The sequence below is a fragment of the Garra rufa genome, chromosome 16, assembly GCF_049309525.1.
Source record: "Garra rufa chromosome 16, GarRuf1.0, whole genome shotgun sequence".
Classification (NCBI taxonomy): Eukaryota; Metazoa; Chordata; class Actinopteri; order Cypriniformes; family Cyprinidae; genus Garra; species Garra rufa.
In genome coordinates, this window is record NC_133376.1 from 2,859,656 (window position 1) to 2,931,744 (window position 72,089).

At 36.6% G+C, this 72,089-nt stretch overlaps 4 protein-coding genes across 6 annotated transcripts in view; all 4 read left to right on the forward strand.

The window, feature by feature from the left end:
* Positions 1 to 16,428: 16,428 nt before the first annotated feature.
* On the forward strand, positions 16,429 to 22,882 carry prps1b (phosphoribosyl pyrophosphate synthetase 1B). The gene is made up of 7 exons (XM_073820438.1): positions 16,429 to 16,732; positions 17,217 to 17,400; positions 18,280 to 18,378; positions 18,589 to 18,713; positions 18,793 to 18,966; positions 19,049 to 19,208; positions 22,256 to 22,882. The coding sequence occupies exons 1-7, from the start codon at positions 16,611 to 16,613 to the stop codon at positions 22,346 to 22,348; spliced, it is 957 nt and encodes a 318-aa protein (XP_073676539.1). The 5' UTR covers positions 16,429 to 16,610; the 3' UTR covers positions 22,349 to 22,882.
* A 369-nt stretch (positions 22,883 to 23,251) lies between these two features.
* Positions 23,252 to 36,109, forward strand: LOC141287851 (solute carrier family 25 member 53-like). Its single transcript, XM_073819942.1, has 3 exons — positions 23,252 to 23,399; positions 23,524 to 23,551; positions 35,069 to 36,109. The coding sequence occupies exon 3, from the start codon at positions 35,077 to 35,079 to the stop codon at positions 35,950 to 35,952; it is 876 nt and encodes a 291-aa protein (XP_073676043.1). The 5' UTR covers positions 23,252 to 23,399; positions 23,524 to 23,551; positions 35,069 to 35,076; the 3' UTR covers positions 35,953 to 36,109.
* A 4,713-nt stretch (positions 36,110 to 40,822) lies between these two features.
* tmsb1 (thymosin beta 1) lies at positions 40,823 to 47,106 on the forward strand. Its single transcript, XM_073821036.1, has 3 exons — positions 40,823 to 40,976; positions 42,383 to 42,492; positions 46,766 to 47,106. The coding sequence occupies exons 2-3, from the start codon at positions 42,393 to 42,395 to the stop codon at positions 46,804 to 46,806; spliced, it is 141 nt and encodes a 46-aa protein (XP_073677137.1). The 5' UTR covers positions 40,823 to 40,976; positions 42,383 to 42,392; the 3' UTR covers positions 46,807 to 47,106.
* A 21,359-nt stretch (positions 47,107 to 68,465) lies between these two features.
* The window catches only part of LOC141288606 (SLAIN motif-containing protein-like), a 40,361-nt gene continuing 36,737 nt past the window's right edge, over positions 68,466 to 72,089 (forward strand). For all 3 annotated transcript variants that reach the window (XM_073820768.1, XM_073820769.1, XM_073820767.1), the window contains exons 1-2: positions 68,466 to 68,610; positions 69,604 to 70,152. In XM_073820768.1, coding sequence (XP_073676869.1) covers positions 69,608 to 70,152 — 545 coding nt within the window. In that variant the 5' untranslated portion in view covers positions 68,466 to 68,610; positions 69,604 to 69,607. The remainder of the gene's footprint in view (positions 68,611 to 69,603; positions 70,153 to 72,089) is intronic.

Genomic DNA, 72,089 nt, shown 5'->3' on the forward strand with positions numbered 1-72,089 from the left:
ATATTTGTAACAATAGCCAAAACACATTGCATGGGTCAAAATTATTGCTTTTTCTTTTATGCCCAAAATCATCAGGATATTAAGTGCAGATCATGTTCCGTTGAGTTTTTGATTAGTAATATGCATAGCTAAGAACTTCATTTGGACAACTTTAAAGGCGATTTTCTCAGTATTTTGATTTCTTTATTTATTTATTTTTTGCACCCTCAGATTGCAGATTTTCAAATAGTTGTATCTTGACCAAATATTGTCCTATCCTTACAAACCATACATCAAAGCTTATTTATTCAGTTTTCAGATGATATAACTCTTTTTATATCAACTTTTGTGGCCCAGGGTCACATATATTAGATGAAGACATGGCTGTGATTTGACTTTATACTACTGTTTTTGTTACATTCTACTTTTTATTTCTTTTTTGAACACTTGAGCTTTACTGAGGCTTGAGTCTGATTCACGGTGGATTCAGGGATGTTTTTAGAAGCCGTTGTGTCAATCTGGATTTACTGAGATAAAATAATAAATACAAAATCAACATTAGATTGTTCTCACAAATAAACTTGTTCTTGTTTTTTACTATGAGGTGTTGAGGACAAGTGCATTTTGATCCAGCATTCAAATCTAAATTAGTACTGTAAGACTTTTACTCAAGTTGTATTGAGATAAGTGACTTGTAACTGTTAACTGGAGTCATTTTCACAGAGAGTTTTCACTTTAAAGTCTGGGTACATTACAAAGTCAATGCAAAGACTTTACTCTGTTCAATTTAGACACTGAAAATAGGATGGACCTATTGATTTTGCGCCAGATTGATGCACTGAACTGTAAGATTTTCTCTCCTAGTGAGTCCAGTGTCTACAATGAGGCAATAATGAGGCAAACACTGATGTGCAAACATCTGCTCCACTTGGACACCAGTCAATGGAATGTGAACATAAATATAACATCCATTAACAGTGCTTCATAATCCACCATCAACACATCTCAATATTTCAGAGTGACTCTTGGAACAAACACAGACATATGAATTAATCTTTGGCAACTTATACTTCTAATACTACTAAATTAATCATAACATTTAAATCACTAATGGAAAACAACATGTGTATACTTCAGAGAAAAGAAGCATATCTTAATAAATTCAAGTATTTTATCTAATAGCCTAACGCAATGTTTTCTTCTGAAAATATGAACCCAAGGCTCACAGCTAATGTTTTTACACTGATCACCCAACTCAAAGTGGACAGCTTCATTTGGTTCTTGGTATTTGTGTGTGTGTTAGATGTATTTAACATATTGCAAGCATACAATCAAACTGATATAGATGTAGCTTTGCTTCTCCATGCAGAAGTGAGATTCTCAGGCTCTAATTCATTGCAGTCTAGTTCAGTGTCAGCATTTTCCATTCTTTGCTCAACCTCTATACTGCAGGGTTCTTGGTAAAAGCCATTGAAGCTTGAATCTAACCTTGAAAGGACTCTTTTGTTCCACTGAATGAAAGCAAGTTACAAGGGCATTTGTGAATTATTTTCTATTTTATCTGAAATGCTGATTTGACATTGCACTCATTGGCTACACCATGTGAGACAAACGCTATAAGTCAAAAGTTTTTGAACAGTAAGATTTTTAATGTTTTTAAAGAAGTCTCTTCTGCTCACCAAGCCTGCATTTATTTGATCCAAAGCACAGCAAAAACAGTACAATTTTTAAATGTATTTACTATTTAAAATAATTGTTTTCTATTTTAAAATATGATTTATTTCTGTGATTTCAAAGCTGAATTTTCAGCATCATTACTCCAGTCTTCAGTGTCACATTATCTTTCAGAAATCATTCTAATATACTGATTTGCTGCTTAACAAATATTATTATTAGTAGGAGTTTGAGCACGTAGTGCTAAAACCCTATTGAAACTGTTAAGTTTTTTTTGTATTATTATTCTTCTGCCGTAAAACTGATCGTCTTTGAACCATTGCTGTCAATCAAATCGTTCATTAATTATTCACAAATATGTTAAAAACCTACTTTTGCAAACTAGTGCTAGGTTTTTTGCTCAATCTCGATCAAACCACTGCAGTGCAATTCTCTAGACTCTTTCTTAATTTTTAGCAAAACAAAAATGTTGAATTTGGTCTTTTGGTTGGCTATAACTGGGTCATTTAGAAAAGGGGCGTGGCCACGTATACCCAAAAGCCTATAAAACCTAAACGAAAACTTAAAACTTTTTGAAAACATGTGGCAACTGACTCTTAACAAGCATGCAAAGTTTCATAGAGATCGGACCATAGGTGGCGCTATAACAGTTAAAAAGGCTACAAAAACACACAATTTCTAGGTAAATTGGCCCAAATTGCTAAATAAAATTATCATATATTCACACAAACACTAGATCTTCATATCATATGCTAGATCTTCTCATTCTGAACACTAATGTCAATCCAACGTTTCTTTATATATTTGATATTATTTAAAAAATAACTTTTGTGACCTAGCCCTTTTAACTCAAAATCAATAAACTGCAGTACAATTCTCTGGAGTCTCTATATCAACTATTATATATATAAAAAGTTGAACATTTGCATTTGGAGAGTTATAACATGGTCATTTAATAATATGGTCATGATCTAGTGCACCCAAAACCACCCTATATGATGTTATTTAGCATGGATGCTTTGAATAATTAAAAATAATGATAAAAACATTTAGAATGTTACAAAAGATTTCTATTTCAGATAAATGCAGTTCTTCTAAACTTTCAATTCATCAAAGAAACCTGGAAAAAATCTATTCAGCAAATCAGAATTTTAGAACGATTCCTGAAGAATAATGTGATTGCAGTAATGAAGCTAAAAATTCAGCTTTGAAATCACAGAAATAAATTAAATTTTAAAATATTTTTAAATTAAAACAGTTATTTTAAATAGTAAAAATGTTTCAAAAACGTTTTTGCTGTACTTTGGATTAAATAAAAGCAGACTTGGTGAGCAGAAGAGACTTTTGACTGTTAGTGCAGATGTTAGAATAATTCACATATTTCATAAGTACATTAATACACTGTTACTGAGACACTACTAGTAGAATCACATACAGTTGACAGGGGAACTTAATAAAATCCAAGTCTGTTTTGACAGAAGTCTGTTTTCCCACAAACTCCTTCAACCAAGAGAGAGGCATTACCGGTCAGAATGTAATAGTTCCGTGAACAATGCATTGAAATAATTTTGCTCAAATACTAGGTAACGCAATTAATGATAATGTAATAATAACATTTATGAAGGATATCTGTGCAGATAACCTGATAATCTGGGTTGTGTAGCGGTCAACAACACCCAGGTCATGACCGAAAGACTTGATGAATGAAACTCTGGCACCTAATGCCATGTTGCTCCAGGGACTGAACCTATAATAGGCTCATGGTGCTGTAATATGGTCACATCACATGAGCAGTGTGGAAATAAATGGCATGAGTCCTGCTCAAGTGACCAGAAAATTCAGTTATGGCAGTTATCTGTCGTTGTAAGACTGTTTGAAATGGGTGGATGGAAATGACAAAGCAGAATGGCAACAAGGACATTAGGACTGTGTTCAGTGGATATTCAGGTTCAATCAGGGGTGAAGAGACTTGATAACAGAGTAGAGGTGAACCTGATGGTCACTTTAGAGATCATGTGTGGAAATATGAGACAGCCATAACACTCCACACATCTGGGCTTTATGTCAAAGCTTTATTTGCACACGTTTCAAAGCTAAAAAAAATGCCTATTTTGTAAAAGACAATCTTTCTGAAGAAAAAAAGCACATACTTATGTAGTGTAAAGTCTGATATTTTGGAAAATATAGAGGGTCACTAACTTTGTCAGTTCTTTCACATTTTTTACATTTTTACTGAACGGTACCATAAACTTGTGAGTGTGACATAACAAAAATTAAGAAAAAATAATAATATATAAATAGCATGAGAGAGATTTATCTTCATTGTTAGACACTGATTTTAATATAGTGTTATTTATTTAATATGAAATTATAATTAACATAATTTTCTCCATTACTTATTAAACAATTTCATAACAAACTTTGACAACAAGACAAACTTTCCTGTTATCCGTTTCAAAATGACTGCTGAAAATTATACCATTTTAAGATGAGAGATATTTATATCTCCCCTTTTGCAATACTGTTTTTTAAGATATTTTGAGATAAAAACAAATCTGTGGTTCTTTTATGTGTCACACCATAGGACATTACGTCACTCCATTGGACATTTCGTCACTCAACTGGACATTACACCACTGCATTGGACATTACGTCACTCCATAGGCGATTACGTCACTCCACTGGACATTACGTCACTCCATAGGCGATTACGTCACTCCACCGGACATTACGCCACTGCATTGGACATCACGTCACTCCACTGGACATTACGCCACTGCATTGGACATTACGTCACTCCATAGGACATTACGTCACTGCATTGGACATTACGTCACTCCATAGGACATTACGTCACTCCACTGGACATTATGTCACTGCATTGGACATTACGTCACTCCATAGGACATTACGTCACTGCATTGGACATTACGTCACTCCATAGGAGATTATGTCACTCCATAGGACATTACGTCACTGCATTGGACATTACGTCACTCCATAGGACATTACGTCACTCCACTGGACATTACGCCACTGCATTGGACATTATGTCACTCCATAGGACATTACGTCACTCCACTGGACATTACATCACTCCACTGGACATTACGTCACTCCACTGGACATTACGTCACTCCATAGGACATTACATCACTGCATTGGACATTACGTCACTCCATAGGAGATTACGTCACACCACTGGACATTACGCCACTGCATTGGACATTACGGCACTTCATAGGACATTACGGCACACCATTGGACATTACGTCACTCCATAGGAGATAATGTCACTCCATGTGACATTGCTTCACTCCACAGGACATTGCATCACTCCACTGGACATTACGTCACTCCATAGGACATTATGTCACTGCATTGGACATTACGTCACTTCATAGGACATTACGTCACTCCATAGGACATTACGTCACTGCATTGGACATTACATCACTCCACTGGACATTACGTCACTCCATAGGCGATTACATCACTCCACTGGACATTACGTCACTCCACCGGACATTATGTAACTCCATAGGCGATTATGTCACTCCACTGGACATTATGCCACTGCATTTGACATTACGTCACTCCACTGGACATTACGTCGCTCCATAGGCGATTACGTCATTCCACTGGACATTATGCCACTGCATTAGACATTACGTCACTCCACTGGACATTACGTCACTCCATAGGCGATTACATCACTCCACTGGACATTACGCCACTGCATTGGACATTATGTCACTCTATAGGACATTACGTCACTCCACTGGACATTACGCCACTGCATTGGACATTACGTCACTCCATAGGCGATTACATCACTCCACTGGACATTATGCCACTGCATTGGACATTACGTCACTCCACTGGACATTACGCCACTGCATTGGACATTACGTCACTCTATAGGACATTACGACACTCCACCGGACATTACGCCACTGCATTGGACATTACGTCACTCTCTAGGACATTACGTCACTCCATAGGACATTACGTCACTGCATTGGACATTACGTCACTCTATAGGACATTACGTCACTCCACTGGACATTACGTCACTCCATAGGCGATTACGTCACTCCTCTGGACATTACGCCACTGCATTGGACATTACGTCACTCTATAGGACATTACGACACTCCACTGGACATTACGCCACTGCATTGGACATTACGTCACTCTCTAGGACATTACGTCACTCCATAGGACATTGCGTCACTCCACTGGACATTGTGTCACTCCACTGGACATTGTGTCACTCCATAGGACATTGTGTCACTCCATAGGACATTGTGTCACTCCACTGGACATTGTGTCACTCCATAGGACATTATGTCACTCCATAGGACATTGCATCACTCCACTGGACATTGTGTCACTCCATAGGACATTACGTCACTCCATAGGACATTGCATCACTCCATAGGACATTATGTCACTCCATAAGACATTACGTCATTCCACTGGACATTGTGTCACACTATAGAATAGAAATGTAGTTATTAAAGTATTTCTATTTAATTCTGAACATGTCAAAGGAGAAATAAAGTTTATTTTTAATACAATCAATATCATCATGTTTTTAAAACAAAACAAAATAATGTTCATCAATAAAATTCAGTCTCTTAGTCAATCAGTATGTTACTGAAACTTTTCTAGCTCTGCTGAATGTGTGGCACAGCTAAATATGATTGATATTGAAACGGTATTTATTAAAACTATATTACTACTCTTTTTAAGGCATAATTTTGATTCTATTTACTTTCTGGATTGTTCTCTTAGGATCTTCTCCCTTCTGGTGAATCCCTGTTCATGTTCTGTCTATATTTCCATATTATCTCTCTTCCACTAATTTCTCTCACTCAATTCTTTCTGTTTCAAAAACAAAGTATCACATTTCATACTTATTTTCATTCAATTTTATAACAGTACAAGTTTTCTGCATCATACCGATGGACACTATCACACCAAAGGACGTTTCAACTTTTTGTGTCAATTAATGACCTTGCTATTCCAAGCTAACCTGTCATTAGCAGTTAGCAAGAAACATTTGCATAACTTTCCATGATTATGTATTTTAACATACAGTTTTTAATTTAAAAATATAATTTAGTGGTGTCACACCAAAGGACAACAAAACGTAACACTTTTGTAGTGGTTCCAAAAAAGTTAAATAATTGAACAATTTTGAGACAAAGCACTACCAAGTGCACATGTCATGGGCTTCACAGGGGTCTTCAGTAACACGACAATGAATGTGGTCCTTCAACTAATTGAAGTTTTCTCTGGAACTGTCCGATTTAAAATCAGGATATGGAGTCACACCAGAGGACATGGTTTTTAGACACAAAATGTATCAAGTTCCTATGCTTTCAGAAATATATGGATGAAAAAATTATTGCCATTTACTAAAACAGAGACTTGTATAATTATCCCAGAGGTATTTATTAACATTTTTATGCTTTTCTTTTTAATTTATAAAAGTTGTAATTTACTGAACCATACTTGAGACAGTCACACCATAGGACAATTTTGAGATTTGGCTCAAAGAAAAAAATAAAAAATAAATAAAAAAATAACACTGCAGCTTTTATTCCAACAGGTCCATGTAGGACAAAGAAATCTTTAACCATTGACTGCTTTTCAAATACATTGATTTAATCATATTCAGATCATGTGACATTAAAAACCTTGAAACATAGACACTCTCTTATCTCTTACTCACAATAATAACAAATATCCCTTGAAACCAGAGAAACAAGAAGATTAAACTCCAATAATTTTGAGCTGCTACCAGAGAACTACCATAGGAATTACTGTTATTCTATAGAGAAGGAAGCAGATGTCAGTGAAATATGAGGCAGAAAGATGAGAAGATAAGAGAAAATGTTGGTTCACCTGTTCTGAGTGATAAGGAAAGAATAGCTGACTTGTTTTTGAATGTTATAGCCTACATGCAGGTAGACTTTCTCCTTTATAAAAACATGAGATATCATCCCTGTCTTCAGGCCAAATTTAAAATCTTGAAGTTTTAATCAATCAGCATTGGGGAAAGTTACTTTTCAAACTTTTCAAAGTAATGCATTAGAATATTGAGTTACTCCCTAATTACAGTGCCTTGCGAAATTATTCATACCCCTTCATTTTTTTCACATTTTGTTATGTTGCTGCCTTATGTTAAACGACTTTAAATTACTTTTTTCCCCACATCAATCTACACTCCCTACTCCATAATGGCAAAGCAAAAAATAGGTTTTTAACTTTTGTGCAAATTTATTAAAAATAAAAAAAACTGAAAAGATCCCGTTGCATAAGTATTCATACCCTTTTCTGGGACACTCGAAATGTAGCTCAGGAGCATTCATATTGCTTCTAGATGTTACTACACTTGGAGTGGAGTTAAACTGTGGCAAATTCATTTGAATGAGTCTGATTTAGAAAGGCACACACCTCTCAGAAAAGGTTTAACAGCTGAAAATGCATATAAGAGGTCCTGAGGTCAAGATAACTGCCTGTAGAGCTCAGTGACAGACTTGTGTTAAGGCAATGATCTAGGGAAGAGTTCAGAAACAAATCTGCTGCATTGAAGGTTGACAGAAGCATTCTCCATAATGGAAGATGATTGGAACAACTAGGACTCTAGAAAATGTCTGCCAGCCCCCATCCAAGCTGACAGAGATGGAGAGGTGAAAAGGTGAGGCAAAGAATGGCAGATAATTGCCAAATGCAGATGTGCAAAGATGGTCACATCAGACCCAAAAAGACTTGAGGCTGTAAAGGTGCTTCAACTATGTACTGAGTTAAGGGTATGAATACTTATGCAATCTACTTCTTTCAGTGTTTTATTTTGAATAAATTTGTAAAATTAGCAAAAAATGAAGGGGTATGAATACTTTTGCAAGGCACTGTACATTACTTAGTTACTTTTTATGGAAAGTAATGCTTTACTTTTGCATTAATTTTTAAATCTGGGCAAGGCTTGCTTGTCTGTTTTTAATATAAAAAGTTCTATTTTTGGCAAATATAAAAGCCTTTTCACCAGGGGCGCCGCTAAGGGGGGTGTGGGGGGAGAGTTAGGACAATTCTAAGTTCCCACGCCCTTTAGGGGCCCCCAGAGATCTGCTTTGGTGTGGTAGGGGGGGCCCAACCTCATATTTTGTCATAGGGCCCAAAATTGCGAGTGGCGCCCCTGCTTTTCACACCAAAAGCCTCAGGCTTAGAGAAAAGTAAATTGACGTCTGTACAGTAGACCTCAGAAGAAATAAAAAGTCAACTCTTCAGCAATTAAAAAGGAAAACAAATGTTAGATTATCTTGAGTAATTTTTGCTTATTAGTATGCATGAATTGGATCATCGAAGGTCGACAGCAAAGACATCGATTAATAAAATGGGATTAAATACATAAGGATATTTGTATTATTTAACATATTTAATTATTGCAGGTTTGCAATGAATTTCAATGTTTTTGTTAGTTTTGAGGAATACTGTATCTGTTTTTTAGTGAGTGAGATGAATTAATGCATGTTCACATTTATTCTAGAACTAAAATAACATCTTACAATTTCTTTCAAACATGGGGACAGAAGAGCTTTTAATCAATAAATGGGGGGAAACCCTGCTGAAAAAACAGCATATGCTGGTTAGGTATGTTTCGGTGGTCCTTTTCAGAGCAAAGGACCAGCATAAACCAGCAAAGAGCCAGCATAAACCAGCAAAGGGCCAGCATAAACCGGCGAAGGACCAGCATAAACCAGCAAAGGGCCAGTATAAACCAGCTAAAACCAGCAAAGGGCCATCATAAACCAGCAAAGGACCAGCATAAACCAGCAAAGGGCCAGCATAAACCAGCAAAGGGCCAGCATAAACCAGCAAAGGACCAGCATAAACCAGCAAAGGGCCAGCATAAACCAGCAAAGGGCCAGCATAAACCAGCAAAGGGCCAGTGTAAACCAGCTAAAACCAGCACAGGGCCAGCATAAACCAGCAAAGGACCAGCATAAACCAAAAAAGGGCCAGCATAAACCAGCAAAGGACCAGCATAAACCAGCAAAGGACCAGCATAAACCAGCTAAAACCAGCAAAGGACCAGCATAAACCAGCAAAGGACCAGCATAAACCAGCAAAGGGCCAGCATAAACCAAAAAAGGGCCAGCATAAACCAGCAAAGGGCCAGCATAAACCAGCAAAGGGCCAGCATAAACCAGCTAAGGGCAAGCATAAACCAGCTAAAACCAGCAAAGGACCAGCATAAACCAGCAAAGGGCCAGCATAAACCAGCTAAAACCAGCAAAGGACCAGCATAAACTAGCAAAGGACCAGCATAAACCAGCAAAGGGCCAGCATAAACCAGCAAAGGACCAGCATAAACCAGCAAAGGGCCAGCATAAACCAGCAAAGGGCCAGCATAAACCAGCATAAACCAGCAAAGGACCAGCATAAACCAGCAAAGGGCCATCTTAAACCAGCAAAGGGCCAGCATAAACCAGCATAAACCAGCAAAGGACCAGCATAAACCAGCAAAGGGCCAGCTTAAACCAGCAAAGGGCCATCTTAAACCAGCAAAGGGCCAGCATAAACCAGCATAAACTAGCAAAGGACCAGCATAAACCAGCAAAGGGCCAGCATAAACCAGCAAAGGACCAGCATAAACCAGCAAAGGGCCAGCATAAACCAGCAAAGGGCCATCTTAAACCAGCAAAGGGCCAGCATAAACCAGCATAAACCAGCAAAGGGCCATCTTTAACCAGCAAAGGGCCAGCATAAACCAGCAAAGGGCCAGCATAAACCAGCAAAGGACCAGCATAAACCAGCAAAGGACCAGCATAAACCAGCTAAAACCAGCAAAGGACCAGCATAAACCAGCAAAGGACCAGCATAAACCAGCAAAGGACCAGCATAAACCAGCAAAGGGCCAGCATAAACCAGCAAAGGACCAGCATAAACCAGCAAAGGACCAGCATAAACCAGCTAAAACCAGCAAAGGACCAGCATAAACCAGCAAAGGACCAGCATAAACCAGCAAAGGGCCAGCATAAACCAGCAAAGGGCCAGCATAAACCAGCAAAGGGCCAGCATAAACCAGCTAAGGGCAAGCATAAACCAGCTAAAACCAGCAAAGGACCAGCATAAACCAGCAAAGGGCCAGCATAAACCAGCTAAAACCAGCAAAGGACCAGCATAAACTAGCAAAGGACCAGCATAAACCAGCAAAGGGCCAGCATAAACCAGCAAAGGACCAGCATAAACCAGCAAAGGGCCAGCATAAACCAGCAAAGGGCCAGCATAAACCAGCAAAGGACCAGCATAAACCAGCAAAGGGCCATCTTAAACCAGCAAAGGGCCAGCATAAACCAGCATAAACCAGCAAAGGACCAGCATAAACCAGCAAAGGGCCAGCATAAACCAGCAAAGGGCCAGCTTAAACCAGCAAAGGGACATCTTAAACCAGCAAAGGGCCAGCATAAACCAGCATAAACTAGCAAAGGACCAGCATAAACCAGCAAAGGGCCAGCATAAACCAGCAAAGGACCAGCATAAACCAGCAAAGGGCCAGCATAAACCAGCAAAGGGCCATCTTAAACCAGCAAAGGGCCAGCTTAAACCAGCAAAGGGCCATCTTAAACCAGCAAAGGGCCAGCATAAACCAGCATAAACTAGCAAAGGACCAGCATAAACCAGCAAAGGGCCAGCATAAACCAGCAAAGGACCAGCATAAACCAGCAAAGGGCCAGCATAAACCAGCAAAGGGCCATCTTAAACCAGCAAAGGGCCAGCATAAACCAGCATAAACCAGCAAAGGGCCATCTTAAACCAGCAAAGGGCCAGCATAAACCAGCAAAGGGCCAGCATAAACCAGCAAAGGACCAGCATAAACCAGCAAAGGACCAGCATAAACCAGCTAAAACCAGCAAAGGACCAGCATAAACCAGCAAAGGACCAGCATAAACCAGCAAAGGACCAGCATAAACCAGCAAAGGGCCAGCATAAACCAGCAAAGGACCAGCATAAACCAGCTAAAACCAGCAAAGGACCAGCATAAACCAGCAAAGGACCAGCATAAACCAGCAAAGGACCAGCATAAACCAGCTAAAACCAGCAAAGGACCAGCATAAACCAGCAAAGGACCAGCATAAACCAGCAAAGGGCCAGCATAAACCAGCAAAGGGCCAGCATAAACCAGCAAAGGGCCAGCATAAACCAGCTAAGGGCAAGCATAAACCAGCTAAAACCAGCAAAGGACCAGCATAAACCAGCAAAGGGCCAGCATAAACCAGCTAAAACCAGCAAAGGACCAGCATAAACTAGCAAAGGACCAGCATAAACCAGCAAAGGGCCAGCATAAACCAGCAAAGGACCAGCATAAACCAGCAAAGGGCCAGCATAAACCAGCAAAGGGCCAGCATAAACCAGCAAAGGACCAGCATAAACCAGCAAAGGGCCATCTTAAACCAGCAAAGGGCCAGCATAAACCAGCATAAACCAGCAAAGGACCAGCATAAACCAGCAAAGGGCCAGCATAAACCAGCAAAGGGCCAGCTTAAACCAGCAAAGGGACATCTTAAACCAGCAAAGGGCCAGCATAAACCAGCATAAACTAGCAAAGGACCAGCATAAACCAGCAAAGGGCCAGCATAAACCAGCAAAGGACCAGCATAAACCAGCAAAGGGCCAGCATAAACCAGCAAAGGGCCATCTTAAACCAGCAAAGGGCCAGCTTAAACCAGCAAAGGGCCATCTTAAACCAGCAAAGGGCCAGCATAAACCAGCATAAACTAGCAAAGGACCAGCATAAACCAGCAAAGGGCCAGCATAAACCAGCAAAGGACCAGCATAAACCAGCAAAGGGCCAGCATAAACCAGCAAAGGGCCATCTTAAACCAGCAAAGGGCCAGCATAAACCAGCATAAACCAGCAAAGGGCCATCTTAAACCAGCAAAGGGCCAGCATAAACCAGCAAAGGGCCAGCATAAACCAGCAAAGGACCAGCATAAACCAGCAAAGGACCAGCATAAACCAGCTAAAACCAGCAAAGGACCAGCATAAACCAGCAAAGGACCAGCATAAACCAGCAAAGGACCAGCATAAACCAGCAAAGGGCCAGCATAAACCAGCAAAGGACCAGCATAAACCAGCTAAAACCAGCAAAGGACCAGCATAAACCAGCAAAGGACCAGCATAAACCAGCAAAGGGCCAGCATAAACCAGCAAAGGGCCAGCATAAACCAGCAAAGGGCCAGCATAAACCAGCTAAGGGCAAGCATAAACCAGCTAAAACCAGCAAAGGACCAGCATAAACCAGCAAAGGGCCAGCATAAACCAGCTAAAACCAGCAAAGGACCAGCATAAACTAGCAAAGGACCAGCATAAACCAGCAAAGGGCCAGCATAAACCAGCAAAGGACCAGCATAAACCAGCAAAGGGCCAGCATAAACCAGCAAAGGGCCAGCATAAACCAGCATAAACCAGCAAAGGACCAGCATAAACCAGCAAAGGGCCATCTTAAACCAGCAAAGGGCCAGCATAAACCAGCATAAACCAGCAAAGGACCAGCATAAACCAGCAAAGGGCCAGCATAAACCAGCAAAGGGCCAGCTTAAACCAGCAAAGGGCCATCTTAAACCAGCAAAGGGCCAGCATAAACCAGCATAAACTAGCAAAGGACCAGCATAAACCAGCAAAGGGCCAGCATAAACCAGCAAAGGACCAGCATAAACCAGCAAAGGGCCAGCATAAACCAGCAAAGGGCCATCTTAAACCAGCAAAGGGCCAGCATAAACCAGCAAAGGACCAGCATAAACCAGCAAAGGGCCAGCATAAACCAGCAAAGGGCCATCTTAAACCAGCAAAGGGCCAGCATAAACCAGCATAAACCAGCAAAGGACCAGCATAAACCAGCAGAGGGCCAGCATAAACCAGCTAAAACCAGCAAAGGGCTAGCATAAACCAGCAAAGGGCCATCTTAAACCAGCATAAACCAGCAAAGGACCAGCATAAACCAGCAAAGGGCCAGCATAAACCAGCAAAGGGTCAGCATAAACCAGCATAAACCAGCAAATGACCAGCATAAACCAGCAAAGGGCCAGCATAAACCAGCAAAGGACCAGCATAAACCAGCAAAGGGCCAGCATAAACCAGCAAAGGGCCAGCATAAACCAGCAAAGGGCCAGCATAAACCAGCAAAGGGCCAGCATAAACCAGCTAAAACCAGCAAAGGACCACCATAAACCAGCAAAGGGCCAGCATAAACCAGCTAAAACCAGCAAAGGACCAGCATAAACCAGCAAAGGGCCAGCATAAACCAGCAAAGGACCAGCATAAACCAGCAAAGGGCCATCTTAAACCAGCAAAGGGCCAGCATAAACCAGCAAAGGACCAGCATAAACCAGCAAATAGCCAGCATAAACCTGCTAAAACCAGCAAAGGACCAGCATAAACCAGCAAAGGACCAGCATAAACCAGCAAAGGGCCAGCATAAACCAGCAAAGGGCCAGCATAAACCAGCTAAAACCAGCAAAGGACCAGCATAAACCAGCAAAGGGCCAGCATAAACCAGCTAAAACCAGCAAAGGACCAGCATAAACCAGCAAAGGGCCAGCATAAACCAGCTAAAACCAGCAAAGGGCCAGCATAAACCAGCTAAAACCAGCAAAGGGCCAGCATAAACCAGCAAAGGACCAGCATAAACCAGCAAAGGGCCAGCATAAACCAGCAAAGGGCCATCATAAACCAGCTAAAACCAGCAAAGGGCCAGCATAAACCAGCAAAGGGCCATCTTAAACCAGCATAAACCAGCAAAGGGCCAGCATAAACCAGCAACGGACCAGCATAAACCAGCAAAGGGCCAGCATAAACCAGCAAAGGGCCAGCATAAACCAGCAAAGGGCCAGTATAAACCAGCTAAAACCAGCAAAGGACCACCATAAACCAGCAAAGGGCCAGCATAAACCAGCTAAAACCAGCAAAGGACCAGCATAAACCAGCAAAGGGCCAGCATAAACCAGCAAAGGACCATCTTAAACCAGCAAAGGGCCAGCATAAACCAGCAAAGGACCAGCATAAACCAGCAAATAGCCAGCATAAACCTGCTAAAACCAGCAAAGGACCAGCATAAACCAGCAAAGGACCAGCATAAACCAGCAAAGGGCCAGCATAAACCAGCATAAACCAGCAAAGGACCAGCATAAACTAGCAAAGGGCCAGCATAAACCAGCAAAGGACCAGCATAAACCAGCAAAGGACCAGCATAAACCAGCAAAGGGCCATCTTAAACCAGCAAAGGGCCAGCATAAACCAGCATAAACCAGCAAAGGGCCAGCATAAACCAGCTAAAACCAGCAAAGGGCCAGCATAAACCAGCTAAAACCAGCAAAGGGCCAGCATAAACCAGCAAAGGGCCATCTTAAACCAGCATAAACCAGCAAAGGGCCAGCATAAACCAGCAAAGGGCCATCTTAAACCAGCAAAGGGCCAACATAAACCAGCTAAAACCAGCAAAGGGCCATCTTAAACCAGCAAAGGGCCAGCATTAACCAGCTAAAACCAGCAAAGGGCCATCTTAAACCAGCAAAGGACCAGCATAAACCAGCAAAGGGCCATCTTAAACCAGCAAAGGGCCAGCATAAACCAGCATAAACCAGCAAAGGACCAGCATAAACTAGCAAAGGGCCAGCATAAACCAGCAAAGGACCAGCATAAACCAGCAAAGGACCAGCATAAACCAGCAAAGGGCCAGCATAAACCAGCATAAACCAGCAAAGGACCAGCATAAACCAGCAAAGGGCCAGCATAAACCAGCAAAGGGCCAGCATAAACCAGCTAAAACCAGCAAAGGGCCAGCATAAACCAGCAAAGGGCCATCTTAAACCAGCATAAACCAGCAAAGGACCAGCATAAACCAGCAAAGGGCCATCTTAAACCAGCAAAGGGCCATCTTAAACCAGCAAAGGGCCAGCATAAACCAGCTAAAACCAGCAAAGGGCCATCTTAAACCAGCAAAGGGCCAGCATAAACCAGCTAAAACCAGCAAAGGGCCATCTTAAACCAGCAAAGGGCCAGCATAAACCAGCTAAAACCAGCAAAGGGCCAGCATAAACCAGCAAAGGACCAACATAAACCAGCAAAGGGCCAGCATAAACCAGCAAAGGGCCATCTTAAACCAGCAAAGGGCCAGCATAAACCAGCAAAGGACCAGCATAAACCAGCAAAGGGCCATTTTAAACCAGCATAAACCAGCAAAGGGCCATCTTAAACCAGCATAAACCAGCATAAACCAGCATAAACCAGCAAAGGGCCAGCATAAACCAGCAAAGGACCAGCATAAACCAGCAAAGGGCCATCTTAAACCAGCAAAGGACCATCATAAACCAGCTAAAACCAGCATCCCAGTACCAAAACATACCTAACCAGCATATGCTGGGGTTTTTTTCAGCAGGGAAAGTAACAGGTGTTACTTTTTTGAAAAATTAACTCAGATATTTTCTTGTCAATTAAAAAGTAATGCGTTACTTTACTAGTTACTTGTAAAACGTAATATTATTACGTAAATTGCATTACTTTTAATGCCTTACCTCCAATACTAGATAGATAGATAGATAGATAGATAGATAGATAGATAGATAGATAGATAGATAGATAGATAGATAGATGCTTCACACTCCAGTCCAGTCAGTGGCGGTGAAATGCTTGTGTTCATCAACCGCCATTGAACTAGACTAGTAGTAGAAGAAGAGACGTCACCAGTGGAGGCGGGTATGTGACGTCACGCGGGTAACGTCCAGAATCAACTATGGCGGAAAGGTAGTGGCGACTCACACTTTACCGGTAATATCGACATCGGAGAGCAGTTATCTGAACGATTCATCATTCATCGTCTCCGGCTTACGCGTAAACATCCCATTCCCTCGTGCACTCTCTCTGATCTTCGTGGAACCAGCAGAAACATGCCTAACATCAAGATTTTCAGCGGCAGTTCCCACCAGGACCTGTCCCAGAAGATCGCCGACCGTCTCGGACTGGAGTTAGGAAAAGTGGTTACGAAAAAGTTCAGCAACCAAGAAACTTGGTAAGTGATTTCTGGAAATTATCTAATGTTGCTATATGTGTGGAAGTGCTGCTGGGAGTTGTAGTTCAGACTGTGGCTGCCAGCGCTCCACGTGGGTTTGAGAAAACTACAACTCCCAGAAGGCTGGGCATCTGCACGCGAGGCGAGGCAGTGTGTAACGTTATTTGCTTTAGTTTAGACATACATTTTGTGGCTAATGCTGCAGTTTAATGTCATTTAAACACTTACAATGAACATACACAGCTCCACCAGTTACCATTTCGCTGATACTCCCACACGATCGTTTTAATAATAGTCTGGTGGGTCAGTTAAGTGTTAATTTAAGTCACAAGGCCTGTTTTAGTATTTATTCGTTCATTCGATAAAACATTGTTTTTTTGCTTTTTTTTACTCCTGCGGCGTTGTGCTTGAAAAGGTCAATGACCCTGAGACTTTTACTAATGTTAGCTCTTCACCGCCTATCGGTTTCTCATGTGTTCTGCAGTGTGGAGATTGGAGAGAGTGTACGTGGAGAGGATGTGTACATAGTCCAGAGCGGCTGTGGAGAAATTAACGATAATCTTATGGAACTTCTGATTATGATAAACGCCTGCAAAATCGCATCAGCCTCCCGAGTCACAGCGGTCATCCCGTGCTTTCCTTACGCCCGGCAGGATAAGAAAGATAAGGTGAGGCCAAGGGTATCAGCTGTCTCTGAGAAATGTGACCCTGGAACACAAAACCAGTCAGAGTCAATTTTTTTTTATTTTTTCATCAGACAATGTTTGGCCAAGATACAACTGTTCTGGATAAAGTTAAAGGAGGATAATTTTTGTACATTATGTGCTTAAAGGAGTAGTTCACTTTCAGAACTAAAATGTACAGCCACTCACCCCCTTGTCATCCAAGATGTTCATGTCTTTCTTTCTTCAGTCGTAAAGAAATGGTGTGTTTTTTTTTTTTTTTGGAGGAAAACATTTCAGGATTTCTCTCCATATAGTGGACTTCTATGGTGCCCTGAGTTTGATCTTCCAAAATGCAGTTTAAATGCAGCTTCAAAGACCTCTAAACGATCCCAGCCGAGGAAGAAGGGTCTTATCTAGCAAAACGATCAGTTATTTTTGAAACAAATTGACAATTTATATACTTTTTAACCTCAAAGGCTTGTCTTACTGAGCTAGACAAGATGTGCATTTGAGGTTAAAACAAATATAATTTTTTTTTTTTTTTTTTAGAAAATAACCGATAGTTTCACTAGATAAGACCCTTATTTCCTCGGCTGGGATCATTTGGAGCCCTTTGAAGCTGCATTTTGAACTCAAGTTCAAACTCGGGGGCACTATAGAAGTCCATTAAATGGAGACAAATCATGAAATATTTTACTGAAAAAACACAATTTCCTTACGACTGAAGAAAGAAAGACGTGAACATCTTGGATGACAATGGGGTGAGTACATTATCTGTACATTTTAGTTCTGAAAGTGAACTACTCCTTAAAGATGGAGGTTGTGTCTATCATTTTAATGAATCGTTGTTTTAAAAATGTTTGATCTCCTCATTTCCTGCAGAGTCGGGCACCCATTTCTGCCAAACTGGTGGCAAATATGCTTTCAGTTTCAGGTGCTGACCACATCATAACCATGGATCTGCATGCTTCTCAAATACAGGTGGGTTTTAGTGTTTAGTGCTGACATGGCTTGCATAATTTTGGCGCAGAGTGAGAAAAAAAAAAGTGCATGCAGTTTACGTTTCATTCATGCATTTGATTAGTTTCCTGCTTTCCGTGGGAATCAAACCCATGACCTTGGTGTTGCTCGTGCCACAGCTGCAGGAAGGCATTTCTTAGCACATGAGTGATTCTTCTTCTTCCTTTTTAGGGTTTCTTTGACATTCCAGTGGACAATTTATACGCAGAGCCGGCTGTTTTGAAGTGGATTAAGGAGAACATCCCCGAATGGAAGAACTGCACCATCGTGTCTCCAGACGCTGGAGGAGCTAAGAGGTCTGGAGGCGTCTGATTTACTGCCTGTTTGTTTGTGCTGTGTGCTGTCCTGACACGGCTCATGTTTATCCATTGACAGGGTGACCTCCATTGCAGACAGGCTAAATGTTGACTTTGCCCTCATTCACAAAGAGAGGAAGAAGGCCAATGAGGTGGACCGCATGGTTCTGGTGGGAGATGTGACGGACCGGGTGGCCATATTGGTGGATGATATGGCAGACACCTGCGGTACCGTCTGCCACGCTGCTGATAAGTAAGAAACCAATGAAAATAATGAAGTGTTGTACAGCAGATTTGCTGCTTCCCCAGCCGTAACGCTGTGTTTGTGTGCTCAGGTTGATATCAGCAGGTGCGGTTAAAGTGTACGCCATCCTCACCCATGGCATCTTCTCTGGTCCAGCCATTTCACGCATCAACAACGCTTGCTTTGAGGCTGTTGTTGTGACCAATACAATTCCTCAAGAGGAGAAGATGAAGCATTGTCCCAAAATACAGGTTTGTCATGTCACGGTGGGTTTAGTCCGATGGAAACACTGTATTTCTGTGTTTTGATCAAAACAAAGAGAATTTAGGTCAGTAACAGCAAAAGGTTTTTTTTAACAATGATGTTTTACGCATTTTATTTTTCCTTGTGAAAAGAGCTCAGATAACAAGGACAATGTGTTTTTGACTGCTCTGGTAATGAACTTTTTCTGTTTAAAAATCTTCTAAATGTGTTTGGTGGCAAGGAGTAAAAAGCACCCCATATTGATGCAGATACTTAGATAATAGCAGAAGGTTAATACTGTTTGAGACATCACTTTGAAGGAGGCCCTTTCATTTAACATGGCTTTACAGCAGTAGCAAGAAATATAATATCTCAACAGCAGGGGTATATTTAACCCCAAATACGTATATGGGCCATTCTAGAGAATTGCTTCATTGTCAGAGTTGGAAACGTCTTGCAAAAATGTCTTTCTCCACACATTTTGTATGTATGTATGCAAATTGTAAAATATCCAAGGTACATATTTCTACACGGCGAAAAATGCTTTTCTTACTTAGAATTTTTGTCTGGTTTCCAGCCTAAATATCTACAAATTCTTAAATCAAGAAGGATTTTCTAGATGAGTAAAAATTGTCTTGTTTTCAGAAAAAAATACAAGTCAAATTCAAGTGCGTTTTTGCTGGAAACAAGCTAAATAATCTGCCAATGGGGTAAGCTAAGAAAAATTGTATTTCAAACAGAAAACAAGATAATTTTTTTTTTACCCCATTGGCAGATTGTTTCAAGCAAAAACACAATTAATTGTGACTCATCCAAAAATACTTCTTGATTTAAGAATTTTTAGATATTTTGGCTGGAAACAAGACAAAACATTTAAGAAAAGCATTTTTTGCAGTGTAGTAATTGTGCAGTTATTATTGTATTTCAGAAAGTTTTGGAATATTTGTCCTCTCCCCAAATATAATTGAATAAGATGGGTTATATGGACTTTAAGATTTAGCTTACATCTTCCTTGTAAATATATATTTTAAAATGTTAAGTCAATAACAGTTACAATTTTAACAATATTTCAAGTTCAAGATTTATGAGATTTGTTGTATTTTGAATCCAAATTTTTTTTGTAAAAGGCAAAAAGTTGATCATACTGATTTCAAAGTTAAGGATTCGTTAGTTTGAATCTACATTTAACCAAAAATCATCTTAGCTGGTAATTCAGTATACTTTATTTTTGACAAAACATCCCATGTTTCAGTGACTGCAGATTTTCGGTAGTGACCACAACACATTACAGAATTTTAACTGGTATTAAAACACTAGTAAAACATACAAAAATACTGAAAATGTGCATGACTGTACTAAAATTGTTTATTTCCCTCAAATAGAGGATTATGTGTTCCCTTTTGTCTCTACCAAAACGGATTTTTGTACATAAAGTTTTACCATTTATAAAGAAATATAACATTTATTTAGAACTTTAAAAAAAAAAAAAAACAATGGAAAAAAAATGCAAAGATTATTTCAGTATTTTCACAAGTTGAAATTTAGGGGTTAGGGTTCAGGACAGCCACCTCCCAATTGAAAGCACCTAATAAATTATGATTTTTATATATATTAAGCTTACTAATATTTTAAATATCATTGTGGGTTTTAAAAGATAACAGAATGATCTTAGTAAACATCTAAGATTTGAATACATAAATGCTTATTTTTTGGTTGTAAGACTAAGAATTCTGAAGAATGGCCCATAGATTCTTTCATTAATGAAAAAAAACATTGTTTAAATTACCTTGAACAAAACTGAAAATCATTACCAAGTCCCGTGACTCAAAATATAGTTAATAATTTTGTCAATGCTTATCTGCTAAATTAATTGATACCATTTAAAAAAAAAAAACATTAAAGGAACAGTTCACTAAAAATGAAAATTTGCTGTTAATTTACTCACCCGCAGGCCATCCGAGATAAAGGTGACTATTTTCCTTTAAAAGAACAGTGAAGAAGATTTTTAGCTGAAATCATGGTCCAAATATTTAAAATACAACTGCTATCAGGGATGCACCGAAATAAAAAACTATTGGACGAAGCCGAGCAAAATTAAACACTGGACCGAACATGTTTTCTCCTCATGTATTTTGCCAATTTTTTTCACCATTGCATAAATGAAATAGCCAATATTTGCTTTTTACAGTTTTGTCTTGCTTTTTGAAAAAAATCAATTACAAAACTATTTAAAAATATTTACTTCTACATCCTAGTGGACATTATAGCCTACCAACAAAGCACAATTTAACTTAAAATTAATAAGTTAGTAAAATAATATTGTTTGGCCATTTTTAAGAGCCCCTTCTTGAATCAGGCATGTGTTTTTAATGCAGCCTTGCTGAGCAAAGGAGAATGTTAGAATAAATGTATTAATAGAGCTTATATAACGATTGTTAGTATTTTTGTCTTTAATTTACAGAACAACAGTAAAATGACAATACTAACATTTGTTAATGACTTTTATTTAGTGGTAAACCCGCAAGAGACCTCTTACTTTTTGCTGGCAGCAGCAGATTTGTGAATGATTGTCATCTTTGGTCTTTGAACCCTGGCTAAGGAGCTGCTGTCAGAATAAACACAATTGGTGTCTGGTGTATTAGACAACCGAACGATCTGGAGTTGATTGACTGATGCATCATTGTTTGCTATTATTTATTCTGCCCTTTCACTAATTTCAGTTGCCGAACATTCGGTGCATCCCTAATGGCTACCATCACTTTGAGAGTGAAAAAGCACATACAGGAAACACCAAATTATTAGCAGTGGCTCCTGATAATATACGGAGGTCTAATGAAGTAAAGCAATCAGGCTGTGCAAGAAACCGAACGTTGTTTACAATGTTAAATCAGATTGGCACAATGTAAACTTTGCTTTGCTGCCAGCGATCGTGTCAGGAATGTGTCTTTGTTGTAAAACCTGTACTAAAGTGTTTCATATTCCTCAAAATATTTAGATGGTATCATGCAGTTTTTATTTTGTGCTTTCTAAGCATGTCGTTTGCCGATCTCCGCAGGTCATTGACATTTCCATGATCCTCGCCGAGGCCATCCGCAGGACCCACAACGGCGAGTCGGTGTCGTATCTCTTCAGCCACGTTCCTTTGTAACGAACCAAGAGGCGCTCCCTCGTTCATCCGACCCAAAGACTCCTGAGCGAATGTGTTCCTGCGGCGAGACGTCATGAATTCTGTCTGAAAATGTTGAGCTTGTGTTTTCGCAGTCTGTTTTACTGACCAAATCTCTGTTACAATCCGTGACTGAAAGTTAGACGTTAGGTTAACCGGGGCCACAACTTGTCAAACCTCATTTATTTATTTGCATTCCAGTCGTATTCATTTCAGTGCTTTGAGACCAGTAGAAGTCACATGATGAATAATTGGTGGAGAGATCACTTGGACATCCTTTTTGAAGAAAATAAAATAGATCGGTGGACACTTTATTTTGAATTTCAAGATTTAGTTCACTAGATTAAAGCGGTTTTTAGCTTGTGCTCTTTGCAGGCTGCAGCTTACAAGTAGATTCTTAACAAAAATTGGCAGTTTTATTTCACTTTATTCATTGATTTTTTTTTTCCAAGGATGTTTTTAATAACTCTTTATATGAACATTTCTATAAATAAAAATCATTTTGGTTACATCATACCATTCTGATTACCCTCGCTTTTCTCTTCTGTGTATTAATGTCATTGATATCCTTAATCAAATCTTAAGTTTATTTAGGATACTAGGCTAAATCTATTATTAAACTGCTTTGGCATTATTTTGTGTGCACGTTCTTTGGTTGAATTCATTGAGTAATTTGTGAAACTGAAGGTGCACAGATCGCGGGATGTTAAACGATCATGAAAACGAAACCATAAAAAGATAAGTTTCATAGTTTGTAAGAATGGCAAGGTTTACAAGAATATTACATCCCTTCAAACAGCCGGAAGCAAGACAACGGAAACGTCACAGGAGCCGGTCAGGCGTCAAGTGCACTGACACCGAAAACCGGAATGACATCTATAGACATCTATACAGCGACTAGTATCTATTATATTTCATATTTGTTTTTCATTTCATTGAGTGTGTCACGCATGTGTTTTCTTAAAGTAAAAGCGCGTAATTGATTCGCCCATCAGGACCGTTGCTCAGCGCTGAGGAGCTCAGATTGGAGGAGGTGCATTATTTTGAACACATTGTACGCTCACAGCCTCACATTCAATTTTTTTTTTTTTTTGTCTAACCACTTTAATTTCAGCCGATGCATCGCAGTTAATCAGTTTTGTTTTTTCGTCTTACAGGGAAAAAAATACAGAGACATTTCCAAAGGTAAGCCGGTATATGTATAAGAAGGGAAGACGGGCAGGATGTTGTTTACTCCGATCAATATGTGTCAGGGCGGGTGTGTTTACTGTTGTAATTATTTTGTTAAATCAATGTAGTATTAAAATTGAAAATAGTGTATGCAAAAAAAAAAATGCTGTTGAAAATGTTTAAATCATTTCATTATAAAAACGCGTCTACTGATAAATGTGTGTAGAATTAAGCGAGTAAATGAGAACACGCCCTCAGAAGATAGATGTGACCCAGGACCAGTGTCGCCAACTGATTTTCGGGGGAAGTTGCAAAAGGAAGGTCGCTGAAAGTTTGTTTCTAAATGACTTCTATTAATCACTGTGCAAAATTGTGTCGCAAATCTCACCAAAAATGTGTTTAGATTAGTTTGTAAAATAATGTTAATGAATAACACAAAATTAAAATATATATAAAAAAAAAACTCATTTTAAAGGAGTAGTTCACTTTCAGAAGAAAAATGTACAGATAATGTACTCACCCCCTTGTCATCCAAGATGTTCATGTCTTTCTTTCTTCAGTCGTAAGGAAATTATGTTTTTTGAGGCAAACATTTCAGGATTTCTCTCCATATAATGGGCTTCTATGGTGCCCCCGAGTTTGAACTTCCAAAATGTAGTTTAAATGCAGCATAAAAGGGCTCTAAACGATCCCAGCTAAGAAAGAAGGGTCTTATCTAGCAAAACGATCAGTTATTTTCTAAAAAAAATTGTACATTTTATATACTTTTTAATCTCTACACAGAGTACACACAGAGCTAGACAAGATGAGCATTTGAGGTTAAAAAGTATATGAAATTGTATTTTTTTTTTAGAAAGTAACTGATCGTTTTGCTAGATAAGACCCTTTTTTCCTCGGCTGGGATCGTTTAGAGCCCTTTGAAGCTGCATTTTGGAAGTTCAAACTCGGGGGCACCATAGAAGTCCATTATATGGAGAGAAATCCTGAAATGTTTGCCTCAAAAAACATAATTTCCTTACGACTGAAGAAAGAAAGACATGAACATCTTGGATGACAAGGGGGTGAGTACATTATCTGTACATTTTTGTTCTGAAAGTGAACTACTCCTTTAAATACAACACTGAATTATTGAACACATACACAATTTTAAACAATTACAGTTTAAGTTTTTTAACTAGTAAAATTAGCCTACACATTACAATTACAGTTTTAATCACGATTTGGTCAGTTACCCGGATGTGTGTCCATACTGGTGTTCAGGGATTGAAATTAACTTTATCAATCACCAGCCAATTTAGCTACTAAATTTTTAAGTTACTGGCCATTCATATATTCTACTAGCCAAAAAGTCAAATTCTTACATAAAATCTTTGCAGACATTGCATATGAAGTGACATTTAAAAGCATTTACACATGTTAATGCAGCTTAGAGGGACATGTAATGCTTTAACCTCCAGTTACAAATGCATAAATATAAACATAAAATGTTAAATACTAATATTTTAAGTTATTTAAAGGGGTCATCGGATGCAAAACTCACTTTTACATGTGGTTTGAAGATTAATGTGTGTTGGCAGTTTGTGTACATCCGCCCAGTGTTTTTTACAACTCCCCCCCGAGTTTTTTAAAAGAGAGCGCCGATCCCGATCTACATATGCATCTATGTTCTTGTGAATTATTCGTGATGCAGCTTCACTCACAGCAGAAGTGAGTATAAGGGTTTTTTACGGTGGCCGACAGAGGCCAACGCGCTGCAAACTAGAAAACACATGCAAACAGAAAAAACGACAACAAATTAAGAAAACATCTTCATCAGTTTGACAACACAGGCGCTGCAAATCCTCGCAACGCAAACACAAATACGGAAACGCGCTGCAAATTCTCACAACACAACCAAACTCAGAAACGCGCTGCGAACACACGAACGCGCTGCATATAGCACGGTCCACAACGGAAATGTTTCAGGGGGACCTCAAAAAGTGACGAACCCATCTGGGACCTGATTATTTTGTTCAGTGGCTGTTGGTCAGAGCAGAGGTGTTATCGGTGAACTATCGCCTTTTAGTGATAGTATAGTATCACTTAAAGGTGATAGTGATATAAATAATCAGGTAATATAGTGATATAAATAATCAGGTCCCAGATAAGTTCGTCACTTTTTGAGGTCCCCCTGAAACATTTCCGTTGTGGACCGTGCTATATGCAGCGCGTTCGTGTGTTCGCAGCGCGTTTGTTAGTTTGCAGCGCCTTCGTGTGTTCGCAGCGCGTTTCTGAGTTTGGTTGTGTTGTGAGAATTTGCAGCGCGTTTCCGTATTTGTGTTTGCGTTGCGAGGATTTGCAGCGCCTGTGTTGTCAAACTGATGAAGATGTTTTCTTAATTTGCTGTCGTTTTTTTCTGTTTGCATGTGTTTTCTTGTTTGCAGCGCGTTGGCCTCTCTCGGCCACCGTAGTTTTTATACATCTTTGCAAATGGTCTTTCTTAATAATGTGCTAGTTAGCAAGTTTCTCAGCTAAATGCGGCTAAAATAAACATTATGGCTCATCATCCCATGGTGAGAGGGGCGGAGCGAGCAGAGCTCATTAGCATTTAAAGGGACATGCAACAGAATAGCTCGCTCTAAAAAGGGGTGATTTTGACAAGGTAAAAATAGTGTTTTTTACACTACCATTGAGAAATTTTAACCAAAGTATGTTATAGGCCATGTCCACACTAATACGTTTTCGTTTGAAAACGCATCTTTTTCTCTCTGTTTTGGCCTTCCGTCCACACTGAGACGGCGTTTTTGTCAAGGAAAACGGAGCTTTTTGAAAACGCTCTCCAAAGTGGATAAATTTGAAAACGCCGTTTTTCGCGTTGTAGTGTGGACTGTGAAAACGGAGGCTTTTGAAAACGATGACGTATATTTAGTCATGTGACGCATATTGTACCAATAGATCTCTATGTTTACAGCAGTAATTGTGGCTGTGCTATTCACTGTCACACTGTTGCTAAAGAGATTTACCTTGTACACTCTTCAGATTACAGTCCTAAAATGATGGCAGAAAATGTACTCACAATTGCTGTCCTGCAAACATGACGACAACTGCTTTTCAGATAAATTATGATTGAGCGCGACATAGACGCGTCAGTGAATGATGAGATGTTTCCGTAAATGATACCGCCAGAAGAACTGCGTGAAAACTAATTATGTCTGTATAATTTTGGAGGCTTTACGCATGCGCAGTAAGGCGAATTCGACGTTTTCCCACGTTTCAGTGTGGATGAAAAACTTTTGGAAAACGTTTGGAAACGCTAGTGTGGACGGAGAGCGTTTTAAAATGAAAACTCCGTTTTCAAATGTATCCGGATTAATGTAGACGTAGCCATAGACTACTCGTTAAGACCCTAAAGAATCATATCAACTTGCGGAAAATGTGCGTCTGATGACCCCTTTAAAAAAATGAAAAGATACTTTAAATGTGAAATTAAAACACCATTAGGTGGCATCAAGTCACGGTTAAAGGAACACTGCACTTTTTTAGGAAATAGGCTCATTCTCCAACTCCCCCCGAGTTAATAAGTTGAGTTTTAGCGTTTTGAAATTCATTCAGCCGTTCTCCTGTTCTGGCGATATCACTTCTAGCATAGCTTAGCATAGATCATTGAATCCTATTAGACCAGTAGCATCGCGTTCAAAAATGACCAACGAGTTTCCATATTTGTCCTATTTAAAACTTGACTCTTCTGTAGTTATATCGTGTACTAATAACGGCCGATAAAGAACTACACTCCCATTCCGGCGTAATAGTCAAGGAAGTTTGCTGCAACTGTGGTTGTGTTTGGAATGGTTTTTGTTGGCGAAATAGAGCAAAAACAGCCAATATGGTGTCTAAATGTAATAATGTTAACTTCAGGTTTATTGAACTGTTGTATAAAGTTAATATCACATTTTAACCATGCTGATTTTTGAAGACAAAATGACACTCTTCGTGTGATATTGATTAACTATATGAAATACATAAATATATACATTTTCTGCCCCCATTGCATAGTCATGAATGCGTGCACTCTGTAAGTGTGTTTTGTTTGGTTTTTGCAATATCGATAATATCTTAATGTCTCACGAGTTTAGTATAAGTAATATTTTGACAAACTAAAGTTATTAGGTGGTAAAGATGCATACGAGCAGTATTAAGATATTAGCCTAATATTTCACCTACCTGACCGGAAACGATAAGAACAAACATGAATGTTGTCAAGATTCTTGCCCCAGAAATCCTCGTTTAGTTTGGCCACAAACGCCTTTTGTTCCTCAGTTTTTTGCACTTTTCTCTAATTGCACTCCAAATGTTTTTTGTTTTTTTTCCAGTCCGACTGATTAGTACAGCCCAAAACATGACAATAATTGACTATTTTTAGTAGCAATAATCAGGAAAATATGCAAGTTTTGTTGGGTTCAGTGGCATTGTTTCTGCTCAGTGCCACCAATATGGCCGATTAACGATATCATGAATACACTAAATTAGTTTGCTACACTCTAAGAGAAGTCTGTAAAAATAGGGCACAATCTACGTTTGGAATATGAAGGATTTTTCCGTATAGATTTTTCACAGGTTTTATACCTGCAGTTTAAATTATACATTATATTTTGTGTTTCCGGGTTACAGGGTTACGACGGATAATGAATAATGTCCTGGAAAATGACTATACCCTTAAAAATAAAGGTGCTTCACGATGCTATAGTAGAACACTTTTTGTCTAAAAGGATCTATAAAGAGCCTTTAACATCTGAAGAACCTTTCTGTTTCACATGGTGAAAGAAGGTTCTTCCGATTATAAAAAGGTAAGAATGAGATGGTTCTTTAAAGAACCTTTGACTGAATGGTTCTTTGTGGAACCAAAAATGGTTCTTCTGTGGCATTGCTGTGAAGAATTTTTTTAAGCACCTTTATTTTTAAGAGTGTAGCTGACCGGAAATGATAAAAGCAAACATTCTTGCACTCCAAATGTATTTTCCCAGTCCGACTGATTAGTACAGCCCAAAAAATTACGATAATTGACCATTTTTAGCAGCAATAATCAGCAAAATATGCAAGTTTTGTCTGGTTCAGTGGCATTGTTTACATTCAGTGCTACCAATATGGCCGATTAATGATATCATGAATACACTAAATTAGTTTGCTACACTCTAAGAGAATTGATAAAGAGTTGATAAAGGTGCTTCACAATACCATAGAAGAACCTTTTTTTGTCTGAATGGATCTTTAAAGAACCTTTAACATCTGAAGAACCTTTCTGTTTCACAAAAGGTTCTTTGTGGCAAAAGAAGGTTCTTTAATTTATAAAAAGTTAAGACCAGGATGTTCTTTAAAGAACCTTTGACTGATTGTTCTTTGTGGAACCAAAAATGGTTCTTCTGTGGCATCACTTGAGGAACCTTTTAAGGCACCTTTATTTTTAAGAGTGTAGTACCTAGTAATATTTTTCTAGATATTTTTCTGACAGTTTACTAACTGATCAACAATTATAGCAAGCTACTAACAAATTTGTACCATATATAAACAATTACTCAATTATTATTGTGATTATTCAATTGAACAGTTGCCAATAGCAGCTAATTTAATTCACATAATGTGTACACTGATTAGATTTTTTGTCTTGTTTCCAGCCAAAATATCTAAAAATTCTTAAATCAAGAAGGATTTTCTAGACAAGTAAAAATTATTTTCTTGTTTTCAGTAAAAACAAGTCAAAATGAAGTGCGTTTTTGCTTAGAACAAGCTAAATAATCTGCCAATGGGGTAAGAATAATAATCTTGTTTTCTGTTTGCAATAATATTATTTTTCTTAGTAAGTAAGAAAAGCATTTTTTGCAGTGTACTGCTAGGCATCTTTGTTTTTTCTTTTTGTGTAATTTAGATGAAAATGTGTGCGTTTTTATCATTTGAATCACTTATCAAAAGTTGCTAAAAGTTGCCAAATAAATGTAATGCTTGGTGCTTTTGGAAGAAAAAGTTGCTAGGGTAGTCAAAGAAGTTGCAACATTTAGCAAAAAATTTGCCAAGTTGACAACACTGCCCTGTTGAAAATCACATTTAAAGTTGTCCAAATGAAGTTCTCAGCAATGCATATTACTAATCAAAAAATAATTTTAATATGTTTTGAAAAAATGATCATTTTGACCCATACAATGTATTGTTGACTACTTAAGACTGTTTTTGTGGTCCAGGGTCACATATTTCTTAATGATCATTATTACAGTTCATGGGGAGATGACAAAACTAAAAAATGATTAATCATATAATACTCAATAAAAACGCATAAAAAAAAATGATCGGCTCCAAGCACCAACAGCATACAATGGACATGTCTCTTTATTACAATAATGTCTTTTTATACAGTTATTATTCTATGCATTAAGTTAGAAGCTACAGATAATTTTGTCTGGCAAATAGTGTGTTAAACTGGCAACTAACATGTGTTTTCAGTATCATTAAGATTTAGATTTATAAAAAAAGTAATATATCATTTAATGACCTAGGAGCCTTTTGGAGATCAGAGCCTTCTTTGTAAACATTTTTGTACTACTCCTATTAAACCATTTGCTGTGGCTCCCTCTGGTGGACAACAGTAGTGATATGAGCAAATCCATGAAACTAAGCCATGTTTCCTCACAATGACTTTTCTCCATACATACAAAGTTTTGATAAGTTTGGACTTTGTGCACACAATATATAGGCATGTTAGTCATAATGGGTCACACAAAATAGAATAGTAATGTTATCTTATAGATAAACATAAATGCTTAACACTATAGGGTCTAAAGCAAGGTTTCAGAAGAAAGGACATGTTAGAAATCCCACTAAAGAAGATTCATACCAATTTCAAACATCACAGATCATGCAGTAATAATGTTTTTAAGGAATATCAGGTGTAGTGCCTATAGGTGCATTTTTAATACAACTTAGTGAGCATTTGCAGAATGTCATGTGCATATGAGCTATTCTAATTGGTTCAAAGTCAGAGTTGGAAACATCTTAGGGAAAAAAAATCCACAAATTTTGTGTGTGGGCCCATGTAAATGTTATAATATCCAAGGTTCTAGTAATTGTGTAGTTTAAATCTCATATTGTATTTTCAGAAAGTTTTGAAATATTTGTCCTCTCCCCAAATTTGTCACTACCAAAACACATATATACAATTTAATTAGAAGGGATATAAAGACCTATTGAGATTGTGCTTACATCTATTTTATTCAAATGTTTTAGAGGTAAATCAACAACAATTACAATTAAGTGTGATCTGTTATTTAAAGCTATTTTTTTTTTTTTTTTTTTTTTTTGTTAAAAGCAAAAAGTTGATCATTTCAAACTTAAGGATTAATTAGTTTGAATATACATTGGAACCAAACTATCATCTTAGTTGATCATTTAGAATATTTTATTTTTGTTTTAATTGTGACAGTAATGTTTTGGTAGCGGTTCGACATCACAATTTCCTTTTTGTCACTACCGAAACAATGATGACATGTTTTGGTCATGTCTGTTTCAGTAGAAACAATTTTATGGGATAACACCCAAACAAAAATAGCACTACTGAAACTTCACAAAAAGTTTCAGTGATCACTGTTTCGGTAGTGACAATTTTAGATGTTTTTGAACCTAAAGATGCTGATCAGCACATGGTTAGCTAGCACAGTTCTGAACAGTTGTACGCATATAAAATATAAATGTTATGAACACATTTAGCTCAAAATGATGGTGTCTGTCTATTCACCTTGTAGCTATGAGAGAGAGGGCCACAGGAGTATTTCCTGATCATAAACTTATGGGTTTAGTTAAAATCAGTCTCAGATTTCTCAATAGACTGCAACATACACTGTTTTGGTAGTGACATGAAAATGCGGTTTTACAATTTACAAAAACTTTTTTTTGAACTTCACTTAAAAAAAAAAAATCTAAAAGTTTTTTGAAAACCAATAATGGAATTAAAAAAAAAATGGTTTTCATAAGTTAAAATTAGGGTTTAGGACAGCCACCTCCCAATAGCAAGTATCCAATAAATGATGATTTTATATACAGTGGTGTGAAAAAGTGTTGGCCCCCTTCCTGATTTTTTAAGTTTTTGCATGTTTGTCACACTTTAATGTTTCAGATCATCAAACAAATTTAACAAAGATAACACAAGTAAACACAACATGCAGTTTTTTTCTGAAGGTAAACCCAAAGGTTATGAAGGTTTATCCAAACCCACATGGCCCTGTGTGAAAAAGTGTTTGCCTGTTGTTAAAACATAACTGTGGTTTATCACACCTGAGTTCAGTTTTTCTAGCCACACTCAGGCCTGATTACTGCCACACCTGTTCGCAATCAAGAAATCACTTAAATAGGATCTGCCTGACAAAGTGAAGTAGACCAAAAGATCCTCAAAAGCTACACATCATGTTGAGATCCAAAGAAATTCAGGAACAAATGAGAAAGAAAGTAATTGAGATCTATCAGTCTGGAAAAGGTTATAAAGCCATTGCTAAAGCTTTGGGACTCCAGCGAACCACAGTGAGAGCCATTATCCACAAATGGCCAAAACATGGAACAGTGGTGAACCTTCCCAGGAATGGCTGGACGACCAAAATTACCCCAAGAGCACAGCGACGACTCATCCAAGAGGTCACAAATGACCCCACAACAACATCTAAAGAACTGCAGGCCTCTCTTGCCTCAGTTAAGGTCAGTGTTCATGACTCCACCATAAGAAAGAGACTGGGCAAAAATGGCCTGCATGGCAGAGTTCAGAGACGAAAACCGCTGCTGAGCAAAAAGAACATAAAGGCTTGTCTCAGTTTTGCCAGAACACATCTTGATGATCCCAAAGACTTTTGGGAAAATAATCTGTAGACTGACGAGACAAAAGTTTAACTTTTTGGAAGGTGTGTGTCCCATTACATCTGGCGTAAAAGTAACGCAGCATTTCAGAAAAAGAAGATCATATCAACAGTAAAATCTGGTGGTGGTAGTGTGATGGTCTGGGGCTGTTTTGCTGCTTCTGGACCTGGAGGACTTGCTGTGATAAATGGAACCATGAATTCTGCTGTCTACCAAAAAATCCTGAAGGACAAAAACAAAATGAAGACTTTGGAGTGGCCTAGTCAAAGTCCTGACCTGAATCCTATTGAGATGCTGTGGCATGACCTTAAAAAAGGCGGTTAATGCTCGAAAACCCTCCAATGGGGCTGAATTACAACCATTCTGCCAAGATGAGTGGGCCAAAATTCCTGCACAGCGCTGTAATAGACTCATTGTAAGTTATCACAAACGCTTGATTGCAGTTGTTGCTGCTAAGGGTGGCCCAACCAGTTATTTAATTTAGGGGGCAAACACTTTTTCACACAGGGCCATGTGAGTTTGGATTTTGTTTTCCCTTCACAATAAAAAAAACTTCATTCAAGTTATTTTTAAAAAATAATCAAATTTGTTTGATGATCTAAAACATTAAAGTGTGACAAACATGCAAAAAAATAAAAAATCTGGAAGGGGGCCAACAATTCTTCACATCACTGTACAGGTCCTTCTCAAAAAATTAGCATATTGTGATAAAGTTCATTATTTTCTGTAATGTACTGATAAACATTAGACTTTCATATATTTTAGATTCATTACACACAACTGAAGTAGTTCAAGCCTTTTATTGTTTTAATATTGATGATTCTGGCATACAGCTCATGAAAACCCAAAATCTCAAAAAATTAGCATATCATGAAAAGGTTCTCTAAACGAGCTATTAACCTAATCATCTGAATCAACTAATTAACTCTAAACACCTGCAAAAGATTCCTGAGGCTTTTAAAAACTCCCAGCCTGGTTCATTACTCAAAACCACAATCATGGGTAAGACTGCTGACCTGACTGCTGTCCAGAAGGCCATCATTGACACCCTCAAGCAAGAGGGTAAGACACAGAAAGACATTTCTGAACGAATAGGCTGTTCCCAGAGTGCTGTATCAAGGCACCTCAGTGGGAAGTCTGTGGGAAGGAAAAAGTGTGGCAGAAAACGCTGCACAACGAGAAGAGGTGACCGGACCCTGAGGAAGATTGTGGAGAAGGACCGATTCCAGACCTTGGGGGACCTGCGGAAGCAGTGGACTGAGTCTGGAGTAGAAACATCCAGAGCCACCGTGTACAGGCGCCAGGTCAAGCCACTTTTGAACCAGAAACAGCGGCAGAAGCGCCTGACCTGGGCTACAGAGAAGCAGCACTGGACTGTTGCTCAGTGGTCCAAAGTATTTTTTTCGGATGAAAGCAGATTTTGCATGTCATTCGGAAATCAAGGTGCCAGAGTCTGGAGGAAGACTGGGGAGAGGGAAATGCCAAAATGCCTGAAGTCCAGTGTCAAGTACCCACAGTCAGTGATGGTCTGGGGTGCCATGTCAGCTGCTGGTGTTGGTCCACTGTGTTTTATCAAGGGCAGGGTCAATGCAGCTAGCTATCAGGAGATTTTGGAGCACTTCATGCTTCCATCTGCTGAAAAGCTTTATGGAGATGAAGATTTCATTTTTCAGCACGACCTGGCACCTGCTCACAGTGCCAAAACCACTGGTAAATGGTTTACTGACCATGGTATTACTGTGCTCAATTGGCCTGCCAACTCTCCTGACCTGAACCCCATAGAGAATCTGTGGGATATTGTGAAGAGAAAGTTGAGAGACGCAAGACCCAACACTCTGGATGAGCTTAAGGCCGCTATCGAAGCATCCTGGGCCTCCATAACACCTCAGCAGTGCCACAGGCTGATTGCCTCCATGCCACGCCGCATTGAAGCAGTCATTTCTGCAAAAGGATTCCCGACCAAGTATTGAGTGCATAACTGAACATAATTATTTGAAGGTTGACTTTTTTTGTATTAAAAACACTTCTTTTATTGGTCAGATGAAATATGCTAATTTTTTGAGATAGGAATTTTGGGTTTTCATGAGCTGTATGCCAAAATCATCAATATTAAAACAATAAAAGGCTTGAACTACTTCAGTTGTGTGTAATGAATCTAAAATATATGAAAGTCTAATGTTTATCAGTACATTACAGAAAATAATGAACTTTATCACAATATGCTAATTTTTTTAAAAGGACCTGTAATTCATTAAAATAGAAGCTTAATTTCATAAAGTACAAGCTCATATCAAAATGCACCTATATTTTTTGCATTTTGTGTTTAATAAAATACAATTTTTCCTGATAAACTTTTTTCTAGAATTTCTTTTAAAAAAAAGTTTACAAATCTTGCCTCGTTCTCGTGAACCCAGTCTCGTGTCTCGTCTCGTGGGATAAGTGTCTCACCCCTACTGTAAACGGTAAAACTATTTTTGCAACAAACTAGTCTGTTTATGATTATCATAATAAATAAAAAATAGTTTTCAATATCAAGAAGTGTAACAAGCTGTTTTGTACCACAAAACAATAACTGCAATCAGATGACCATGCACTCTTATGGTAAAATAAGATGGATAACAAGAACAAGCATTATTGTAATTTGACTCTTGACTTCTCATTTACCCACAGTGTCAAAAATGGGAAGCCAGTCGCATCACAACCAGGAAGACGCTCAGGAAACTGCCGGCTCTACAATGTGGTTTCGCAGCTACTTGCACGGAGGGACGTCGAGCCTCATTTCCACCCTGACCACCGTCATCACCTTCCCTCTCTACAAGACCGTCTTCCGGCAGCAGCTGCACAGCACTTTAGTGAGAGAAGCGGTGGCCCAGTTACACAAGGAGGGTCTGGTAAAACTGTACCGTGGCGTGGTACCACCCTTACTGATGAGGTCCCTGAATGGGACGCTCCTGTTCGGCCTCCAGGACACCTTCCTGCAGCAGCTCTTGAAGTGGCAAACGTCTCCTGTTCCCAGCGCTGCTCTGGCAGGTTTGGGGGCAGGAGTGGTGGAGGCTGTGTTCTTTACTCCATTCGAGCGCGTGCAGAACGTCCTGCAGAATAGCAAGAATGACTCCAGCCTTCCTACATTAAGAAGCATATTGCGCAAGCTAGCTTCAAGGCCTTTAGCGTCAGGATACTACACTGCCTTTCTGCCTATACTTGTCCGTAATGCCTTAGGAAGCAGCCTGTATTTTGGTCTAAAGGACCCCATGTCTGACACTCTCAGGGCTTGTGGCTGTTCTCCTGTAGCATCCTCATTTGTTTCGGGTGTTTTAAACTCAATGGTGATCAGTCTGCCGCTCTACCCTCTTTCTGTACTAGTGGCCAACATGCAAGCTCAGGTGGATGGAGGAGTCAGGGGAGTTAAAGGGAGCTGGCAGCAGCTGTGGGCCGCCCGTCAGCGCAGGCTGGTTCTCCTGTATCGTGGAGGATCTCTGGTCATCTTCCGCTCCTGCATCACCTGGGGAATCACTACTGCGATATACGACCAGCTGAAGAGGCACTCCAGATGATCACCAAAACCTCTCAGGTTGATGTATCAATGCTGTTTTGTAACACACTTGATATATTTCAGTTTTCCAGGGATTAACAGTATCACTAACCTGCTGAAGTATTCACTGGTGCAATAATTATGCAAGCGTTAAACATGTATTCTGTATTAAGGAATGAACCTGTGCAATTGTTCTGTTCTATTAAAATGTGAAACAATCCATATGCAACAATGGGAAAATGTGTGTTTTGGTTTTTAGTTCACTACATTAATCAGCTAAAGCCTGTTCATAGTTTGAAGCTGTTCTTATTGTTTTTAATAAATAAAAATGCTAAATGTTTCACTTTAAGGGGTCATCAGATGCAAAACTCACTTTTACATGTTGTTTGAACATTAATGTGTGTTGGCAGTTTGTGTACACAACCGCCCTTCAATGATAAAAATCCACCCAGTAGTATTTTTTAATCTTTATAAGTAGTAACTCCTTTTTAAAATGAGGTAATTCTCAGCTTCTTGTGGGCGTGACGACACACAGACAGAGGCCCCTCCCACGATAGTTGATTGACATGAGTGCCTTACCTTAGCCCCACCCTCACTGAGCTGAAACAGTCCGACTCCGATCGCCACTGTGTGACTCAGGTGCAGAGGAAGACGAGAATGTCTCAGATTGATAGCTAAACGCAGCTAAATGCAGCTAAAGTAAACATTACGTCTCATAATCCCAGAGAGGGGAGGGGCGAGCAGAGCTCATTGGCATTTAAAGGGACCATGCGATAAAATGAGTTGATTTTTTGCAGAGCTGATTTTGACAAGTTAAATGGGTGTTTTATTAGACTACTATTGAGAATTTTTAACCAAAGTATATTAGAGACTTTTCAATAAGACCCTAAAGAATCATATGAACTTGTGGAAAATGGGCATCCGATGACCCCTTTAAAGGAGGTCAAAAATTAAAAAATGCTGAAAATTTACACCCTCGGGTCATCCAAGATGTAGATGAGTTAGTTTGTTCATTAGATTTGTAGAAATGTGTCATTAAATTAGTAGCTGTGTTTCCATTACCCTTTAAATTGCGCAAATTGAAATTGCAAATTGAAAATACGCCTAATGGAAACGTGTCAATTCCGCAAAATCTCACATATATCTCAAAAAAGGTTTTTATACTTTCGAAGAAGGAATATTTTGCAAAACTGCAGTGGAAACATTTTTTTCGCATTTACAGGTCATATTCAATTAAATCCAGCCAAAATCCCACAAAAATCTGTTGCCATGACTTATCGTGAGAGGAAGAAATTATGCTCCAGTCGCATAACATTGGTTAATAGAAACGCCATCATTTTGCACTACTTTTTTTCAACATTTATAAAATAGCACCAAAGTTTTGCGCAAATCTGAAATGGAAACACAGCTGTCTCACCAGTGGATCCTCTGCAGTGAATGGGTGCCGTCAGAATGAGACTCCAAACAGTTGATAACAACATAACAATAATCCACAAGCAGTTTTAGTAGTTACTACCCTTGAAAAAGTAAAATAAGGGATTACTCTTTATTTTTTTCTGTAATTTAATTACACTTCTTATGTTGAACATAATACTGTGTATAAACTTAGAACAATTATATACAATACAATAATACGTCTAACCTTAAAATGCATGCTTTTTATGTACCTCACTGAGTTAATACGAATATTGGTAACACTTTAGTGTCCCATTCGCACTATTAACTAGTTGCTTATTAGCATAAATATTGGGATATTGGCTGTTTACTATTACTTAAAAAGACATATTAATGTCTTATTCTGCAAGAACTTATTCTAAATCCTTAATCCTACCCAATTCTTACATTTAACAACTACTTTACTAAGTATTAATAAGCAGTAATTTAATTTAAGGTTAAAGGCATAGTTAATAGTTAGTAAATAGTGAGGATTGAAAAGTGTGACCAGAATCATTTACGTAGTTGTCTATTACTTATTTGAAAGAATAAATAAAAAAAGTTTCATATCTATCCTTCATGTCTATTAACTTGTTGATGTTTATATAGGATTTAGAATGTAATTAGTAATAAGTATTTAAATACTTTTTGGAGAGAGTAATTTGCACATAGTCTAATAACACTGTTGAAAATGTAATTAGTAACTAGTAATTAATCCCTTTTTCGAGTAAGAAAAAATCCATCATTAACACATTTTTAGCTTTAAACCTTCTGGCCAAAAAGTCCAAATCCATAAAAGCACTTCCTCAAGTGAAGAAGTTTGTCTCCTGGTGTCTCTCACACATGTGTTTAGAGCTGTTTTGGACTGTTTTGACTTGTAAACAGTGCTTGATATGTGCAGATTTATCTCCTCATACAGATCAGATAACTTGGAGAAAGCGATATTATGGATTAAGGACTCCATGACTCCAAAAAATGTCTTAATAATGGATTTGTTTCTCATTTGTTTCTTGCAAACATATAGCTTTTGTCCTCTCAAGATGTTAACTGATGGACTGAAGCGGTTTGGATTACTTGTGGATTATTGTGATGTTTTTATCAGCTGTTTGGACTCTCATTCTGCTGGCACCCATTCACTGCAGAGGATCCATTGGTGAGCAAATGATGGAATGCTACATTTCTCCAAATCTGATGAAGAAAGAACCTTTCTGTTTTACAAAAGTCCTTTGTGGCGAAAGAAGGTTCTTCAGATTATAAAAAGGTAAGAGATGGTTCTTTAAAGAATCTTTGACTGAATGGTTCTTTGTGGAACCAAAAATGGTTCTTCTATATAGATGGCATCGCTGTGAAGAACCTTTTAAAGCATCTTTATTTTTAAGAGTGTATTTATAATACTGTTGAATTATGTACATTTTATCTATTTATTTGAAAAAACTATTAAGGCTTCAATCTCAAATGGAAGCACTATGGCAAAGTGTCCAATCCTTCCTCCAATTAAGTGTCCAACCCTCCAATTAAACACAACCGAATCAGATAATCAAGATCATTACAGATCCGTAAACACCCCTAAACTATGGCCATTAAATGAATCTTGTTTTCTGTGAAACTACATAACATACAAATTTCACTCGTAGAATCAAGAGGGTTTTTTTTCCAGTAAAAAATGATTTAAAGATGAAAATTCACCTTAAGTAGACTATGTTTAAATATCACAAATTTGCCATGTCTGTCACTTTCTCATAAACACAAGGTGTATGCACTCAATTTATAAGTTAAGCCAACTTCTTATTTTAAATGTGTTAAACTGATATTGTTCATTGCACTTAGTTAAGACAACTTCACAATTAAAGTTCACTAAACTTAAATAGTTAATTGCACTTGCTTTATAAAGTCCTGTCAACTTTATTCTTAGTAAGGACAACTTCACAATTTAAGTTCACAAAACTTAACATTTTAAGGCAGCACAAACACTTACTTTTAAGTTAAAGACAACTAAAAAAAATGTACAGTGTAGTTTTTTGTGTTTTTTAGTTTTATCCATTGGTGAGACAGTGATGGAATGACACATTTCTGCAAACCTGATGAAGTAACAAACTCATCTACCTACATCTTGAACAGCCTGAGAGCGAGGACATTTATAGTGAATTTTCATGTCAGGGTGAACTATTATATTGAAAGTCGCATAACATTTTCCACTTTTTATGTAGATCAAATCAAGTTTGATCTATTGCCATTTCCATCATAAATCAGTATTAGTTCCAAATGGGATCAAATAAGATTTAAAAAAGGTCTATTGTCATTTTCCAGAAGGTCTTATTTTGCAGAGTGTGTTTTGCAGTCTGTCCACTGGGCTCTTAAAGGAGATAAAAAGTTCACTTCAAGTACAAAAACGTACAGATAATGTACTCACCCCCCTTGTCATCCAACATGTTCATGTCTTTCTTTCTTCAGTCGATAGGAATTTATGTTTTTTTTTTAGGAAAACATTTCTCTCCATATAGTGGACTTCAATGGTGCCCCAAGTTTGAACTTCCAAAATGCAGTTTAAATGAAGCTTCAAAGGGCTCTAAACAATCCCAGCCGAGGAAGAAGGGTCTTATCTAGCGAAACGATTGGTTATTTTTTTTATTACAATTTATATACATTTAACCTTAAATGCTCATCTTTCTCTGGTTCAGAACAGTTAGGGTACGTCGAAAAACATCGCTGCAGTAGTACTGACCCAGTGTTTACAAAGTGAACATGCAAAGAAGATAAAACATCCTTTACAAAAAAGGCAAACGATTTTGAAGTTGAGGAAGAAAATGAGATGGTAGTTTTTCAACAAACTCTAACTGTCTTGAACCAAAAAAAAAAAAGAAAAAAAAAAAGAGAGAGTTCAGGCAAAGCAAAACCAGACAAGCTTTTGAGGTTAAAAAGTACCTAAATTGTATTTCCTCAGCTGGGATTGTTTACAGATGCATTTGGAATCGTTTGAAGCTGCATTTAAACTGCATTTTGGAAGTTCAAGCTCAGGGCACCATTGAAGTTCACTACATGGAGAGAAATCCTGAAATGTTTTCTTAAAAAAAAAAACAAAAAAAAAATTGTTTAGGAGTGAAGAAAGAAAGACATGAACATCTTGGATGACAAGGGGGTGAGTACACTGTAATTTTTTGTTCTGGAAGTGAACTTTAAATGTTGTCTATGATAGAGCTTGTATTAGCATTTTGCATCAGTACCTGAAGGTGAATCTCGCCACAAGATGGCGCAGCTGGTGGATTCATCGTCTTCATCGCCTCACTCTCTAGGTAGAAAATCTTCATCTGCAATATTTTGAGTCGAGGACTCGAGGTGTCTCTCTCTGGTTCTCCAGAAACACGCAGTTTTCTCTCTAATATTCGCCTCTGTTTAAGAATTCTCACTCGGTTCACATTCGCTTACCGTTACTTCACTGCGCTGCAGGTTTGTCCAATCAGAACGCAGCAGTGAGACATTGAGCCAATCAGAGCGAGCGGGTTACATCCGTGCTGGGGTGTGATGGCTAGTATTTAAACAGTTGTCCACCTTGAGCAGCGCACAGAGATTCCGTCTAGCATATCTAGTGTACTACAGTCCCGAGACCAGCGCCAGGTAAGATTATAAATACACACAATTACATGTTTATTTATTCTGAGATATCATATCATATATGATTTTGCATACTGTTTTAGATAATATTAATGTCTGTGTCTGTTTAAAAGTGTGCATTATACACTTGAAGCAAACATAGACAATATAGCTTTACATTTCATGTATAATTACATTTGACACATTATGTCAAAACAGGACTGCATATGTTTGTGCACACCTGTCAATGCAGTATGCGTAGCGTGTGCGCGCGTGCGCGTGCATTTGATTAACACACTAGTTTGTTGCGTCGAGCATTTTGCGGTGTGAAAATGTATGTTAGTTTGTGTTTGCGCAGTGTGTCATTAATTCCCATGCCGCATGAAACAAGCATATGCACAGTTAGAAAGAAGAAAAATATCCAACGTCGACTGGAACGTTTCAAGCATTCAAATGTTTCAAGTATTTGGCAATGTTGCAAAATCCCAGAGATTTGGCGCCAGTCATTTTGGGTGTGGTGAAGACGTGAGGATTTTATCGTGATCATAGAAAAAGCAGTTCATGCAATGATCATAAACAAACTGCCCTACTAAGATAATTTGGTTATTTACTACATTTGTGTGATTGATGCATCACCTGCTGGTAAGAACTGCAAGAAAAGCCCTTAAAACATCGAGTCTTGATTAGTTACTATTATGTTTTCTAAGTTACTCTGTGAAACTGAATCTCCTTTTGGAGAGGTCTGATATTAGGTTGTAAGAAAAAAAAAAAAAAAAAAAAAAACATGATCTAGCCCTAAAACTAACCAAGTTATTCAATCATCTCAAGTAACGACTTGAATAAAACAGCTATTTTGGCAACATGCGAAAGTGTCTTGTTCACTAGACAGTGGCTGCACAGAGTGATTTTGTAAAATGACTTCCTCTTGGGCAGATCTCTCTGTAACTTGAGCATAATCCTGGCTGTTATTGAGCTCCAGTGCACGCATGGTTTGTGCAAATATGCAAAAAAGTGAAGAAAACCGCCTGTTTGGACTAGAGCATAATTTTAGGCCAGTGATTTTACTGGAGCTGCTGATAAGAGCTTACGTTAACACACACCTGAGGGCAGGAGGGTGCGGCAGGTCGACATGTCCACACAAAGTCACCCAAACTTCAGCTTACACCTTTGAGGAAATAGGTCTTGGGTAGTTGAACACACTTCTGCTTTTCAGAAAGTGGTTTAACCACGATGCCATTGCCAACTCTGTTTGAAAAAAAGCAAATGCTAATGCACATTTGGATTGACCGAAGCATTAGGATGTCAATACGTTCAATGATTTGTTTAAAGAACGCTTTTGTTTAGAGAGGTTTAAAGGACTGATTAGTCAAACAGTGCATGCACGCAGAGACAAGACTGCCACTAACTCTCGTTCACTTCAATCCTCACAGACTCTTCAAAATGAGCGACAATCCTGTTAAAGAAGAAGTGAAGCAATTTGACAAGAAATGTCTAAAGAAGACAAACACGCAGGAGAAGAACACTCTGCCCACTAAAGCAGGTGAGCGGGTTTGGCAGCCTCTCCCTCGTGATTCATTGTTCAGCGCTCACCCTTGCACAGTCTTGTGCTGATCTGAAACGGCAAACACCACACACACACACACACACACACACACACACACACACACACACACACACACACACACACACACACACACACACACACACACAGAGAGAGAGAGATACCTGAGTGATAAGTGATAAGAGCGTCTGCCTGCTTTACCTGCGGCTGAGCTGAAGAGTAAAACAAAGGACAAAGGAATGGCTCTGAATGAAGCTTGTTATAGGTTTAAGATTCATTAATGAATATTGATGTAACACCCTTCCTTAAAGAGGTAAAATATAACTGCAGGGAATGAGAAGAAAAGGTCCAAGCCCCATGACTTACTCATGACTACTTATATGGAGATTTATGTGTTTATCTGTATTTAGCAGGGTTATTATAGTTACTGCAACTAAAATTAAAACCATGTTAACAAATCCTAAAATAAATGATAACTGAAAACAAATAAATAATAAAAACTATATAGACATTAAAAACTAAATTACTAAAGCTTAAAATTAAAACGAAAGCAAAACATATAAATAAAATAATTAATTTGGATGAACTTCGTACTAAAATAACAAAAAAAAAATACATAAATGAATAAAAACTATGTAGACATTAAAAAACTAGCAAAATTACAAAAACACAATTACTAAAGCTTAAAATTGAAACGAAAGCAAAAAATATATCAATCAAATAATTAATTTAGCTGAACTTTGTAATAAAATAACAAAAATAAATCTAAAATAAATAAAAATGAATAAAAACTTTATAGACATAATAAACTACCAAAATGATAAAACACAACAGAATTACTAAAGATTAACATTAAAACGAAAGCAAAAAATATACAAATAAAATAATGAATTTAGTTAAACTTTGTACTAAAATAGCAAAAATAAATATGAATAAAAATGTATAAAAACTATATAGACATTAAAAACTACCAAAATAACAAAAACAGAATTACTGAAGCTTAAAATTAAAACAAAAGCAAAAAATATGCAAAGAAATAATGTACTTAAACTTTGTACTAAAATAGCAAAAAATACATTAAATAAATAAATAAAAACTTTATAGACATTAAAAAGTACCAAAATAACATAAACAGAATTACTAAAGCTTAAAATAAAAACAAAAGCAAAAATTATGCTAATAAAATAATTAATTTAGTTAAACTTTGTACTAAAATAACAAAAAATACATAAATGAATAAAAACTATGTAGACATTAAAAAAACTAGCAAAATTACAAAAACACAATTACTAAAGCTTAAAATTAAAATAAAAGCAAAAATGTATAAATAAAATAATTAACTTAGTTAAACTTTGTACTAAAATAACAAAAGAAATTAAATAAATGAATAAAAACTATATAGACATTAAAAACTACCAAAATAACAAAAACTGAATTACTAAAGCTTAAAATTAAAATGAAGGCAAAAATATATAAACAAAATAATTAATTTAAATGTAATAAATGAATTAATAAAAACTATACAGATATTAAAAACTACCAAAATGATAAAACACAACAGAATTACTAAAGCTTAAAATTAAAACGAAAGCAAAAAATATAAATAAAAACTATTATTAATAAAAAATATAATGGTATTTAGTACAGCACTGACCCCAGCTGATCTGAAGATGCTCAGATATCTTTCAACTACTATGAAACTATACTAGTACAACCACATGATGTATTAACAATTATTATGAACATTTAAAAACTTAATTTTTACATTAGCTTTTAATCATTTGTTTTGTTCTTCTAGGTACTACTCTTAGATTTTTATTTCCTGTATGTTAGATGTCTGTAATTCGTCTATTGTGTTGTTTATTATCTAGTGGAGCGCTGTGCTCAACTCTGTTGTATTAGTATGTCCTCTATAAATAGACTGGAACTCAAAACATCTTTCATTTGAAACATTCAAATCATGTTTTTGTGTAAGTGTGTGTTTGACAAAGTTGTCTTTTGTTTTCTGTCGTTCATCAGAAGTAACTCAGTAAGCAGTATTTACATCTCCATTTGCATGAACAGTTTCCTCAATGAGATAAATAACAAATACATAAACAGGAAAACATCTTGCAAGATCTGGTTGCGCTGGTACTGTAATAATAATGTAATATAATACAACTGTTAGAGTCACGCTCACTCAGAAATACAGCTGATTTCTCTCATCAGGTGCCAGTTTGTTGCTAATGAATGGCAAGTCTTGCACATTAGCACCAATGTTAACCATATAAAATAAAAATAAAATACATTTTAGATGACTTAATGACCTTTGTTTATTAGCTCCAATTAATCATAACTTTTAATTTAGGTATCATTTCATTTCAAAACTGTATAGACATACAAACCTACCAAAATGATAAAACACAACAGAATTACTAAAGATTAAAGTTAAAACAAAAACAAATAAAATAATTAGTTTAGTTAAACTTTGTACTAAAATAACAAATAAATAAATGAATAAAAACTATATAGACATTAAAAACGATCAAAATAACAAAAACAGAATTACTAAAGCTTAAAATTGAAACGAAAAGCAAAAAATATACAAATAAAGAAATTAATTTGGTTAAACTTTGTACTAAAATAACAAAAAAAAGAAAACTATTTAGACATTAAAAACTACCAATTAAAAACAGAATTACTAAAGCTTAATCATTTAGTTAAACTTTGTATTAAATAATAAAAAAAACTATATAGACATTAAAAACTATCAAAATAACAAAAAACAGAATTACTAAAGCTTAAAATTAAAACGAAAGCAAAAGATATACAAATAAACAAATAAGATAATTAATTTAAATTTAATAAATAAATAAATGAATAAAAACTATCGACATTAAAAACTATAAAAAACAGAATTACTAAAGTTTAAAATTAAAACGAAAGCAAAAAAATACAAATAAGATAATTAATTTAAATTAATTTAAATTTTTGAAAAATAAATACATAAATAAATAAAAACTAAATCGACATTAAAAACAAAATAATTAATTTAAATTTAATAAATAAATTAATGAACAAAAACTATATCGACATTAAAAACTATCAAAATAACAAAAACAGAATTACTAAAGCTTAAAATTAAAATAAAAGCAAAAAATATACAAATAAAATAATTAATTTAAATTAAAAATAAATAAATAAATAAATGAATAAAAACTATATAGACATTAAAAACGATCAAAATAACAAAAACAGAATTACTAAAGCTTAAAATTGAAACGAAAAGCAAAAAATATACAAATAAAGAAATGAATTTAGTTAAACTTTGTACTAAAATAACAAAAAAAAGAAAACTATTTAGACATTAAAAACTACCAATTAAAAACAGAATTACTAAAGCTTAATCATTTAGTTAAACTTTGTACTAAAATAATAAAAAAAACTATATAGACATTAAAAACTATCAAAATAACAAAAAACAGAATTACTAAAGCTTAAAATTAAAACGAAAGCAAAAGATATACAAATAAACAAATAAGATAATTAATTTAAATTTAATAAATAAATAAATGAATAAAAACTATCGACATTAAAAACTATAAAAAAAACAGAATTACTAAAGCTTAAAATTAAAACGAAAGCAAAAGATATACAAATAAACAAATAAGATAATTAATTTAAATTTAATAAATAAATAAATGAATAAAAACTATCGACATTAAAAACTATAAAAAAACAGAATTACTAAAGTTTAAAATTAAAATAAAAGCAAAAAATATACAAATAAAATAATTAATTTAAATTTAATAAATAAATTAATGAACAAAAACTATATCGACATTAAAAACTATAAAAACACAATTACTAAAGGTTAAAATTAAAACGAAAGCAAAAAATATACAAATAAAATAATTAATTTAAATTTAAAAAATAAATACATAAATGAATAAAAACTAAATAGACATTAAAAACTACCAAAATGATAAAACACAACATAATTACTAAAGCTTAAAATTAAAACAAAAGCAAAAAAAAAAAAAATAATTATAATAAAATAATTGATTTAAATTAATATAAATTTAAATATAATACAACAGTTATAGAGTCACGCTCCCTCATTCGCAGAAATAACCATATAAAATAATAATAAAATACATTTTAGATGACTTAATGGCTTTTGTTTATTAGCTGCAATAAATCACAAGTTTTAATTTCGGTATCTTAGGTATCATTGCATTGTTTGACCGCTGTGGTTTTGTTTGTTTCTCAGATATCGAGCAGGAGAAGAAGGCTACGGAGTGTGCAAAATGAATGTAAGGCGCGATGGCCCTCCTCTCATCCTCACCTCTGTCCTCCGCCTGACCTGTGCTGCTCTCCTGCAGATAGATCTGATCATTTATTAACATAATGCCATTTTTAAAACTATGCGACCTGCAGAATCAAGAATGTAACTGGAAGTGTGTATGCCTCATGATGTGTGGTTTAGAGGAGATGGATAATCAAGAGCCTGTTTCTGTATCTCTGTCACGACCTGCTGCCATTCTGAGCTGGTTATTCTTCAAATAACATGTGAGATGATATTTTTGTTTAATAAATAATAATAAAAAGGTGTCCAGATGTTTTTCCACAGTCGCTTTATGACAAGAAACTTTGGTAATGGGTTTTCACATTGCGCGGCGAACGAGGATTTGATTAGAACTACAAACGCGCATAAAACGTGTTAAAAAACTACAAACATGGAGGATATGCGCGACCAACGGACAGCTAGAGAAAGGGGTTTTAGTGATAAATAATCAATGTGTAACCTGATAAAAAATTTTTTTTAAATGTTATCCGCGTTATATTTCATGTGCAGCAACATTATGAACTTTTATAATGATAGGTTTGGTCATTAACGTTTAAATGCATAATTATGCAAACACAAGAGCAGAGTTCTCCGCATGAAAGACTCAACGTGCCTCTTCATTTCTCTCTAATACGGTAGGAAATCAAATTAAACGAAATGTAGATGATGTTAACTGTGATGATTGACAGGGCAGTTTAAACAGTGACAGGATTCAGGTAACTAAGCAACAGAGCGTCCATTAAAGAAGCAGTTATGACCAAGTAGTTTGTCCCAAAGCCTGCCTACTATTCTGCTACATACTCAAAAGTATGTACTTTTTCTTCTCAAAAAGAGTACTTTTAGGGCATAGTATAAGTAGGCGAATTGGGACGCAGCGTATATTTATAATACATTCAAACTAACATGCTAATCATGCTAGAAACATGCTAACAACATGCTAGTACCGTGCTAATCATGCTAGAATTATGCTAGTAACAGGCTTATCATGCTAACAACATGCTAGTAGTGTGCAAATCATGCTAACAACATGCTAGTAAAATGCTAATAACGCTGGAAACATGCTAGTAATTTGATAATCACGCTAGAATCATGCTAACAACATCCTAGTAAAATGCTAATAATGCTGGAAACATGCTAGTAATTTGCTAATCATGCTTACAACATGCTAGTAAAATGATATTAATGCCACAAACATGTTAGTAACTTGCTAATCATGCTAGTAACATTGCTAGCATTGCTAACAACATGCTAGTAACATGTTATTCATGACAGAAACATAATATAAAACATAAATGATTTGCTAATCATGCTAGAATAATGGTAGTGACTTGTTAATCATGCTAGAATCATGCTAACAAAATATTAGAATAATGCTAACAACATGCTAGAATAATGCTAGTAACATGCTAATCATGCTAGAATCATGCTAGTAACAGGCTTATCATGTTAACAACATGCTAGTAGCATGCTAATCACGCTAGAATCATGCTAACAACATCCTAGTAAAATGCTAATCATGCTGGAAACATGCTAGTAATTTGATAATCACGCTAGAATCATGCTAACAACATCCTAGTAAAATGCTAATAATGCTGGAAACATGCTAGTAATTTGCTAATCATGCTTACAACATGCTAGTAAAATGATATTAATGCCACAAACATGTTAGTAACTTGCTAATCATGCTAGTAACATTGCTAGCATTGCTAACAACATGCTAGTAACATGTTATTCATGACAGAAACATAATATAAAACATAAATGATTTGCTAATCATGCTAGAATAATGGTAGTGACTTGTTAATCATGCTAGAATCATGCTAACAAAATATTAGAATAATGCTAACAACATGCTAGAATAATGCTAGTAACATGCTAATCATGCTAGAATCATGCTAGTAACAGGCTTATCATGTTAACAACATGCTAGTAGCATGCTAATCACGCTAGAATCATGCTAACAACATCCTAGTAAAATGCTAATCATGCTGGAAACATGCTAGTAATTTGCTAATCATGCTTACAACATGCTAGTAAAATGATATTAATGCCACAAAGATGTTAGTAACTTGCTAATCATGCTAGAATCATGCTAGTAACATGTTATTCATGACAGAAACATAATATAAAGCATAAATAATTTGCTAATCATGTTAGTGATTTGCTAATCATGCTAGAAACATTCTAACAACATGCTAGTAACATGCAAATAATGCTAACAACATGCTAGTAAAATGCTAATCACGCTAGAATCATGCTAACAACATCCTAGTAAAATGCTAATCATGCTGGAAACATGCTAGTAATTTGCTAATCATGTTTACAACATGCTAGTAAAATGATATTAATGCCACAAACATGTTACTAACTTGCTAATCATGCTAGAATCATGCTAGTAACATTGCTAGCATTGCTAACAACATGCTAGTAACATGTTATTCATGACAGAAACATAATATAAAACAAATAATTTGCTAATCGTGCTAGTGACCTGCTAATCATGCTAGAATAATGGTAGTGACTTGTTAATCATGCTACAATCATGCTAACAAAATATTAGAATAATGCTAACAACATGCTAGATTAATGCTAGTAACGTGCTAATCATGCTAGAATTATGCTAGTAACAGGCTTATCATGTTAACAACATGCTAGTAGCATGCTAATCACGCTAGAACCATGCTAACAACATCCTAGTAAAATGCTAATAATGCTGGAAACATGCTAGTAATTTGCTAATAATGCTAGAATCATTTTAGAAACATGCTAGCAACTTGTTAATCATGCTAGTAAAATGATATTCATGCCAGAAACATGTTAGTAACTTGCTAATCATGCTAGAAAAATGCTAGCAACTTGATAATCATGTTAGAAACATGCTAACAACTTGCTAATCATGTTAGAAAAATGCTAGCAACTTGCTAATCATGTTAGAAACATGCTAACGTGCTAATCATGCTAATAACATGCAAGTAGCTTGCTAATCATGCTAGAAAGATGTTATAAACATGCTACCAATCTCTGAAAGGCTGTTGCCTTCAAGATATTCAAACTTTAAGATTTTAAAACTACTTTAAACTTCAAACTATTTCAGACTAACAACTATCAAACGTAAAACTTTTTAAAACCTTTTAAAACTGTCAGATCCAGCTTTTAGAATCAGAATCAGGAAGAGCTTTATTGCCAAGTCTTCTTGTGCATTCAAGGAATGTGTTTCAGTGTCATTAGCTTCCAGCACACAGAGACAACAACAACACAGACAATAAAGATTTCTCAAGCCAACTTAAAGTTTGTCCTGACAAACTTTTTTATCTAGTTATTTTTAGTGTACAATACTTGTCTAAAGTTTGGAGTGAGTCTCTTCCCCTTACAAAAAAAACCTACAGGAATCCTGCAGGATTTTCATTTTTTCTGCAGGATACCTGCTGGTATCCTGTAGGAATGATAAAATTCTGCAGGACAAATTGACAATATGTGCAGGCAATTCCTGCAGGTTTTTAGAAACATGCAGGATGATCCAGCATACTTAAGGAATCCTGCAGGATTCCCAATTTTTTGCTGCAGGATACCTGCAGGAATAATGAAATCCTGCAGGACACATTGGCAATATGCAGCAAATTCCTACAGGTTTTAGAATGGACCCTTTAGTACAACAGAAAACCCAGCACACACAAGTGAAAAACCATGCAGGATTTTATAATTCCTGCAGGACTGCAGAAATAATCCAAAAAAGGAAAGTAGTTTCTTGCATGAGTTGTTATTTTCTGCAGTATTAAAAAAAAAAAAAAAAAAAAAAAAAGAAAGAATGGCCTACCTAAATAACTACAGATTGTGAATTCTACAGGATAGGCTATATAAAGAGTGGAGGGGGAAAAAAGCTTTGATAGCTGCTGTAATTGTATACTGTATTTTTATTTAGATGGAGGAACTGTTTTTGATATAACAGGCATTCTCTGTTGGCAGCAATAAAAAAAAAATGAGTCGTAACAAACAATCAATACAATGGACAAAAAAACAATAAATACATAAATAACAGTAAGAATAGATTATAGACAATTATAAAAAAACAATTACTCTATTAAAAATTATGTAGTTATGCAAACATCTAAGAAGTTTCAATGTTCAAGAGATATGAATCTGTACACTACACTTTTTTTCTATACATTCATTAAAATGTCAGTCCAGTTATCTATTTTTAATCCAACTCCCATCTGTTTGGCTGGATGCAAAAAAAACTATCTGCAAGACCTGGTAGGTCCTTGAGGTAGACACAGGTTGAATGCATGTCTGTGCATTTAATGAGTTCAACTGAGTCTATCCCTCTTTCTTTTAAAATGTTTGTTGCAGTTATGCCTGATTTTCTGTCTTTGCTGATGTTGTTATTTGTTGTTTTCATTACATCAATGAAGGCATGTCCCTCTCCTTGCCCACTACCTACATCTATAAATGATCGTATTAATGCTACAGACCCATGTCTGGTTTGAACTGCATGGTTGATTCTTTTAGTTAGAGATTTTGTTCCTTTTGCATGGATTCGCTTGCCATTAACCAGAGCCCTAGAATAAAAACTGAAAGCTTTATCTGCACTGAAACCTGACTCTTGAAGGAGATAAGATTCTCTTGGGGTTGGCTGTCGTACATGTGGGCATCCAAGAAACGTCACACTAGACCTACTGATACAATTTGTCACAGTCTTGCTGCCTCCCAACATTTTTTCAACAAAACTTTTGCTTTGCTGTGTTTGTTCATCCTTAAATACAGCAGCTATGAGTCGTGGAACATGCTGGTAGAGGTTAAACATGTTAACAATTTGTTCTGCAACAGCTTGTGTGCCATGAAAGAGTTTCTGTAAGTGTCCATTCTGAGTCTCATATAAGAATGCACTGTGACTCCATAAAGGACCCCAATTGTTTACAGATGCTGCTGCATGCACAAGTATGTGGACATTAAAAGACACATGGCACTTAGCATATAGAGACTCAAAACGGCCCACAAATGCTTTTAGAAGGGCATCAGCTGTGTCAATGTTTTGGGAAGAAATTGAATCTTGAAGGAGAATGTATGTGGCCTGTACTAGAAGCAGTAAATGGTCAAGATATTTCTGGGGCAAAATGCCAAACAGACAGGGAAGGCTGTAAAATAGGAGGAAGTGTCTGTATTCAGAAGCTTTCCAATATTTACGCAAAGAAATTGAACGGGGTGGTCTTGTTATACTTGCAGGTGGTTTAATGGCAAGCAACCTTCGTTCAATTTGCTCGATATCTCTCCCGATGTACCAAGGCTCTGTATGGTATTTTGAGTCAAACCATAAGGTAGTCAGTTGGCGACAAACACCCAGTAGTATGCCATGCATGTAATCATATGCAAACCCAGCAACCATGTTAAAAAATGTCAGCAACATTAGAGGAGATGGGCCTTTTACTCCATGTACACATGTTCCAGAATCAACAGCTTGCTGAGCATCTTTTGTGTGTTTTTCATGTGTCCTCAGCTCTGGCTCCACTGACTGCAAGGGATACACCCTTGTAAACCCATTACCCTTTTCTACAACCTCGCCCTTTTGATAGCACCAGTTACATCCATGCTCTCCATTAAACTGCTTGACATTCTGTACAGCACAACGAGCCACAGAGTCACAAATGCAAAGCAAACTGTAAACACGGACTACTGATTTTTCTCCTTTCCATTGACAAGACACCCCTTGGTTTTCAAGACTTTGCAGCTCATTAACAAATGATTGCAGAAATGAGTTCATTTCTGGCTTTCTAGGCCCAAACCACAACCCACCAAGAATGACATGCTTTGCCCTCAGATTAGGAGGGAGTTCATTGATCGTGACTTGAAGTGGCCAGATGTGAAAAGGGGAAGATTTGAAAATTGGAACTCCATCAACATTCCATGACACTGAAATATTTGTCAGTTTTGGGTCATTTAATGCACCAATCGATTTGTACATAGCGCCATCAAATATGTCTTCAAAGTTTTGTGAGTTGCACTTGGTCCTTGACCATTTGTAATCCAAAGACTGACAAAAATCTGCATCCTGAAATTTACCTCGCAATTGATCTGAAATAGATAACTTGATGAAGACAGAGCCAGATTTGATCAAGTTTTCAATGTCCCCTGGGGCACCATCACATGAAGCACAATGGATGGGGATTTCATTACCAAAGAAAAATTGGCAGAATGGGCAAATATACTGGACTTCAAAAGTGTCACAGTGAAATGATTTCATGAACTTGTACAAGCTATCTGGAACACCATTGGTTGAATCGGGACAGTGGAGATTGATAAGATCTAACAAGTCACTCAAAGCCACTTTGGATGTTGTATGTCTGAGGCTGTAGGCAAGTATGCACAGTAAGGATTCTTCACTGGTGATTTTGGCATTTGGGTATATTTTTTCCTTACTGGCACACATCTCCTCTCTTTCTTCTGTACTTCCCTCACAAACTGCACTGTGGTTTCTGAGCATCTAGAAAGTAGATATTGCACTAATTACATGCTGACACATAAAGAAAGTGTGCTTCAAAAGAAACATGAGACTAGATAATCTAGATAAATATTCTGTACTGTATTCTCACAGGAGTCTCTGGAAAGTTCTCATAAGCTGTGCTGAAAACATCACCCTCCTCATCAGCAGAAAAGCTTTCCTGTCAGGCACGGTGCATTTATTGCACATTAAAAAAAACAAAAAACATGTGAATACATGCACATATTGTATGCATAAAAATAGCATGGTTTTTAAAAAGACAGCAGTTAGCATAAAAATAAAATATTGTATGTTCATTCTCACATCAGCATCTGTAAAGTTCCCATCAGCATCACTGACAACCTCATTCTCATCATCAGAAGAAAAGTTTCCCTATGAGACATACAGGTATTTGAACCTCTAGTTTAATACATAAACATTTCACTTTTATATGTACTAGCTAAAAAAGAAACAAAGAATTGCCAAATTTATTCATCTGTGCATGACGGTAAAGAAGCACCATTTGGAGATTAAAAAAAAAACAACAACTGTATTCTCACATTAGCATCAGGAGAGTTCCTGATAGATTTGCTGAAATTGTCACCACTATCATCATTGCAAATGTTTCCCTGCAAGTATAACATAAAGGGGGATGTTAGACATAGCTTCTTGATATTCATGTAGGACATGAATTTGTAACTGAAAACGTCTTAGGCAAACGTCAAAAAATGAATTACTTCAACTATATCTGGAATAAGCCATGTCTTGTATGATCTTCTCTTTTTTGTACCTGAAGTAGAAGAGCGAGTTTATTTTATTTTATTAATATAAGTTGATGTAATTAAACAATAAGAAACAAATTGCCTAATTTAGAATTAATTGCAGATTATATATTCTGAATTCAGCAACCTATTGTTTTCTGTGTCCATCGTCTTTTTGTGGCAGCTGGAACTGGTGCCTCTTCATTTAAGTATGCTTTGTACTCCATTTGTATCCTTTAAAAAATAAACAATTGAGTGTTATTTTAAACATAATATATTTTCTGCAATAATATAGTTTGTGATCCACTGTAATATCAAAACATTTTATGAAAATAATGTTTATTTGACAACTGACTTGAGTAGGAACATTAAAACAAGCACCACTAAATAAATGTTTTGTCGTGGAAGACTGTTTAAAGGAATTTGTGTTTTACAGATTCAGTCTTTCACACATAAAAAGACGGTCTTTTTTGCCACCTACTGGCGTAACAGTGTAATTTATTATAAGCGCCGCTAAATGAATCTTTTTAGAGAAAAGATTCGATTCACTGGGATGACGTGCTTTTTGACGTACTCGATTCACCGATTTAAATACAGGTCCATCAACTGTCACCAACCGTCTTCTGAAGGTAAAGTACTACTTTTATAAAATTATTTTATTGTTAAAGTGCTCTAAATGACTGTTCTGTTGTAAATCATTAAACTGCTGTGTCTTTGTAACAATAAAACAACAATAACAATTGTAACAATAACTTTTTTTTCTTTTTTCGCTGTCGAGGATACGCTATAACAAGGGCAGTTAACGCTACATAGGCCTACCGCTTATATAAAAATTGATTTTAAGAACATTTTTTTTGTATTTTTAACAAAGACATTGTTCTTTTTTGTATTTTTACTGCTTATAATTGATGCCAGTGTACTTTTTTGTTACCTCAGATATTAGCACCGGAGACTGCCCTGCAGCACATTGGCTGGTGTTTAAGGTAACACTGTTGTCATGGATACAGTAAACGTGAATGATGAATGAGACATCATTCATCATTCAATGAGATATAATAATATATAAATAACAGAGAGAGAGAGATAATAAAACTCCACAGTATGTATACACACACACACACACACACACACACACACACACACACACACACACACACACACACACACATATATATAATCTATCTATCTATCTATCTACCTTAGAAAATGACCAAAACATGGGTTCTTGTGGAATGGAGGGAGGAGCCACCCACATATGACATTGTCCCTAAAAAGGACATACTAAAAAAAACTTTTGAACCTGGGGATGTCGTGGATGTGGCCTATGAAGATGAAAGTTCACCAGCCACAATTATAGACATTGATGGTAAAAAAAAAAAAGTACAGCAAACAACAAGATTCCGTCATGATATAAGATAAGTATTTCCTACTTGAGTATTTTTGTCCCTGTAGAGAACAAAGAAACCCTCAGGAGGAGGATGTTTAGGCTGGAGGGCAAAAGAAGAACACAGCAATGTGTGTCAAATTCAGAAAAAAGAGTGGCAAAGAAAAAGAAAATTTACACTCCAACTCAGTCGCCATCATCTGATGCAGAACCTCCAATAAAAAAACATCAAGTACTAGCTACCATGCTACTTTTCATTAAGTTTATTTTTTATTTTTTATCACAAGCAGTAATGACATTGAGGTACCAATATTGTGTTCATCTTTAGGTCATTCACAGAAAGAATATTATGTTGATGCAAGAGATAAACAGCATGGAAAGTCAAGCTGAAGAGTCAAGCCGGGAAACTCAGCTAGAGCAAGAAATTCTTCGATTACAGAAAGAAAATGAAAATCTACGTGCCTTGAATATATCTCTACAACAAAGTATTTGTTTTTTTATATCTTTATTTCTCTGTCTATCCATCTATATATCAATTTATCTGTCAGTGTAATTGCCTATTAGTAGGCTAATCATGATTATTTGAACTGAATTTAATTTTTTTTTTTTTCTAAGAAATTCTACCAATGCTTGAATCCATGGCCCCGAACATTACACTCAGAACAGATACTCCTAACAATCATCAAAAATCACAAGAGAATCCAAGCCACAAAAATCCCCCTGAAAAGGTGAATAATAATATATTTTGTTTTTCATATACAGTGGTGTGAAAAGCTGTGGGCCCCGTTTCTAATTTTTTTTATTTTTGCATGTTTCTCACACTTTAATGTTTCAGATCATCAAACAAATTTAAATATTAATCAAAGATAACACAAGTAAACACAAAATGCAGTTTTTAAATGAAGGGTTTTTTTATGAAGGGAAAACAATATCCAAACCCACATGGCCCTGTGTGAAAAAGTGTTTGCTCAGGAACAAATGAGAAAGAAAGTAATTGAGATCTCTCAGTCTGGAAAAGGTTAAGCCATTTCTAAAGCTTTGGGACTCCAGCGAACCAGAGTAAGAGCCATTATCCACAAATGGCGAAAACGTGGAACAGTGGTGAACCTTCTCAGGAGTGACCCGCCGGCCAAAATTACCCCAAGAGCGCAGTGACGATTCATCCAAGAGCTCACAAAAGACCCCACAACAACATCTAACGAACTGCAGGCCTTTACACCTGAGATGTTCAGCTGGGATTAGGACTTTGCTTTCTGCAGACCAGTCAAGTTGTTCCATGCTGACTGAATCAATAATTTCTATTTGTACCTTGACTTATACACCGATGCATTGTCATGTAGAATAGAAAGGGGTCATGTCCAAACTGTTGCTATAAAATTAAAAAGCACACAATTCTTTAGAATATCATTATATGCTTAAAAATTAAGATTTATACTCATAGAAATTACTAAAGTAGTCAAACCTGTTTGTTAGAAGGGGGTGTCCCAATACTTTTGACAATATAGTGTATAATATAGTATAATATAATATAGTGTTTAATTTTACTGTCCTTAACTCTTTTTTTGTTTGTTTTGTAGACACAGGGGCTAGGAATTAGTCCTACTGTCCTGGCAAGTTGTGGACGGGGTGGCACATCATGCTCTGCCATGGTTAAAGATCTGGCGGTAGCAGTGTTTGGACGAGAGATGTTGGCCACTCATGGGCTGTCTGGAAGGGCTGGTAATGCAAACAAAGACACTACAGCAAAACCAGCTCTTGACCAAGACAAAGTAATGCTCATCTTGGGTGAGTTAAATGTAATTTTTTTCTTTGCACAAATATTAGGGCTGCTCTTGTTACAGTTACAGTGCAAAATGTTAATCATTGATAAGTAAAATTGCATTTACAGACACAGTACAGAAGAAATTCCCAGAGGTTCCAATAAAGTTCATCAGGGCAGCACTCAGAGAAAAATTAAATGATGAACACAAGTTGCGAGTAAGGTAATAATTAGTTACACAGACAAACACACACACACACACACATTTTGTTCATGTTTTATGGGCACATTCCATATACACAAAGGTTTTATACTGTACAGACTACAAGCTTGTTTCCTCATTGGAACCAAAAAATGTCCCCACAAGATAGAAATGTGCAGGTATTATTTTACTTGTGCATTAATGCATTTTTTTATGTCTTGCAGGAAAATGGAGTAGATGCCACCTTCTGGCTTCAGCAGATGGCTGTGAATTTGACTACGTTTCTCTTTTTTCTTTGAAAGTTTCAATAAATTAAACAATTTGTGAAAATACATTGTTTCATTGTGAAGTTATTTCTCCTGCATGTATCCTGCAGAAGACAATTTGCAGTTCTCCTATATTTCTGCACATCTATCCTGCACAATAATCCTGCAGGAACTGTATGTTTTAAACATACCTGTAGGAATGTAATTCCTGGAGGACATAATTCCTGCAGATAATTGTTTCCTTCATAGAATTCCTGCAGGTATTCCTACAGGAAAATGAGCTAAAAATCCTGTAGGAAATCTGCATAATATTCCTGCAGGATTCCTGCAGGTTTTAGCGAGTCAGATTTATTTGATCAAAAATACAGTACACAGAATAATTGTGAAATATTATTACAACTAAAAATAGCGTTTTTTTTTTATTTATGTGAATATGTATTAAAATGTCATTTATTTGCTGTGATCAAAGCTGAATTTTTAGCATCATTACTCCAGAAATGCTTCAGATATCATTCTAAATAAACTCTTTTAAACATAAGGTTCCAAAAGGGTGTTTTTGCAGTGATGCAATAAAACAGTTTTTGGTTAGCCAAAGAACCAGTTCCTAAAAGAGCCATTGTGAAGAACATTTTAAAAATCTAAAGAACCTTTTCTGCATTTGAAAGGTTCCATGGATGTTGAAGATTCTTCACAGAACCACTGATGCCAGTAAAGAACCTTTATTTTTAAGAGTGTTATTGGTGCTGAGTTTTTAATAATGGGTTGTTTTATTATTAGAAAGCTCAAAAGAACAGCACTTATTTCAAAATAGAAATGTTTTGTAACATTATAAATGTCTTAACTCTCACTTTTGATTTTGATTTAATTTAATTTGCTAAATAAAAGCAGAATTTTCTATTACAAACACACACACATGCACCCACCCCAAACACTTGAATGGTAGTATATCATGGTTTCTGCAAAAATATAAAGCAGCACAACTGTTTTCAACATTTATAATAATCTAAAATGTTTCTTGTGCAGCAAATCGGAATATTAGAATGATTTCTGAAGGATCTTGTTACTCTGAAGATGCTCCAGAAGGAAAATGATGCATTAAGAGCCGGGGGGCGGAAACTTTTGAACAGCATGAAGATATGTGCATTTTTCTTATTTTGCCTAAATATCATATTTTTTTTTAATTTAGTACTGCCCTTCAGAAGCTACAGAAGATACGTACATGTTTACCAGAAGACAAAATAAGTCAAATTTAACCAGATATTCAACTTTCTGGAGCATCAGTGAGTGTTTGAACCTTCTGTAATAGTTGCATATGAGTCCCTCAGTTGTCCTCAGTGTGAAAAGATGGATCTCAGAATCATACAGTCATTGTTGGAAAGGGTTCAAATACACAAAAATGCTGGAAAACCAACAAAAACAGATTTTTCTGAAGAAAGCAGACAGTTTAACTGTTCCGGACAAACAAGAGACTCATGAACAACTATCACCAAACAAAAAAACACAGCTGTGGATCATTCAGGTAACAGCACAGTATTAAGAATCAAGGGGATGTAAACTTTTAAACAAGGTCATTTTTATAAGTTCAACTCTTAATTTCTCTTGTGGACTATATGTAAATGTATTTTATGTGAAATATCTTATTCATAAGATAACATGCCTCAACTGTAGTTGACATGGAGTTGCAACGTCAAATAGTGTTACAATTTTATCTCTTCGTAAAGTACCACCTTCTCTTCTAGACTCCTGAGATTCGATCCTTGCGTAAAAATCCACCCTTGCCAAAGGGAGGGAGTGTGGGAGTCATATCACACACACAGTGCATGATAACAGCCGTACACTACAACCTATTTAACCAACACAGATTCCATAATGAGTTCCTGTCACTGGGAGAACTAAAATACAGAAATGCATGTTTTGGTTGAATATACAGCTCAGGTGTCATAATGCAACGTAAGCAAATCCTCCAAATATTCCCTCTGCAGGAATGCAAGAAACCACATGCATCTGTGAAGCAACGCTCACCAAAGGAACGCAGCGAGAGAGAGTTAACTGTGATCAACTGGTGAATTCATTTGGCTTCATCAGACAGGAATGTGTCAGACAGCGGTTTGGAGGCGTGTGTGGTCATGTCTGAGGAGGGCAGGTATTAGACACAGCGTTCAGATAAAAGAAGAACAGCAGTGCTGGTTTGAGAGAGCGTTTGATTGTCATTACAAATTTGAATATAATCCATGATAAATAATCAAAACGTGTTTTACTTGATTCGTGAGTTCTCTTTAGAAATTAGTGCACAAAAGTTGCTGTCAGAGTGATCGAATAGTTGGTGTGCAATTGCGAGCGTGTTCTGGGTGGTTCTTCCTCTAAGCTTATGGGATTTTTGCATTCACTTACAATGGTGTAAAACATATCCTCCTGAGACCCAGCTATGGGGTTTTTGCCTCTGTAGTGGACATTATATAGTAGTGCATTTCTATGAGAACTCATGCCAGTTTTAAGCCTGGATGTCCTGTGCAGAGCACATTCAGGCCTTTTCAGAGATACCAAATGTTTTGACGTTTAACCATGACCACCCTCTCCTTGGTCTTTAAACATGGCTAAAATTTATATGAAAATATGATAATATTTTGTAATTGTCATTTAAATCTGAATAATTTTCAAATTGTTTATCATAAATGTTCTGGGTTTTCAAATCCAAATATGACTTCCTGTTATAAATCATTTGATTCATGTCCACTGTAGAGGACACCAGGACTAAAATGAATAATATATCAATATTCTATATAATATTAGATATTATTATGAAAATCATGGCCAATTATTACTCCCATTCTTTTTTCAACATCCTGTCCCAACAGCAACACATTAATTTGCAAATTAGATACACTGTGTTTAAAGGAGTAGTTCACTTTCATAACACAAATGTACAGATAATGTCCTCACCCCCTTGTCATCCAAGATGTTCATGTCTTTCTTTCTTCAGTCGTAAGGAAATTATGTTTTTTGAGGAAAACATTTCAGGATTTCTCTCCATATAGTGGACTTCTATGGTGTTTTGAACTTCCAAAACGCAGCTTTGAAGGGCTCTAAACGATCACAGCCGAGGAAAGAAGGGTCTTATCTAGCAAAACGATGGGTTATTTTTTAAAACAAAATTACAATTTTTTATACTTTTTAACTTTAAATGCTCGTCTTGTCTAGCTTGAGATTAAAAAGTATATAAGTTGTCAATGATTTTAGAAAATAACCCATCTTTTTCCTAGATAAGACCATTCTTCCTCGGCTGGGATCGTTTAGAGCCCTTTGAAGCTGCATTTTGGAAGTTCAAAACACCTTAGAAGTCCACTATATGGAGAGAAATCCTGAAATGTTTGCCTCAAAAAACATCCTTTCTTTACGACTGAAGAAAGAAAGACATGAACATCTTGGATGAGTACATTATCTGTACATTTCTGCTCTGAAAGTGAACTCCTTTAATGGGAAAACCAGGTTTGGAAATTTTTACACACATACTGCATGAAACAAAACGGTATATCATTTTTGTTATATGTTTTATAACATAGTTGAGAATCATCTTTAAACAAGGTTTGGTATAAAAAACTCCTGAAACCTAAAAATTTATAGTTTTGCCTTTTTGATGTCTATTCATGCCATTTTAGTCCTAGTGTCCTCTACAGAGAACATAGAATAAAATATGAATAATATATAATTTTTCAAAAATACAAATTTTCCATTTTTTTAATGCTCTAAACCAGTGTTTCTCAACTCCAGTCCTCGGGACCCACTGCTCTGCACATTTTGTATGTTTCTGAGTCTGACACACTCAGTTCAGTTCATGAATCTTTCTACTAATGAGCTGATGATCAAAATCAGGTGCCTTAAATGAGGAAGACATACAAAATGTGCAGAGCAGTGGGTCCCGAGGACTGGAGTTGAGAAACACTGCTCTAAACAATGTAATGGCATGAAAAAATACTAAATTCACATTCAATTTTTTTTCTTTCTGAGGAGGATATGTTTGCTTACAGTAATAGTTCACGTAACATTCATTTATCACTATAGCAGCACAAGCAGTGCAGGGTGGATCTGAACTTTAACACTTAGAGGTTTGATCAATACGTTATGCAATCTTTGAACAATAGTAATGGGGCATGATTTAGCAAACACAGTTAATCACAGGCAACACTGATATGTCGAACATCAATCTAGTGGCAAATGGTTTCAAAAACAACTACAACTTCATTTAGTTTTACATAGATTTACAAGCTGTTTTCCTCATAGAGGCCAAAAAATGTCCTCACAAACTCAAACATTTCAGGTGTTACTATCGTTGCGAGGACATTCTGTTGCCACTCACACACACAAACACAGACAATCACACACACACACACACACCCCTAATAAACACACATTGCGTCAGAGAACAGTCTGCGTCTGATAGCATGCTTACAGATTTGGTTAACATATCACAGGTCTTTCACTGTATTTATGGCTAACTTTACTCTACTTTCCGTTTCTCATTATACTTGTGGCTCATATGATATAGCGTTGTCCTTGAATTTTTCATCCTCTGGTTTCTGAGTCTGAAGCTGATCGAGTCTCTACATGTCAGCGGTGTGCAGCTCTACACCTACGGCTTTCAACATGACTGATTTTGAACTTGGCTGGTTCTTGGTTACGCCACACTAGCATTCCTAATGAAGGAGAAATACTGGATATAGTTCACCAAACTGTTTACCAAAGGTTGCACCAGTGTTGGACACCTAAATCACATGAAATCACTCTTTGGTCCACAGCCCCATGGGAAAAATTATGGAATCACTTCACTTCGAAGCTGCATTTTTCAATCACAGATTTGGCACAAAACATTTTTTTTTAATTATTCAACAATCTGGTTATGTGAAACATACCTCAAACAAATGAAATTAAAATAGTTGAATTAATGGAAAATTATTTTCCATATCAAGTAGAGGAAAAATGATGGAATCAGCTTGTAATTTGTATTTCTGAAACAAACATCTAAACATGTCTAAAATGCTAATTAGTCATCAGTTAAAAGCACTTAGACCTTAACAAGCTGTTGAACTTGCTAATATTAAGGAAACATGTCCCCAGCAAGAAAGCTGGCAAGGATTATAAAACTCCTTCAAGATCTAAATCCATCACGGAGTAAGTGTGGCAAAAAAAGTTGGATCTTCCCAGTCAGCCGTTTCTAAAATTTGGTGTAAGTATAAACAAAATGGAAGGATTATAAAATGAAAACATACAGGCAGATCAAGGAAGACATCAAAGCGCCAGAATAAAAACTCAAAGCAATTATGCATAATGAAACAAATGAAGAACAAATGGGTGGAAACAGGAGTCGATGTGTGTGACATACAGTCAAGCCCGAAATTATTCATACCCCTGGCAAATTCTGACTTAAAGTTACTTTTATTCAACCAGCAAGTTTTTTTTTTTTTTTTGACCAGAAATGACACAGGCTTCTCCCAAAAGATAATAAGATGATTTACAAGAGGCATCTTTGTGGAAAAAAATAATATTTCTCAGCTTTTATTTACATTTGAACAAAAAGTGGCATGTCCAAAATTATTCATACCCTTCTCAATAATCAATAGAAAAGCCTGTATTGGCTATTACAGCAATCTAACGCTTCCTATAATTGCTGACCAGCTTTTTGCATGTCTCCACTGGTATTTTTGCCCATTCGTCTTTAGCCATGAGCTCTAACTCTTTCAGGTTGGAGGGTCTCCTTGCCATCGCCCTGATCTTTAGCTCCCTCCACAGATTCTCAATTGGATTTAAGTCAGGACTCTGGCTTGGCCACTGCAAAACATTAATGTTTTTGTCTGCTAACCATTTCTTCACCACTTTTGCTGTGTGTTTTGGGTTGTTGTCGTGCTGAAATGTCCACTGGTGCCCAAGGCCAAGTTTCTCTACACACTGCCTGATGTTGTTGTTAAGAATTGTGATGTATTGCTCCTTTTTCATGGTGCTGTTTACTGTGATTTGGTTCCCTGCTCCACCGGCTGAAAAACACCCCTAAAACATTAGTTTCCCACCACCATGTTTGACAGTGGGGATGGTGTTCTTAGGGTTTAAGACTTCTCCTTTTTTACACCAAATGAAGGCTACATCATTGTGGCCAAACAATTCAATTTTTGTTTCATCTGACCATAAAACAGAAGACCAGAAGTCTTCTTCTTTGTCCAGATGAGCATTTGCAAAGGCCAAGTGGGCTTTTGTGTGTCTTATCTGGAGAAGTGGTGTCCTCCTTGGTCGGCGTCCATGAAACCCAGTGGTGTTCAGTGTCTGTTGGACTGTCTGTCTTGAGATGTTGCCACCAGCAGAGCCCAGATTCATCAGGATGGCCTTGGTGGTGGTCCTTGGATTCTTTTTTACCTCTCTCACTATCCTCCTGGCCAGCACAGGTGTCACTTTTGGCTTCCGACCACATCCTTTTTAATAATACTTTGCACTGTAGCCACTGGAACTTCAAAACATTTAGATATGGTCTTATAGCCCTTTCCTGACTTGTGAGCAGCCACAATGCGCAGCCGCAGGTCCTCAGTGAGCTCCTTTGTTTTAGCCATGACTGTCCACAAACCAACAGCATAGAGCTTCTGTTTTTCACCTGTTGAGTTGATTAAAACAGCTGTTCCCAATGAATCAGGGTCATTAGGATGCTTTAGAACAGCTTGGACTATTTGGAATGGTACAGAACTTTGGATTTTCCCATAGACTGTGACAGTTTGCAAAGGATATGAATAATTTTGGACATGCCACTTTTTGTTCAAATGTAAATAAAAGCTAAGAAATATTTTTTTTTTTCCACAATGATGCCTCTTGTACATCGTCTTGTTATCTTTTGGGAGAAGCCTGTGTCATTTCCGGTCAAAAAAAACAAAAACTTGCTGGTTGAATAAAAGTAACTTTAAGTCAGAATTCGCCAGGGGTGTGAATAATTTCGCAATTTTCCAACTCATTTCTAATATGGGTTTGCATGTCAGATTAAAGACCAGGGAAATGGCAATCCTTACCTCAACAGATAATTCACAGGTTTACACTGAAACTTCAAACACTTTTCTTATTGCATCAATAGAAAAGAAGTTTGGTGATGATGTTAGTATGATAATGCACCTTGCCACAGAGCAAAAGTGTTAAAGGTTTTCTTCAGGGAAGGCACATCAACTCAATGACAAGGCCTGCAAACAGTCCAGATCTGAGTCTGATTGAAACTGTATGCTGGAAATTGAAAAACTGGTCCATGACAAGGCTACATCTTGCAAAGCTGATCTGTCAACCGCTATTGGAGAAAGTTGGAACCAGCTTGATGAAGAATATTGTTTTTCATTAGTGAAGTCCATGCCCTAAAGATTTGTGACCCTGGACCACAAAACCAGTCTTAAGTCGCTGGGGTATGTTTGTAGCAATAGCCAAAAATACATTGTATGGGTCAAAATTATTGATTTTTTTTTTTATGCCAAAAATCATTAGGAAATTAAGTAAAGATCATGTTCCATGAAGATTTTTTGTAAAATTCCTACTGTAAATATATCAAAATGTAATTTTTGATTAGCAATATGCATTGTTAAGAACTTAATTTGGACAACTTTAAAGGTGATTTTCTCAGGATTTTGATTTTTTTGCACCCTCAGATTCCAGATTTTCAAATAGATGTATCTCGGCCAAACATTGTCCTATCCCAACAAACCATACATCAATAGAAAGCTTATTTACTGAGCTTTCATATTATATATACATCTCAGTTTTGTAAAATTTAACCTAATGACTGGTTTTGTGGTCCAGGGTCACATTTCAGGTCATCATAAATGCTAGAATAGGAGCAACACAGTTGCTAGTTTGATGATTCCATAATTTTTTCCTGTACTTGATATGGAAAATAATTTCCCATTAATTAGAAGAGTTTAATCTCATTTGTTTGAGGTATGTTTCACATAACCAGAATGTTAAATTATTAAACAAAAATCGTTTTGCATCATATCTGTAATTTGTTTATTTTCTATGAAGTAAAACATTTGGGTGAACAATATCGAGGTGTGGTGATTCCATCATTTTTGCCAGGGGTTGTATTACCATTGTGCACATAATAAATAGGGTTTAAACCCAATCAAGGCTGATTATATATTTAGCCTAACATTTAGTGGAAACGCTTGTGTGAGTGAATGCTTTCAGCTAACAATACACACTTGAAGACTCAGACCAGCCCATGTTTTGAGTGAGTCTGTAATGAATGGCCAGAAGTGTAATTAGGAAGCTGCTGGGTGCAGAGAGGAAGTTCAGTCTAATTTTGTGCTGGATGTCCTGACCTGCTATAGATTCATGATCAGGCGATTTAACCCTATAAACCCGACTGTGTCCAATTTGATACGCAGCAAAATCTGCTTCATTTCTAATGATCAAAATCCTGCACACAATCTCCTCCATGCTTTCTGTTGTTTGACAAGATAAACACTTTACTTGATTCTCCAATAATATATATATTTTTTGGAAAAATCTGATTTTCAGAAAAATTCTGTTTCCAGAAGCTTTACTTTCACTGTTCTTTAGTGGAGGAATGATCTTCCCAAGCCTCCAAAACATCTCACATCTTTTGAGAAATGTTTATTTGGTCATCTCTCAAGCATCATTGGATTGCATTGCATTATATGTTTGGATCATTTTAATTTCATCTTACTAAGACATATTATTGGAGATATAGAGTGTGACCACTGATATTTAGATCAGTTTATGTCAGTGTCTGCTGTATAAAGGTCTCATTCAAAGATTTACAGTACAAGCATCAGAATTTCATCTCATTTTTTTTTTTATTATAAATATCAGAATCTGCATATATTTTTGCTCAATTTTGGCCTGTGAATAAAGCTGGTGTTTTTTGAGATCCATTTGCTCTACCAGTCAAACGTTTGTCTCTTCTGCTCATCAAGCCAGCATTTATTTGATCCAAAATACAGCAAAATAAATAATATTGTGATTTTTTTTTTTTACTCTATAAAAATGACTGTTTTTAATGTGAATATCTGTTGGGATGTAATTTATTCCTGTGATCAAAGTTGAATTTTCAACATTATTATTGCAGTCTTCAGTGTCACATAATCCTTTGGAAATCATTCTAATATGCTGATTTGCTGTTCAAGAAACATTTATATTATTATTATCATTATCATCAATATTTAAAACAGTCGTGTAGCCTATATTTTTCAGGATTCTTTGATAAATAGAAAAATCCAAAGATCAGAATTTATCTGAAATAAAAAGTTTTTGTAACATTGCACACTACACCATTCAAAAGCTTTTTTGGAGGGAAAGAAATTATAGAAATTAATATTTTTTTTTTAGCAAGGATGTTTTAAATTGATCGAAAGTAATTATAAAGAAATGTATAATGTTACAAAATATTATATTTCAGATACATACTGTTCTTCTGAACTATTATATTCATCAAAAAACATGAAAAAATTCCACTGAGCTCTTTTCATAATGATATTGATCTGCAAACCAGTGTATTAGAATGATTTCTGAAGGGTCGTGTGACACTGAAGACTGCAGTAATGATGCTAAAAATTCAGCTTTGAAATCACAGGAATAAATTACATTTTAAAATATATTCAAATAAAAAACTGTTATTTTAAATAGTAACAAAAAAATCTAAATTGTACTGTTTTTGCTCTGCTTTGGATCAAATAAATGCAGCCTTGGTGAGCACAAGAGACTGCTTTAAAAAAACACAAAAAATCTTACTGTTCAAAAACTTTTGACTGGAAGTGTACTTCTACTATATGCACAAAAAAACCCCTGATGTGTCAAATATAATACCCAATAAAAGCACATTTGTAAACCTTTTATTTTGTTATTTGCTTTGTTAAATCTAAAGGTTCAATAATAATAATAATAATAATAATAAAAAGATTATTCTGACTATTATTTCATATGTCAGACTTTATAAGGTTAATAAATAAATGTCTCCAGTAAGACCAATGATATGAATGTACATGGATTGACTGTAATTTAGGCTTTAGGGCCTTAATCGAAGAGCCATTTCACTGGCTTACATGTGGCATAGATGTGAAACAGTTCACAAAATCACATGTAGAGGTGCTTCCTTTCATTCTGTATGCATAGAATACACAGATGACCTACTACATGTATCAAAAAGAGCTCTATATAACTGCACTCTCAGGGTGCAGTATCTTTTTTCAAAAGATAGACTATTAGAAACAAAGGTGCAGCTTTTGAAAAGGCACCGCCCCAGTGACTGCTTTTGTACCTTTATTTTTTCTGGAGAGAGGACACTGCGTGAGATAGTTTCCCACAATGCAATGCATTTTTTTTTTCTTTTTCAAATTGATATCTTGCAAGATAACAGGGTAAGGTCATGTGAGGAAAAACGCAACACACTAGGCTACTGTTTAGAGTTTACTGTTGTATAACTGTTGTGCTGTTTCACATTCTATTAAAGTGAGCACTGGGTAGTATGCATTGCATACTGTGCAGTATTCAGTAACTGGTACCCTAGTATTTTATTGTGAGCAAAAACCTTTATTTCGGTCTACAGGACATATTAAAAACTGAGGAAGTTTGTGTCGTGCCTCCATCTACTGGACAATGCGCGTCACCGCAGCCACCGGAGCGCGCACCTACCGCGAGCGTCCAGCAGGCGGAGCTACATTTCCATATATGGTCCGTGGCGTTACTGCAGTGGGCGGGACTTCGCATTCGATTGGTTCAACTGGTGTCCATCACTTCTGGTCGATAGCAAACGAGCTAACTAGCTCCACACAGCCAAAATACAGTGTGTGAAGCATAGCGGCGAGAAACCCGCGGTTTACTTATTTAAATCTATTTATTTTTTTTATTAATACAGAAACATTAAATCGGTTATTTGCAGAAGCCGGGACGAAAGGAGAGGTATGTGGATTATTGTGCGAGTACTAAGTTAATTGGAAACAGCTCCGCTTACACGCTACTAGAGAGATGGAAACATACCAGCTTCATGTGGATGCAAATAACTACACTAACCTTTTTGTGTTATTTAACACGATTTTAGTATTGTTTAATGTTTACAGTGTAATTAACTTGATACAAAGTTTTTTTTTTATAAGTATGTCCTTGCTAGTTTAAACTAACCTCATTTGTTTGCTGCTTTGTTTATTTGTTTTGCTAACTTGTGCCATTGCTGTTATTATGAACATTTTGCTAGCGCATAATATTAACCTGATATAACATAATATAGCAGGTTTCGAAAAGGATGAGTTATTGGTGTGTATAATAATATGTGTGTTAACATTAGTAAAAGCAATACTTACAAAGTATATTAGCAGTTTTTGTATTTAATAATTATTTTCTATTTATTACTAGCTTATATTTCTATTGTAGGTTACTAACTAATGCAATATGCTTAACTGAAGACATGTGTGGACTTAAAAACAAACAAAAAAGAACTGTAGGTAATGAGAAATTAGGTAAAGTCCTAGTAAGAAGCTTTGAGAAATGCACTTATACATGTGACTCTGGACCACAAAACCAGACAAGTAGCACGGGTATATTTAAAGCAATAGCCAAAAATACATTGTATGGGTCAAAATGATCGATTTTTCTTTTATGCCAAAAGGATGTTAAGTAAAACTCATGTTCCATAAAGATATTTTGTGTATTTCTTATTGTAAATGCATCAAAACTTAATTTTTGATTAGTAATATACATTGCTAAGAACTTCATTTGGACAACTTTAATTTTCATTTTCTCAGTATTTTGATTGAAAATATTTTTTGATTGATGAAAAATTGACCCTTATGGCTGGTTTTGTGCTCCAGGGTCACATTGTTGATGAATTTATTTATTTTTCTGTATATTTTTCCCTGACACACACATATGAACTGTGTCATTACATTGTTGTTACAGGAGAATGGTCGTCCCTGATGGTGGAAGTGTCATTCAACCAGCGGATAGCGGTGATGCAGACGAGGTGATGTCCAGTTCAGAGCCGGAGTTCGATCCGAATCTGACCACTGCGGAGCTGGAAGAGGTCCGTAAGCTGCAGGAGCTGGTGCGACGTTTGGAGGTCCAGAATCAAGCCCTGCGCAACAGGGGCAGCAACCTCAGCACAGGAACTAACATGAATAACCTGCACGGGGTCATGGACACTTCTCCCAGCGCAGAGGATGCTGGGAACCTGGCGCTATCGCCGCCGGCAGGCAGCAGTAGCAGTGAGGACATGTCTCCACTGCCTGAGGCCTCCAGACTGGAGGATGAGCACGGCGGATTTTTGAGCTTGCCGTGTGCTTCAGGCTCCAAACAAACACTGGGACACTTCGACCCAGGTCTGTCTCCAGATATCTGTGATTCGGACACGCTGGGAGCGAGTGATGTGGGTATGGACCACTCCGCCCTGGACGAGGTGGATGAACTTGACTTGGAGACTTGTGCTCAGGCCGAGGATGAAGACAGTTGGTGGGTGCATTCATCTTTTTATTGTAATGTCACGTAGCACTTTTTCTTGGAAAAATGTTTTACAAAACTTGCCATTACAGTGAGTTTTGACCTTTTGCATGGGCGTTGTTATGCTATGTTACATAATGCACAGTACACTACATGAGTTTTAAAATGGGGACACATTTTGAATCACTAGGCGTCCTGCATTTGCAGACTTATAAATGGTTACTGATTAAAGCTGAGCATCATACACTAAATGACTGAGGATTACACACTACCAGTATTTCAGGTCGTGCCCAACACTTCAAAGTCACACAGAAACTTTGTTGGTAATAGATGCATAACAAATGAAAACAATTTAAAATTGGTTCAAAATTTCAAATAAGATAAACTACACAATTTTCTGTGAACTGAAATCTGTAGATTGGCCCTGACTTTCGGCGTCAACTCATCTGGACAGTAAATGTGGACAAAACTCTTGTACTGTATTTTATAAGACAGCTTTTTAATGCCGTAATATTTTAAGAACAAAGTCGTAATATTACGAGAACAAAGTCAGAGTATTACGAAAACAGAGTCAGAATATTATGAGAACAGAGTCAGAATATTATGAGAACAAAGTCAGAGTATTACGAGAACAGAATCTGAATATTACGAGAACAAAGTCTTAAGTATTACAAGAACAATGTCAGAGTATTACGAGAACAGAGTCAGAATATTATGAGAACAAAGTCAGAATATTACGAGAACAGAGTCAGAATATTACGAGAGCAAAGTCTAAGTATTACGAGAACAAAGTCTTAAGTATTACAAGAACAATGTCAGAGTATTACGAGAACAGAGTCGGAACGTTACAAGAACAAAGTCAGAGTATTATGAGAACAAAGTCAGAGTATTACGAGAACAGAGTCGGAATGTTACAAGAACAAAGTCAGAGTGTTACGAGAACAGAATCAGAATATTACGAGAACAAAATCAGAGTATTACGAGAACAGAGTCAGAATGTTATGAGAACAAAGTCTAAGTATTACAAGAACAAAGTGAGAGTATTACGAGAACAGAATCAGAATATTACGAGAACAAAGTCTGAGTATTACGAGAACAGAGTCAGAATATTATGAGAAAAAGTCTAAGTATTACAAGAACAAAGTCAGAATATTACGAGAGCAAAGTCAGAATATTACGTGAGCAAAGTCAGAATATTACGAGAACAAAGTCTAAGTTTTACGAGAACAAAGTCTAAGTATTACGAGAACAGAGTTGGAATATTACGAGAGCAAAGTCAGAATATTACGAGAGCAAAGTCAGAATATTACGAGAGCAAAGTCAGAATATTACTAGAGCAAAGTCAGAATATTACGAGAGCAAAGTCAGAATATTACGAGAACAAAGTCTAAGTATTACGAGAACAGAGTCGGAATATTACGAGAGCAAAGTCAGAGTATTACGAGAACAGAGTCGGAATATTACGAGAACAAAGTCTAAGTATTACGAGAACAGAGTCGGAATATTACGAGAGCAAAGTCAGAGTATTACGAGAACAGAGTCAGAATATTACGAGAACAAAGTCTAAGTATTACGAGAACAGAGTCGGAATATTACGAGAGCAAAGTCAGAATATTACGAGAGCAAAGTCAGAATATTACGAGAGCAAAGTCAGAATATTACGAGAGCAAAGTCAGAATATTACGAGAACAAAGTCTAAGTTTTACGAGAACAAAGTCTAAGTATTACGAGAACAGAGTCGGAATATTACGAGAGCAAAGTCAGAATATTACGAGAACAGAGTCGGAATATTACTAGAGCAAAGTCAGAATATTACGAGGGCAAAGTCAGAATATTACGAGAACAAAGTCTAAGTATTACGAGAACAGAGCCGGAATATTACGAGAGCAAAGTCTAAGTATTACGAGAACAGAGTCGGAATATTACGAGAACAAAGTCAGAGTATTACG

What these genes read in the sequence shown, in the direction of transcription:
- prps1b (XM_073820438.1), top strand. Translation starts at nt 16,611, where the DNA reads ATGCCTAACATCAAGATTTTCAGCGGCAGTTCCCACCAGGACCTGTCC. An exon ending in TTCAGCAACCAAGAAACTTG is followed by an intron (nt 16,733 to 17,216) that starts GTAAGTGATTTC and finishes TGTGTTCTGCAG; the next exon opens with TGTGGAGATTGGAGAGAGTG. An exon ending in TGCATGCTTCTCAAATACAG is followed by an intron (nt 18,379 to 18,588) that starts GTGGGTTTTAGT and finishes CTTCCTTTTTAG; the next exon opens with GGTTTCTTTGACATTCCAGT.
- LOC141287851 (XM_073819942.1), top strand. Translation starts at nt 35,077, where the DNA reads ATGGGAAGCCAGTCGCATCACAACCAGGAAGACGCTCAGGAAACTGCC.
- tmsb1 (XM_073821036.1), top strand. Translation starts at nt 42,393, where the DNA reads ATGAGCGACAATCCTGTTAAAGAAGAAGTGAAGCAATTTGACAAGAAA. An exon ending in CACTCTGCCCACTAAAGCAG is followed by an intron (nt 42,493 to 46,765) that starts GTGAGCGGGTTT and finishes TTTGTTTCTCAG; the next exon opens with ATATCGAGCAGGAGAAGAAG.